The sequence below is a fragment of the Phoxinus phoxinus genome (genome assembly GCF_949152265.1).
Source record: "Phoxinus phoxinus genome assembly, chromosome: 18".
Lineage (NCBI taxonomy): Eukaryota > Metazoa > Chordata > Actinopteri > Cypriniformes > Leuciscidae > Phoxinus > Phoxinus phoxinus.
In genome coordinates, this window is record NC_136893.1 from 2,902,430 (window position 1) to 2,963,538 (window position 61,109).

Genomic DNA, 61,109 nt, shown 5'->3' on the forward strand with positions numbered 1-61,109 from the left:
TCTTTTTGTGCTTGGCCCAGATAATTGCTGCTTGCAACTATATTTATTGATAGGTCTGTATGCTAAGAGTGCACGTTTGAATGTTTAAATACAAATATTTATGTCTGTACTGTTTTAAGCTCACAACATTAAACAGTAACACTTTACAATAACGTCTCATTTGTTAACATTAGTTATATGTTCTTACAGCATTTATTAATCTTCGTTAATTCATGTTAGTTCACAGTGCATTAACTAATGTTAACAGATACCACTCTTGATCTTAAAAATGTAGAAGCAAATGTTGAGATTAACATTAAGATCAATAAGTGCCGTAGAGATATTATTCTTTGATTAGATAATGTCAACTAATTAAACCTTATTGTATATGGTTCCCACTTAAACACAGCGACTGATAAAAACCCATCCATGTCTCCGCAAAGTTGAGTAAAAGCCAATCAGTCACATTGAAGCGCACAGTGATCTAGTGAGCTATCCGTGTGTTTCACAGTTGAATAAAACAAGCTAAACATGAGAGCTGTGTATCTCTCAGATCCATCCTGCTGTACAAGAGCATCAAGAAATACAGGCTGCTCTCATTATTTCAAACAAACATTTATTTCCTGTAGATTTCCATGTACATAAACTGAACTTTGAACTCTTCTCTTTATAAAACACACTTCGGCACATTTTAAAACAACTGAAAACATTTAATTGAAGAACAGAGTCTTATGGGAAGGCACCTCGGTCACCTGATGGTGCGGTACATCATGAAGTCTACCGTGGTGCATCGTGGGAATTTGCCGATGGAGCTCTCCTCCACGGGTGTGTAGACTTTGATCTGCCGCATGTGTGTGTCTCGTCCGTTCTGGTGGTTTGCCAACACGGCGATCTGGATCATGAAGGTTCGGATGGGATTGTTCACCAGATCCAACAGAGGGATGTGAATCCAACCGCTGGGCTCCACCATCTCCAGCTGCTGCTCACACACACACACACACACACACACGCGCACGCACACGCACACGCACGCGCACGCACACGCACGCGCACGCACACGCACACGCACATGCACACACACACACACAATTGTGTTACAATCCAAGGGTTTATTTTGTGAAAATTCACATTATTCTGGTTTATTTTGTGAAAATTCACATTATTCTGGTTTATTTTGTGAAAATTCACATTATTCTGATTGTTTAGACATGATTTTTAGCAAATAAATACATAAATGGACACGAAAGATTGATTTATGAATAAATATTAATTATTATGCAAGAACAACGAGACCACAGAGTGATTCTCAATTGCCTGAGAGAAAAAAAAAGTAAATTTTACCGTTTAACATTACATACACATAATGTACTGTAGAATGCCACAAACGACCAATCACAATCAAGTATTTGAGCTTATAGATTAAGGCTATAACATCAAGTCACCTTTATTTTTATAGTGCTTTACAATACATAATGTTTCAAAAGCAGCTTCACGGTGATAAACAGACAAAAATAATGGAATTAATGATGCAAACTTAATTAAATATGAGAGTAATTTAATTTCAGCAGTAAATCAGCTGTGCAACTGTGTGAAGTTCCTCTATAGAGTGCATTAGCGCTCGCATAGCTTTTCAGCGCCGCTGGTTCGGGAACTATTTTTCCAATTAATTTCTCCCATAGGGATTTAAAAAAACCTCTTTGTTAATGCATTATAAGCCATGAACCAAGCCTCGAGGGGAATCATAACATTGTAAACTTTGATTTGAAGGCGAAAACGTTTTTGAAAATCTGACAAAAATACAAACGCACAAGTGAAACTCGAAAAATGAGAGTATGGTGCAAAAGTTCATTTATTTCAGTAATTAAATTTAAAAAGGTGAAACTAATATATTATATAGACTCATTACATGCAAAGTGAGATATTTCAAGCCTTTATTTGTCATAATTTTGATGATTATGGCTTACAGCTTATGAAAACCTTTTCACAATATTCTAATTTTGAGTTTGGGGTTTTCATAATCTGTAATCCATAATCATCAAAATTATAACAAATAGGCTTGAAATGTCTCACTCTCATCTTTTGGCATGTTCTGCTCGTTTCATCTTTTCTGTACAGCATTATGGGTAATGTAGTTTTTCCACAGTTTAACAGCTGAATTTTACAGTGAATTCTGCTTTTAAATACGATTATTTTAAAACAAACTTGAAATAACGCTACAGAAAGTATAGTATGATGAGAGCATTCGTGAGTGAGTTAAACACTGACTGAGAGACGTTTGGACTCGATGTGTGTGTGTGTGTGTGTGTGTGTGTGACAGGTTTTGTCCTGCCAGCTCTCGCATTAGCCAGTAATGGAAGTGATGTACAGTCAAATACACAGAGCCAATATATGTCCCACAATGCACCTGGGCCAAAGCACAACATTCCAGAGATTCAAGAGATTTTGGAATCGACTCCGACTCCGACTTCAATTCTGAAATATTATTTAAATTCTTATTCATCTTGTTAACAAAAAAAAATTACTGTGTCATTTAAAAGTACACAACCAAAGTCAGATAGAGTAGATCTACAGGAGGAACTTATTCGGATTCTGTAATCTCTCGTGTGTGTGTGTGTGTGTGTGTGTGTGTGTGTGTGTGTGTGTGTGTGTGTGTGTGTGTGTGTGTGTGTGTGTGTGAGACAGAGTCCACCTATCGCCACCAGGCCGTCATTGACGACGAGACGGTCAGCATGGAGATTCTGGACACCGCCGGACAGGTGCACTTTCACTTTTCATTTCATAATTATGACATAGAATATCATAATTATGAATTACCAAGCATGTTTTTGAACATTAACCCTCATCCTTCCCTCAACATTTTTTACAAAATTGAGTGTTCATCAGAGGGTCCGAGACTCCAGGACTTCTGAATACGAATACACACAAAAAAAATTGAATGGATTCAAGGAGTTTTGTGGTTGAAATGTAAAAAAGTCACTAACCCTTCTCTCGGGTCAATTTGACCCCGTTGGAAGCTTGTTTCCTCCAGAGAATAAAAAATAAAAAAGGGTAATTGCTACAATTCTGACTTTATATCTCATTATTGCGTGATGTAAAGTCGCAACTGTGAAAAATTCAATTATTTTTTTCTCAGAATTGCATGTTTATATCTTGCAATTTTGACTTTATATCTCACAATTCTGACTTTATAACACACAATTCTGACTTTAAATCTCGTGATTGTGAGATAAAAAGTCAGAATTGCAAGATATAAACTGACTTTATAACACGCAATTGCAAGTTTATATCTCGCAAAATGTTTTATTCTGTGGTGGAAACAAGCTTCTATAGCAGGAAAACACGATTGATTAACAACCTCGTAGCTCACAGAAAGGCTGTCTTTTAAAGTCTATAAATTATCGTTAAAAATCGATTTCCCTCTGGAGAAATTAATGTAGTGTTTACTTCCGGAAGCAACTATTGAAGAAAACATTAGTGTGGTTATTCAGCTGTGTCCGTGATGTGCGTCTCTTACCCGGATCTCCTGCAGGTTGTGGAAGTTGTTCCCCACTCTGACCGAGATCTTGCTGGGAGTGTAGCTTTCATCAGATTTATAATCGGCATAAATGCACAGCATCTTCACAGTGGTCTTCCTCCTAACAGGACACAATCACAGCCTTTAGTGTCTGGAACATTTAAGCAGTCACAAACCCACATATATATATTATAATAGTCATCATAAAACATGAATGTGTACTTTAAAACGTTCCAGTTTACTGTTTTCTACACAGTATGCACTGATCTTGGGTCAGAATTTTTGTTGTTATTTTAAATCAGGAAATCATTGAAATTTCAATCCAATATGAGACATAATTTGAGCAGAGAACTTAAGTTACTAAAAATGTAAAGATTGTTTGATTTGTTTCTGTGTGGCTAGATTGGCTAGACATAATGCTTTTAATTGATATACAACAAAATGTAATAATATCCAACGAGAGATTCAATGATTACAGTACTTTCCCATATCTTTATATGAGTGTATTTCCATAACCTTTACCGTTATATTATTACTGGATAAGGATTTCTAAAACTTATTTCATTCACATTGTGCTCACAGACACAAACCAAGTAATCAGCTAAATATTTATGAGCTGAACTAGAAATATATTTACAAAATAAACCTACATGATTTTTCTTTGATCTATAATAATTCATTTTCCACTTTTCCAGTCCTTTAAAATGAATGGATGGATAAATTTGTGTGTGTGTGTGTGTGTGTTCCAGAACATTATTTGAACTAGCATCTTATAATAATATGTAATGTAATATTCAACTGTATGATACATGTATCATAGATTCATAGTGCCATGACAAATATACTTAATATACATAATAAACACCTTTACAGAGTAAAAAAAGATATTTGCATATAATAATGCAGTAAATGATAAATACCGGTACCCTAAAAATCAGAATATCAGGGCAAAAATGTATAATGTATAAAAGCCCCTGTGTAAGTTTTTGTCTTCCTGAATTAATTGAATGAATGAATGAATGAATGAATGAATGAATGAATGAATGCACGACTCAATGACTTTAGATATTTACCGCCACCTACTGACAGTTTTAGTTTCTTATTTAGAGACTAACTCCATTAAAAAAAAAAGTCTCCATATGAATAAAAAACACATTAAAAATATAGTTTACACAAAAATGTAAATTCTGTCATCATTAAATCACTGTTGTAGCCTGAAAGTTTGTGTAATAAATTCTATGTTAAATCAAATTAAATATTTCTTTCTAAAGCTACTTTTTGTAATGTCTATAGATGCTTTTCTCATTTAACACAATAAGGACTTTACATGATATTTTTGGGGTAATTTCTCAGACAAATTTTATTTTAAAATTGTGATTAATAAGATTAGCATTGTGTAATTAATTAGATGTGTGTGTTTCGTAACTGACTAGCATTTATGTCAACCAGTCAATCACACAAACACATTTATTAGCTGTAAACAAGTGTCTCATAATGTCTGAATAATGGCAGATTAATCGACTGTGGATCAATCATACAGTGGCTGTTAGTGGCTCTACCTGAACTGAATGTTCACCAGATGTGGCTGAGAGCCGTCGGACTGCCAGTACGTCTCCAGATTATCATCCCTCAACTGGTCGACTCCAAAGCCTTCACACAGAAAGAGAATGACACAATGAAAAACGAAAACACAGGCTAATATTAATAATTAATATCAGGTGTGCAATGATTAAAAACAGACACACACACACACACACACACCTGGCTTGCACGAGGACAGCGACCACACGGCTTGTGACCCGATCTCTCGGACGGTCCCGGTGCGCTCCAGCTGCTTCGGGTCGGCACCTGGGGGGGTTTTAGTGGCGGTTGCCATGGTTACTGGGGACAGACAGATGGGATGGAATTAAAAAGACTGACATACAGCATAAAAAACACTTATTAAATAATAATAATACAATGTAGTAACCCCAACCTAACACTAACCCTAAAAAATGCAATGTGTAATTGCTTTACATATACTTTGTTACTAATATTGACATTAATTTGTAGTTTTCACTTTAAAAAAAGTATAAAAATGCTCCGTGTCCAAAAAACTAAAACGATAGCAATACAATGGTATTTTTTTTAGATAATTAAAAAATATTCTTTCATATATATATATATATATATATATATATATATATATATATATATATGTGTGTGTGTGTGTGTGTGTATGTGTGTGTGTGTATGTGTGTGTGTCCATAACATTATTTGAACTAGCATCTTATAACAATATGTAATATTCAACTGTATGATATATGTATCATAGATTCATAGTGCCATGACAAATATACTTAATATACGTAATAAACACATTTACAGAGTAAAGAATGTAAAGAAAGATATTTGAATTTTACAACAACCAATCAAAAATATCTACCTTTAATCTTTACAACAAAACAAAGCCACAGCTACTCACCGGCACTCAAAAACACTCCCACAACTGTGTCTCCTTACATCTGTTTCCACAACTAACGTACGTATAGGGAGATTTTCTCAAAAAAGGTAAAATATAATCGTAAACATCCATGCACTGTTCGCATTTGCCCGGCATTGGCGCACTCTGATCACGTCACTGTTCTTGGATCGCGTCGCGTCCCTTTAGCGTCGCGCGCTCTGGCGCCATCTTTTTTTTGCTACCGGTGTTGTCTCGTGCGCGCCGTAGCAGCACGCGCTGGTCGTCTCCTCATACTGGAAGAAACTCAACGCTTATTAACGCGTTATACTGCGTTGTTCCCATCAGCGGGAGGTGAGCAGCGTTTTATTGACATTTTGTAATAATTCAATGGAGATTCATAGGTAGTTTGAAAGACAAAAAAAAAAAAACGCACCAGCTGTGTGCGCATGCCGCCCTATGCGCGAGGCCTTTTCTTCTCTCATTCAAATATCCCCGTTTACAACGAATATTTAATGAAAGTCATTCTGAACAAAGTGGAAAACAGCTAAGCAGGCGTTTTAGAAAGACCATGTCACATAATGTAGTGTTTTGGGGGTAAAATAAAGGAGGGATTTCTCTGAGGGAAAGTCTTGCGTCATCTTTCGTTATTCCCACAAGTGTGTGAGATAGAGTCACGACGAGCGCGCGCACGTGCTCAATATAACCGAATCTGGCCATTTCTGATCGTTTATAACCGTTTTAAACGTAGGTCTGAATGTAATGTGTGTGTATAATGTATAAACATCGGTTATGGGGTGTACTAGGCCAACCGGTTCGGATTTAAAGGGTGCTGTGTGGTGTACTAGCCGTTAATCAATGATCTGGACTCGTAAGTTAATTTAAAGATCGCAGGTTCGAGTCCCATCAAGAGGATCATAAACTATGACAAGAGTGTCCTTGTTCAAGACGATAAACCTCAGGTTATTCCAGCTTAACAAGTGCAGAATGAGTCACTGCATCTGATAACTGACTCATTAATTATCAAATTACTAATATATGTGTTCAATAGGATGACAGTGCAGGCTGTGCATGTTTAAACGAGCTGTCACGTGATGCCAGCGCTGCACTGTACAAATGGCAAATCAGCAACTTCATTCATCCTGAATGTGAGCTGTCTATCTGTCTGTCTCTGACTCATGTAACCTCCACATCAGACCTGGTTTTGCTCTCCAGACTTATCTCTTTTTACACGGCTGCCATCGGGAAAGCATTTTGTTGGGAGTGTAACATCTGGTGTCCGTTATATCTGATCGTTTGCATGAGTTCATGCATGTTAACAAGTGATAAACTGGCTTTAATAGGGTTGCAAGGGTGTTCTAGGTCAGTGGTTTTCAAACTGGGTCGCGACCCATTTGTGGGTCGCAGATTGGGGAGAGGTGGGTCGCGCAGTCACTATTGGCTGCAGCTAAATTTACGTTTCATGAATGACACACACACACAAACATTTTGCACGATGTACCAATGTTAAATAGAAATCACTAAATTGCTTAGTAGTAGATTTTGAAGCGTGCGCGTGTAGGGCTGGGTACCGAGTGCGATACTTTTTAGGTACCGACCGAATTACCTCGATACTATCAAGTGTCGAAAAATGACAGGTTGTTCGGTTCCAGATTTCGATACCTAAGGAGTTAACTCGTCAACGTTAGTGCTCAAACAAATACATATGAAATGCACAACAACACACAAAGTCGCTCACGCACACACACGCAAACTCTACACACACGAGACGCGCGGAACTCTCCGCGCACAAACTCGTATGAGACGCGCACGCACAAACTCTCCACGCGCATACTTATAGACGCGAGCACACACACAAACTCGCGCATACTAGAGACGCGAGCACACACACACAAACTCTACGCGCACATATTCATATGAGACGCAAGCACACACATAATACCTTAAAGATTTGGAAAAGTGTGGGTACATTTCTCCAGGCTCGATGCCAACAGCGCGCGATGCAGTATTTGCGGTAAAATAATTGCTGCAAAGACCGGTACGACAAATATGATGAAGACCTTGACAGTGCACGGAGTAAACATAAAAGCAGAAAGTTGCTTCGTCTTCGAATGATAAATGAAGAGATACCTTGTTGATCACTCTGACAGTGTTTATATTGCAATAAATAATAACCTAATGAAAGTACACTGTTCAAAAATGTGTAGGTTAGTCAGAATTTTTTTTCAGTAAGGATGCATTAGTTATCAAAGGTGACATTAAAACGTGTAATGTTACAAAATATTTCGTTTTTAAATAAATGCTGTTCTTTTTGATTTTTTTTATTAATCAAAGAATCATGAAAAAATTTATCATAGTTTCCAAAATATTATGCAGCAAACTTTTTTCATATTTCTGAAGGGTCATGTGACACTGAAGTAATGATTTTGAAAATTCAGCTTTGACATCACATGAATAAATTACATTTTGAAATATATTCAAATAATATTTTAAATTGTAATACTATTTCACAATATTACTTAAGTTTTACTGTATTTTTTATTAAAACAAAAACAGCTTTGGTGAGCATGCTCTTTATAAAAAAAAAATGTTGTTCCTTTGTGCTTTTTTTGTTCCTTTGTGCACTGGCTAAGGAGCATGAGTCAAACTGAAAAAATAAAACCAACGTTTAAAAAAAAAGTATCGTTAGGAACCGGTATCGAAACTGAGGTATCGGAATTGGCACCGGATCGAAAGATTTTGAACAATACCCAGACCCAGCCCTATGCGCGTGCGACATGTTGTGATGACACTTTTCAGCGTCTCAGAGCGGCTCGGTTCGTTAAGCAGTTCGCTGCGCATTGTCATCAAGAAGAAACACGTTTACTCCAATCACTGCTCTGAATTGGGCATGAAATCTAGGTCATGGGCCTACTGTCAAATAAAATTATTAGTCTATTATTTTTTTATATTCTGATTTTTTGTCATATCAAACCTTTGGCTAAGATTAGGCTTACTTAATCTTTTTCCATTTCTTTATATTTGTTCTGCCATATCTGGGTAAATCAGTTGAGGCAGCAGACAAAAACTACTTAGTATTCTTCACATTATTTCAACAGCCATTAGGCTGTTAATTCTCAAAAAAATGTATAATGTACCAAACGTTTGTATTGCAATTAAACTTATGTCATTCATACTATGACAAGGAAAAAAACTGCTCTAAAGAGAACTAACGCCTAACATTCATGCTTTAAGATTATTTGGGTGGGTCTTGAGATAGATTATTCTTGTCTAGGTGGGTCCTGGAATGGAAAAGTTTGGGAACCCCTGTTCTAGGTGGTTTCTTAAAGCGATAGTTCACCCAAAAATGAATATTCTGTCATTAATTCCTCACCCTCATGTCAACCTTTCCAAACCCGTAAGACCTTCATTCATCTTTGCACAAATTATTCTGTACAACTAGAATGTCAATTCTAGTTGTACAGTCAATCTCGAAGCTCTTTCCCGTTTTTCGTGGCATTCACGCTGAAAACAAATGCCGCCACTCAGCGCATATCCTCTATAAACAGTGTTTCTCTGGAATGTATAATAAGAGTTTTTTAATTGGACAACAGAATGCTTGTATAGGCCAATAGGATACAGGCGAAACTCGAAAAATCTGAATATGGTGCAAAAGTGAATTTATTTCAGTAATTCCAACTTAAAGGTGAAACTAATATATTATATAGACTCATTACATGCAAAGTGAGATATTTCAAGCCTTTATTTGTTATAATTGTGATGATTATGGCTTACAGCTTATGAAAACCTTTTCACAATATTCTAATTTTTCGAGTTGTACACATTAGGGCTGCACGATTTTGAGAAAAAACCTAATTGCGGTTTTTCTGACAAATATTGCGATTGCGGTGCGATTTTCGCGTTCGATAATTTTAAGTGCATAAAACCTAAAATTATGAATAAAATGTGTTGTTACTTTTACGACACAGAGGGTTAAACAAACTACATACATAGTGATTGAGGTAATGAGATTGTTTGATGCTTCGTGATTATTAAATACCAGTGGTGGAAAGAGTACTAACAAATTGTACTTAAGTAAAAGTATTGCTACTTAAGTAATAATTTACTTGAGTACAAGTAGAAGTACTGAAAAATAATATGACTCAAGTAAGAGTAAATAAGTAGTTAACTTAAAAACTACTCAAGTAACTACGTTACAAAGTACTTTATTATTATTTTTCTATTTTTACCCAACATGGGGAGATGCTAGCGATATGGAGCGTTCTGTTTCATTCATACTGGAAGCCCAGTACTAATCAACATTGTATCATGGAATTTAAGAAAATAATATATTCTCACTCTGTGTTAAGAAGCAACATGAAACCACAGAAGTCATTTCAAACACGATTGACATGTATTTTGATTTTGGAGCAAAACATATTAAACTCATAAAATGTAGTGTTTGACGGTATGCTAAACAAACATACTAGCTTTCCCTGTTGTCCAGAGCAATTCTTTTAATTTGGAAAAGTAAGTCCAGTTAAGATAATTTGAATGTTTTAATTTAAATCATTTTATAATTGAAAGCAAAGAAGGTTAAGTGAGAGGTCAAAAAAGTGCCAGTAAAAAAAAAATTAAGTGAAGTATGGTTAACATTTATTATTTTATTTTTTTCGTTCCACCCGAAAATGTGCTGGGAGCCATGCATCTGATTGACAGAAATAATAAATGCGATCTTATTTCACTGTTGTCGAGTTTTTATCAACTTTGTACAAAGTTTGCTTTGTATATTTAGTTTAACTGTATTGGTAAAGAGGGCGAGCTTTACCATTAAATTAAACTGTGTGCATTTAAGACACTTACATTGTTTTTCCTCCGTCCACGCAATAACTGCGTCCATTTTATGAGCCGAGTTTTTTTACTTCAACTGCTCAATGCTCTGGTATTATCAATGGGATGACCCATTTCAGGAGTTGCCATAATTAAAATTTAAAATCAGAATATGAGCATAGCTCAGTTACATTCACTGAAATATTGAAACGTTAGCGATATTACTGATTTAAAACACGAGTGCCAGTGTTTGAATGTCAAAGCGCGGTTTGAACGCCCCGCCCTCCAGCCGAACTGGAAGTTTTGACTGGTTTTGCACCCGAGTCAGACCTGTCAGTTATTGGCTGAACTGCTTCAGTTCTGTCAGTTATTGGCTGAAGCGCAGGGCTCCACCGCAGTGTCTGTCAATGTCAGCTCACCCTGTTGCTCCGTTGGCAGACTCGGAACCTTTGTCAGAGTACTTTGTACTTTTGGTGAAAAATAAATGTAGCGAAGTTGAATACTTTATTTTTATTCTACTCAAGTAAGAGTAAAAGTGAAGAAGTGCCTTCGGCCATTTCTGCGCACTGTGCGCAGTTACAAGCTTTTTCTATTGGCACAATTCGAGGTACACGACACGATGTGTGTTAGCTGCTTTGCTGCTGACAGAAAGCCGGAGCACTGCATACAACCTTGTTTCCATTGCCATTTCTAATTTGCCAGCAAGCCAGGAACGCGAGATTCGACCATTTTGATTGGCTAATAGGTTTGTCACTCAAATGTCAGAGGCGGGGAAAAAAACCTCAGACTCCTGAGGTTAGGTTATCGCGGGAGTTAAAACCTCAATATCGATGCGATAAAGGTTAATCGTGCAGCCCTAGTACACATTAATTTAGTATCGGACGCAGCTCATATCTCTCTCTCTCTCTCTCTCTCTCTCTCTCTAGTGAGGTCTAGGCCTCCTGTTTTCCTGTAGATCTGCGTCGCCGGTGTGCGACATCCAACCAGCCAAATGGCCGACAAGAACACCAGAATCGCTATTGTAAACCACGACAAGTGTAAGCCCAAGAAATGCCGTCAGGAGTGCAAGAAGAGCTGTCCGGTGGTGCGCATGGGTAAGAATCGCACGCTTGATTTCAGGCTCTGTGTGTTATTGATGTGTACTCAATTAAATTCACATTTATTTGGATAGCGCTTTTCACAATACTCTAGAGATGCACCGATTACAATTTTCTAGGCGATTTGACCTGCCGATTCCGATTAATTTTTTTGTAACCACTTTACAGCACAGACAAATATTTATTTTCTATCTTTGCTTTAACCCTTTCACGCGTAAGTTTAAAATATTCTAACTGACCCCCCAGAGTGAGTTTTTATGAAGGTCACGCGATACACAAAGCCACAATAATACTGTATGACAGATGTGTTGCTTTTATTTCGCTTTTACTTTTTTATTCAAAATATTCACAAACTTGCTTACCATGTCATCAACTATCTGATATTCCGATTCTCAAATACGTGTAAGTGAGTGTGTTTGGTCATTTAAAACAGGGGTTTTCAAACTGGGTCGCGACCCATTTGTGGGTCGCAGATTGGGAAGAAGTGGGTCGCGCAGTCATGGCTGCAGCTAAATTTACGTTTCATCAATGACACACACACACAAAATTTTGCACGATGTACCAATGCACAAACTCTCCACGCACATACTTATGAGACGCGAGAACACACACAAACTCGCGCATACTAGAGACGCGAGCACACACACACAAACTCTCCGTACACATATTCATATGAGACGCGAGCACACACATAATACCTTAAAGATGTGGAAAAGTCGATCAAAAGTGTGGGTACATTTCCCCAGGCTCGATGCCAACAGCGCGTGATGCAGTATTTCCGGTAAAATAATTGCTGCAAAGACGGTACCACGACAAATATGAAGAAGATCTTGACAGTAATCATAAGAGCAGAAAGTTGCTTCGTCTTCGAATGGTAAATAAAGAGATACCTTGTTGATCACTCTGACAGTGTTTATATTGCAATAAATAATAACCTACTGAATGTACACTGCCGTTCAAAAATGTGTGGGTTAGTCAGAATTTTTTTTCAGTAAGGATGCATTAAACTTATCAAAGGTGACATTAAAACATGTGTAATGTTACAAAATATTTCGTTTTTAAATAAATGCTGTTCTTTTTTATTTTTTTATTCTTCAAAGAATCATGAAAAAATGTATCATAGTTTCCAAAATATTAAGCAGCAAACTTTTTTCATATTTCTGAAGGGTCATGTGACACTGAAGTAATGATTTTGAAAGTTCACCTTTGACATCACAGGAATAAATTACATTTTGGTGAACAAAAACAGCTTTGGTGAGCATGAGCTCTTTATAAAACATTTTTTGTTCCTTTGTGCACTGGCTAAGGAGCATGAGTCAAACTGAAAAAATAAAACCAAAGTTTTTCTGAGGTAATGTGTTATGTAATCTTGTTAAAATGGATTTCATAAAATTGGTATCAAAAAAAGTATCGTTGAATTATTATTTCAACAGCCATTAGGCTGTTAATTCTCAAAATGTTTGATAATGTACCAAACGTTTGTATTGCAATTAAACTTATGTCATTCATACTATGACAAGGGAAAAAAACTGCTCTAAAGAGAACTAATGCCTCCCACCCCACATTCAAGCTTATTTCAAGATTATTTGGGTGGGTCTTGAGATAGATTATTCTTGTCTAGGTGGGTCCTGGAATGGAAAAGTTTGGGAACCCCTGGTTTAAAAACCTTGATAAATAATCTTGATCTATAACGTGAGATGGTCTTTGAATCTGGCAGTGCAGGGCTCCAGACTGCGACCAATTGGTCGCATTTTGCGACCATTTTTCCTGCCGGTGCGAGCAGCGAATGTAAACAAAATGAAAGCGGAACAAAAATGCGCTACTCATTTATGCTTCACGGACCGTTTATTAGTTCTGACAAATCATAAACAGTGCAGCCCCCAAACTTGCCAGTCGCAGGCTGATCTCGATCACGCAACACAGTTACTAGGAGATCCAGACTCTGGAGATCCAGTGAAGAAATCCATTGAATTCGCCTCAGAATTAACATCATCGCTGCGAGATCCAGTGAGAAACATTCCGATTCGAGTTCTCTGTTATAAACCATAGATTATCAGATCAAACAGCGCTGACGTGGAAACCAGGAGAAACACTTATAGAAGGCTTTCAGTCCACAAATCAGCAACATTCACCATGGATATGGCTAATGTATTAACTCTAACCATAACTACGGTATTGTGACAGAAATAGTTAAACGCTTACTAGTACTACACATCTTTTTCCAGCACTTCAAAACTATAATATCATATATAAATGCATTTTTATCCTTTATCCTTTATCCTTCAAAGATTGCCCTAAAACAAACAAAAATGTAAGATGAAGGAAAACATTTAAACACTTATTTAAAAATAAAAAATAAATTACCATTGTAAACAGTTGGCTATTTTCACTCCCTAATATATATATTTTTTCACTCGCTTTTTAATGAATATTAAGACATTATGAATGATAATAATTCAAGTTAATTTAATCCACAACCTAAATTAAGCTTGGTGCTTTATTGTCAGCCCCAGTGCTACCAGATATTTTTTGTAGAACTCGGTGTGCTGCTGCCTAGGGGTGTGCGATATTACGATTTTTGATCGTGGACGATTAAAATGTCTTCACGATCTGCTTTTGAAGAAATATCGTAGGATCGTCCATTTTATCAGTTTGCATTTCTGGCGCCTCCTTCTCAACATACTGTACAGCGCGACGTATATCCACATGTAATGCAGAGGAACGGGACACTGTAATTCATAAAAATGTATTATTTGCATGTGCTTTAAAGCCTTGCCGGTTAAACATGTCATTCGCTGCTGATGCGCTGTTCTAACGGGCGCTTTTCTGAACGCAAACACCCGACGCGCACATGCACTAAAAGCCTGTCTAACAGCGTCTGGTTACTGGACTAAGTTATCTTTTGAGTCTTATTGCGCTAATACTGTCAAATACACACAAGGTTTACATAAACAAAGTTGGTTATGTCTAAAGTGAAAGAACAATAGAACAAATAAAGAAAAAATATGCTTGTCAAATGCGTGTAGACTCGTTGCGCGCAGATCTTAAAGAGACAGTAGCCCTAATAGTAAACATGCAGCCGCTTGTCCTTAACCTGTTAACCTTCACCAGAGCGAGGACGCTCTGAAGCGTTTTTTTTTTTTAATAGTTCAAAGTTACTATCAGATTTAATGTTATTACCTTGACAAACTATACATCATTAAAAATATATAAGTCTCACGTTTCAGTATTTGACCACTATTGTATTCTGAGAAACTTATAGTGACAGTTATGTCTTAATTTGTGTCAGGATTTATGTAATGAAAAAATGAGTCGATACCTTTAATATGAATTATGAGCGTCAGCTGCTCCATTCAGAAAAAAACTCCGGTGCTGTTGTCTTGAGAACGCGTGACAAAACAACGTTCCTCAGGGCTTTTGGCTCAAAAATGTGCAGATTTGGAGAAATATTGATATATTATCATAGGTTTACATCATATTTCTATAGACAGGAATAATATTTATTGAATTTATATCCAAATGCGTCGATGTATACATAAAGAGCGCTGGATACTCTGATGTACTGTGTTTTCAATCCATACAGCAGGCTGAGGGCGCCATTTGCACAGTTTTTTCCAAATATGAAAGCTCACGAAGAAGAAATAACCTGTGACCTTCCAGGACGTCACTGACATAAACACAGCTAACGTTAGCTTTCAGAGATCGCTATAACATGCAGATAAAGATGTTTTGAAGACAATAAACATGATTGCAATGATATTTGATTTACCTGTGTTCTTCGAGCCATGTCAGGTATTTTTATAATAATAGATTATATGTATAATGTAATGCTAATCGGTATAGACTTTACAATAGTGCAGAATAATATCAAATCATATATTTTCTGTCTGATTTTCTTTTCTGAAGCCAAATAAGCTCATAGAAGATTATTTAAAACACTCGACTTGCACTATAAAGTAAGTTTGGAGCTCAAACAGGGTTTTAATCTCATAAATTGTCGTGTATTGATGGTGTGCTAAGCTAACATGCTAGCTAGCTCTCTAGTTGCACCTGCCATCTAGCTGTTATTTTTTATGATTTTTTTTCTAAATCGGAATGCTTACTGAAATATTTATTTATTTAAGAAAGGCATTTGATACAGTTTCAAATGTGAAGTGAAGATTATGAAAGAAATTAGGGGGTGAAACACCGTGATTAGCCAGTCGTTAGCGATTATAATGGAGACAAAGGAAAATAATATTTATGGCCATAAGCCGGCTGGAAAGGTGTAAATGTGTGCAGGAGAGAGTGACACTGAATGGGGCTCGTTTGCACCACAAAACAATAGAGACAATAGACTGAATAGATGCTAATAGATGACAATAAACACAAGTTTGCATTTTAGAGTCAATTCAAAATAAAGTCATTTGAGATGATCTTGAAAAACATTTAACAAAATACAGAGTTTTAGACTTATCACCTTCAAATTTTAAATATAACATGGTCAGACATGTGTCTTTAGCTGGAGTGCATTTCTAGAGTGCTGACGGGCCAACTTCAATTTAATTTTCATGAAGATGTTTCATAAAAATAAATTTCTAATAACTTACACAACTTTGAAGCTATTCATAATTTTTTTTTCATTATGACAATAATTCATTCTACATTTCCAATAAAGTGCCAGGTGTCAGCTTTCAAATGAGACCGTACTTGAGCTTTTAGGACAAAGGGTCAATTAATTGAATCTTTTTTAGGTTGGGTATGCTATTTCTGGGGATTTTTCAAAAGTGGCGCTGAAGGCTAACAGGTTAAAGGGACATTTACCCAAAAATAAAAATTGTGTCATTATTTACTCACTCTCTAATGTTGTTCCAAACCTGTATTCATTTATTTCTTGTGCTGAACACAAAAGAAGATATTTTGAGGAGTGTGGCTAACGGTTGCTGGTCCCCATTGACTATCATAGTAGGAAAAAACTATTATGGAAGTCTCTGGGGTACATCAACTGTTTGTTTACCCACATTCCTCCAAATAACTTTTATTTTCAACAGAAGAGGGAGACTTATTCGGGTTTAAAACGGCTTGAGAGAATTTAAATTTTTGGGAGAACTATCCCTGTTAATAAAACAACAAAATACAAAGAGCATCTCACTCACTCTTGACTGAGAACTTTAATAGTAGCTTTAATAAGAATCAATGTATAATTTATACAGTGAAGTTTATGTTGTTTTATTTTCATATTTGTTCATTTAATTACTTTCTTCAATGCTGTTAAATACACATGTAGCTGAAAAAATAAAGCGCTGCTTATTTAATTTGTATATTAAGTTGTGTATGTGTATCTTTGTTCTTAATTTTTAATAATAAAGACAATGACAAATATTTTTTATCTTCGCCACTTTGGCCTAAATTTATGCCATTTTTTTTTATTTTATATTTTGTTACCTAAGGCTTTGTTTTTAAGATAGGGACATTAGTTTGGCTGTGATGCTCAGTCACTTGCAAAATAGTAAAACCAACATGAAAATAAAATCGTGATATGATATTTTTGCCATATCGCCCACCCCTACTGCTGCCCTTAAATGTTAGTCTGGAGCCTGTGAACTTAAAATAAAACTGCACATTGTAATATCTGTACGTTAAGTATATTTATTATTAAAGAATTTGTCAGTATTACTGTTATTTTAGGGGAAATTTGAATAATTGCATTGCAAGCTGATTTAAGGTGTAACCCTACATTTTCTGCTTGTGCTCACAAAAATCACAGTTAGCTTAAAATGTAATAATTTAAGGCTGAATCAATGAGCTCATTGAAGTAATAAATACTAACAAATGATTATAACATTTAGAAAATGTAGCATTGGTGCATGTTGATTCAGAGTTTGCTTCATCTGAAGTCCTGAAGTGCACGTGTGTGTTCTCAGGGAAGCTGTGTATCGAGGTCTCGCCTCAGAGTAAAATCGTCTGGATCTCAGAGTCTCTCTGCATCGGATGTGGAATCTGTATCAAGGTATTTGCAGGACCCAATCGCATCCCTCGAGCATTTCACTATAGCTTAACCCTGTAAAGCATCATATATGTGGGCGGCTTTCCGGACAGGCGTTACTGAACAAACCTCTTATGCGGAGTTCACACTGAATGATTTTTTGCTTGTTTTACAGCAAGGTTTTGATCATGTTGATCGTTTAAAGGCCTCAGGAATGTTTGTGCTTTATAGGGTTAAACATGCTAAACAAGTTGTCAAATGCTCAATAATTACCATATAGCTTAATAATTTAAGTTATCATGCATTTAATCTGATTTAAATTATTTTGTTTCATTAAGAAATGTCCGTTTGGTGCTCTTTCCATCGTGAACCTGCCAAGCAACCTGGAGAAGGAAACCACACACAGATACTGTGCTAATTCCTTCAAGCTTCACAGGTACAAACATGCATCTCATCTCACCTGAGTCATGCCATAATCATGGTTCAGTTTGTTGTGCGTTTAATTCATAGTCAGGGCTCAGGGCTGTCAAAATGGCTGGAAAGTTCAATTCGAATTTCTTTCTTAAATATTAGCAAATTTGAATTATATACGGATTCTAAAGGCAATTTACCCTTTGCAGGGTGTTTGATTGACAGGCGATCTGACCAATCATAATCCGCCATCTGCCGTTTTTGTCGGACAAAGCAGTCAGGAGAGTTAGTAGATTAACATGGGAGGATTTGAACTTGAGAAGCGGAGTGTACTGACGTCTTTCCGCGGTTAAAACAACATTCCTTCTGATGTTCATTCATGTTTATTTGATGCTATAAATGAACTAGAAGGAAGAGATGATGAGCAGTTTTAACTGAGGCGACACAGCAATCTGTCAGACACATTAAAGAGCCAAAAAAACGTATTTATTGTTTAAATTTCTTTAATAAATTACCAAATTTGAAAGTTGAGACTTTGTTTCATATCAAAAGTAACCTGGTGTGTGTCTGTCAGTGTGTTGTCAGTGTCTCTGCTCTGTGATGTGTTTTTCATTGTCAGAACATGGTGTGTGTGAGAGTGGGCGTGGCTTGTCGGACATAGCGACAGTTTTGCACATTTTTATTTGACAGCCCTAACATGAGTGTTCATGTTTTTATCAGGCTGCCCACCCCGCGTCCAGGTGAGGTGCTGGGGCTTGTGGGTACTAACGGTATCGGGAAATCCACTGCTCTCAAAATCCTGGCGGGAAAACAGAAACCAAACCTGGGAAGATTTGATGTGAGTTTCTCACAAACACAATCCAGATCTGATCCTAGTTCACATGTCTGTGTGTATATGTGCATCTTCATGTTTGAGATGTGCTTGTTTAATTTGTATAATGTATATTGTTGTAATGTATATTGTTGTAATATTATTCATATTTTGAATTAGCTTTGATATTTATACATTCAATTTTCATTTTAGTAATTTTTTCTAATTTTAATATCAAATATATATGTTATTATTTTAAAATCAATGAAAACACATTCCAGATCTGATCCTAGTTCACATGTCTGTGTGCATATGTGCATCTTCATGTTTGAGATGTGCTTGTTTAATTTGTATATTGTTGTAATATTATTATATATAATATTAATATTTGAATTAGCTTTATTTATATATTCAGTTTTCTTTTTAGTGTCCGTTTTAGTGTTTTTTTTTTTTTTTTGTACTGCTATGCCATTTTTATTAGGTTTATTTAATATTTATAAAATTAAATGAAAACACGATCCAGATCTGATCCTAGTTCACGTGTGTGTGCATCTTCATGTTTAATGTGTGTGTGTGTGTGTGTGTTAGGCTCCCCCTGACTGGCAGGAGATCCTGGCGTATTTCCGCGGCTCCGAGTTGCAGAACTACTTCACTAAGATCCTGGAAGACGACCTGAAGGCCATCGTGAAGCCGCAGTACGTTGATCAGATCCCCAAAACCGTTAAGGTCAGTATCAGTCTGATTTTAGTTTTTATTTTAGGGTTGTTATAGTTTTATTCATATTTTGAATTAGCATTTATTTTTATGTTTAGTTTAATTTTTTTGTAATTTCATTGTTCCTTTGTCATTTTATTCAGGTTTTTTTATATATTTTTTTTTATATATATTGCTTTTTCAGTTTTAGTTTTTATATACTTCCAATTAAAAATGTTAGTGCTTCAACTTAAACTCAAAAGGCAACATTTCTAGTTTTCGTTCATTTTATTGCAGCTTTTTTTTTTTTAACAGAAATGTTATTAATAGTTTTAGTTAATGATGATAACCCTGGTCAGCTGATAGGGATGCAGCGTTATGAAAATTTTGGCCAATAACCGATAATTCTTTAAATTTGAAAGCCGATAATCAATATATTGGCCAATAAACCTAAATCCAAATTTTTATGTAATTTTTAGCGATGCGCTGAAACACGAGCAAACAAAGAATTCACTACGTTCTTGTCCAGCAGCATTTTCATTATATTTTTTTGTCGCCTACATGACAGACTTGTGCTGCACGAGTTGCACTTTACTGTATTTTCCTTTTCAAATTGATTTCAATCATATTTCAAGCAATTCAAAACCATCATGGCGAACAGTCGCTTCTGAAATGTCTCAGATAAACGGAATAATACATTATTTATCGGATTTAATATATATCGGACAAAACTTCTTATTGGGTCAATAACATTAAAAATGGATGGATATATATATATATAGAAGCTGATGTAAATATGAGGTAATTTTAGTGTTTGACTTGATTGTGTTGTAATCCTCTGTTTGTCCTGTAGGGGTCAGTAGGCGCCATCCTAAGCAGGAAGGATGACACAAAGACAGAGGAGCTGGTGTGTGCACAGCTGGGTATGTACACATGCATTTCTTTTTTGTGCAGTATTACCAAAGTCCCTTTAAAGCGAGACATTTCACCCGGCGGCCATCTTTGAAACGCCTCTCGGGCGGCTTTTTTAGTCATGCAAGAGCAGATCCTGAGGAAACATCAAATTCTCCAAAACTTCATATTTGAAATCACCATTGAAACGACCAACAACTGTCTCATAAATTGTTTCTAAACACTCAAATCATGACAAAAGAAACGTATGTTCAGTCATAAGCACGGGACTCAAAACACTGACTGTTATATAGCAACCGGAGCTTAACGTCGATTGGCCCTTTAATTTAGAAGGCGGGACTTATTCCACCATGTTGCATTTTCTCCCATTCATAGTAATATGAGTGCACTGTTGTATATCTAAAATCTTTGGTATGAATTATATATTTAGAAATGTGACTGAATATTATAGTTGTTTTGTTGCATCATGTGACTGATTGTTCTGTTCCCTGATTGGTCAGATCTGTTGCACTTGCGTGAACGTAATGTCGAGGACCTTTCAGGAGGAGAGCTACAGAGATTCGCCTGCGCAGTCGTGTGCATTCAGAGAGCTGATATGTGAGTCCCTCTGCTGCAGGGTTATTATCCTGAACTAAAGCCATTAAAGGGGGTGTATAATGCCCTTTTCACAAGATTTAAAATAAGTTACTGATGTCCTCAGTGTGTGTGAAGTTTTAGCTCAAAATATTACATATTTTTTATAGCATGTTAAATTTGTCACTTTTTGAGGGTGAGCAAAAACGCGCCGTTTTTGTGTGTGTGTTCCTTTAAATGCTAATTTAAATTCGATCCGATTACCTCACTGAAAATTTTAATAACTTTTAGCCTTTTATGTTCAAACCGGAGTCTGACAATGATGGAGAGATTCGAGAAGTGACAACATGTAGAAGCAACAGGACATTTCTGAATAGTTACCTCCACATCAGCTACATAAATTCATCAGCTAACCATCTTCTAGTCATTGATTAGCATATTCTGTCTATAAATCGTGTTCAGGGGGCGGGGTTTATGTAAATTTTAGGGTTGGTGATGTCACTAACCCGGGAGGAATGTCGTGTAGTTCCTACAAGCCGTTTGTTGTAGTCCTTAAAAAACTATTATGAAGTAAAGCAAACATGATATAGAATATAAATGAAAATTGGACACTAACTGAAATAAGTTTGTTGAAACGTTAAAATTACTAACTGGAAATAAATAAACTAAAACTGAATATAAATAAAACAAACCTAAATATTGCAATTAAAAATAAATAAATGACAAAATTGCTCAAATGAAAACTGAAAATATAAAAGGAATTAAATAAAAATAATTAAACTATAATACAATATAAATATTACAATTTAAATACTTAAACTTAAAGACAATAATGCTGAAATGTATATTGTTGTAAAATTATTCATATTTTAAATTGGCTATGATTTTTATGTTACATTTTGATTTTTAGTAATTTTGTTTTGTGCTGTTATGCCAGTTTTATTAGATTTTTTTAGTTATTTATAATTTTAATACTTTAAGTTAGTTGCAAATGCAGCATTTTTAAGTTCAAGATTTTCATTTAAATATCTAATTCTTTTTTCAGCTTCATTTCAATCAATGAAAACACATTTTTATAGTTTCGGTTAACAATAACACTGGTATTAATGTTGTTTCTCTCCCTGTAGTTTCATGTTCGACGAGCCGTCCAGTTATCTCGATGTGAAACAGAGGCTGAGAGCTGCCATCACCATCCGCTCCCTCATTTCTCCAGACCGGTGAGTCTCAGTCAGTTCACAAAGGATCAGTTCACTTCAGAATAAAAATTTCCTGATAATTTACTCTCCCCCACGTCATCCAAGATGTTCATGTCTTTCTTTCTTCAGTCAAACAGAAATTAAGGTTTTTGAGGAAAGCATTCCAGGTTTTTTCTCCATATAATGGACGTCAATGGGGTCCAATGGTTTGAAGGTCCAAATGTGAGTTTCAGTGCAGCTTGAAAGTCTCGACACGATCCCAGCCGAGGAATAAGAGTCTTATCTAACAAAACTATCGGCCATTTAATACAAAAAATAAACATTTATATACTCTTTACCACAAATGCTCGTCGTGCACTAGCTGTGATGCGCCACACATTACGTAATCACGTTGTAAGGTCACGTGTCGTGAATGAAAGGGTAGTGCGAAAAACTGCGAAAATCTCATTTTCTCCTCCAACTTCAAAATCGTCTAACATTGTTTTACCTTTTATTAATTTTTTTGTAAAAGGTGTTACTCAATCTTTGCATGTTCGCTTTGTAAACACTGGGTCGGTACTTCCGCCTACATTACGTTTGACCTTTCAACGTGATTATGTAATGTGTGGCGCATCACAGCTAGTGCAAGATGAGCATTTGTGGTTATAAATGTTTATATATATATATATATATATATATATATATATTAGTGTTGTCAAAATTACCAAGTCGGTACTGATTTTTTAAAAATTTGACGCTGTTGAGCGGAATCATAAACACCTCCGATTGGCCATTGTGTTCACGAGCTCATCGGATATGTCTGTGATTGGCTACAATGATCAAGGCACGGGAGCGTTTGAGAGCACACGGAAGTGTTTTGAAAGCAGGAGCGTTTGAAAGCAAAAGCAGGCGTCTATCAGCGCCAGTGGATCGATCCGCTGGTAGACGCCTGCTTTCAAACGCTCCCGTGTGTATCTGTGTAAGCGCTCGCTGAAGAGCGTTATTGATGTATATTTACAACATGTTTTTGAAGCGCTGATCATTGTAGCCAATCACAGACATTTGATGAGCGCGTGACAATGGCCGGCCATTCCGAGGTGTTTACGATTCTGCTCAACAGCGCTCAAAGCGTCACATTTTTTACATTTCAGTACCGAAGTCGGTACTTTTGACAACACTAATATATATATATATATATATATATATATATATATATATATATAAATGGCCGATGGTTTGTCTAGATAAGACTCTTATTCCTCCTATAGAGACTTTGAACACTATATGGAAAAAAATCCTGGAATGTTTTCCTCAAAAACCCTAATTTCTCTCGATTGAAGAAAGAAAGACATGAACATCTTGGATGACGTGGGGGAGAGTAAATCATCAGGACATTTTTATTCTGAAGTGAACTAATCCTTTAATGTTGAGAAAGCGTAGTCAGTTACTCCTCTTTCCCAAACACTAAACCTCATACTGCTTTGTGTGTGTAGGTACATCATTGTGGTGGAGCACGACTTGAGTGTGTTGGATTACCTGTCAGACTTCATCTGCTGTCTGTATGGCGTTCCCAGCGCTTACGGTGTGGTGACCATGCCCTTCAGCGTCCGAGAAGGTACGAGCCTCTCGAAGTGTGTGTGTGTGTGTGTTTTGAAAGAGTCCCTGCGGGTCTTTAAAGTCTTACATTTAGTTGTATCAAATTTGAGGTTCTTAAAGTCTTAAAGCCGCCCTGTGGTGAAAATCCAGCTTTTAATGTTGTTTGTGTCTATGTGGTGTTTTTAATATGCTTTTGAAGACAAACCATGTGTAAATTCATAAGTCGACAGCATTGTTGAGTATTTTCTGCTTAAAACTGCAGTGAACCAAAGACAGTCTCAAAAACACGGTTTGAAATCGCTGGTGTTTCTGACGTCACAAACTACCTTGTAACCAATCAGGTCGTCATGTGTGCGGGCTTTAGCATATCATTAACACCGAACTAGCAGGGAGTCTCGAGAGAAGCAGGTTATCCTGGTATATTTTTCTGTTGATATGAAAAATCGTATACATTTGGCAATATAGCAGGTGATTTATGTATATGAGAGTTGTCTCATAAATTATGGAAAATTTGATGTTTTAACTATAACAGGGACATATTATTCCCTCCGGTCCATAAAAAATCCATATTATTCCTCCGGTCCATAAAAAATCCATATTATTCCTCCGGTCCATAAAAAATCCATATTATTCCTTCCGGTCCATAAAAAATCCATATTATTCCTTCCGGTCCATAAAAAATCCATATTATTCCTTCCGGTCCATAAAAAATCCATATTATTCCTCCGGTCCATAAAAAATCCATATTATTCCTCCGGTCCATAAAAAATCCATATTATTCCTTCCGGTCCATAAAAAATCCATATTATTCCTTCCGGTCCATAAAAAATCCATATTATTCCCTCCGGTCCATAAAAAATCCATATTATTCCTTCCGGTCCATAAAAAAATCCATATTATTCCTTCGTGGCCTATGCACTCTAGCTTGCTTGATTTATGCTAGTATGATTTATGCTACATCAAGTGTTTCCCGCGTGAGGTACATTGTACATTGCCATGACGTTCACAGCTTTGCCTTTGGCTGGAGAATAACATTTTTCAAGAACCGCTATAAAGCCAAAACAATCTGTTACCTTAAATTATACGTTTGTCTCTGTAAAGCAGCTTTAAAACAGTCTACATTGTTAAAGGCGCTATATAAATGAAGATAACTTGACTTGACGTTCACACAAAACTGTAATGATGTATCTTACAAAGTAACACGATGTAACCTTGCTCTCACTTGAAATGTGTCCCCACATTAAGTCCTTTAATTTGAGGGTATTGGACCTGGAAAGTCCTTGAAGTTAACCAAGTTGTGGGAACCCTGCTATAATATTCTCCTTTTTTTATTTTTTTTTATCCCCAGGAATCAATATTTTCCTGGACGGCTTCGTGCCGACAGAGAACCTGCGCTTCAGAGAGACGTCTCTGGTGTTTAAAGTGGCCGAGACGGCGGCTGAGGAGGAGGTGAAGAAGATGTGTCGTTACCAGTATCCCAACATGAAGAAGTGCATGGGCGAGTTCTCGCTCACCATCACCGAGGGAGAGTTCACCGACTCCGAGATCATGGTCATGCTCGGAGAGAACGGTGAGAGGACGCGTTTGTGCGACTTATTCATTCAAGACATTCATTCAAAAACCGCTGATTGATTAAATAACAAATACATTTAAGTCACTTATTGCCACCTAGTGGTGCAACAATGTAATCGATACCATTGTTATTTGACGCTCCATGTTACTTTCAAAAGGTGCTTTTCTCTATTTGGATTGCTTCTGTAGACGTCAGTGTTTATATCCAAACTATAATCTTTAATTCTAGTTCAGTTTTTCTGGATGGACATTTGCTGAGAGGGCTCGCTTACTTCACTCACCTCTAGCTACCGTTCACGTGATGCCAGTGTTGCCAAGTCCGCGGTCTCTCCCACCCCGAAACGCGATTAGCTATTTTTAAGAAGCAATTGGGCGGGATTTGTATGTGAAAATCTGGCAACCCTGCATGACGCATGTTGCTCATCTCTCTTTACGGCATGTCTCTCTGGTGTTGTTAAGCATTTGTATGACAATTTAGGACTAATACCCCTTTTCCACCAAGGCAGAGCTGGTGCTGGTTCGGAGCCAGAGCCTAGTTTCAAATCGGTTCTTTGTTTTTCGACCACCAAACCACCAGCTCCGAACCAGTAAAAGTGGTTCTTAAAGGATAATTCCGGTATTTAACACCTTGAGTCTATATTGTAGTTTGTTTTGGATATGAACAAGAGTGGTGGACAACATTTTTTTGACAATGGTTCCTCTCTCGAGTTTTTGACTATAAAAGAATTGGCCATGGACCCATTTAACATTGGAGTCAATGTGCATGTCCGAAAATGTCATTAAAACAGCCAATAATGTTCGTTTACAAAACTGTGCAACTCACCGAGTGATTAGTGATGTTAGTTGATGTTCCAGAAACAAAAAGTGTTGCGAAATAGTTTCTGTCGTGTTTTATTCGTCATTTTGTAAAATCCTATTGAATTCTGTTGAAGGACTGAGTGCTCGTTAATATAAATGCGCTACCGGAAACGGAAAGGGGGCTGTTTACATTTGGTCGATGTAGTCTTTTTGCTCGCTTCCATTTCTCATAAGGCTAGCGAGCAGAGCTCTTTACCGCAGTTTTTGACCGCACAAATTCTAACCATAATGAAAGACGTGACCACTGACCAGTGCAATATGAAGTTGAACTCGACTGTGACCGTGAGTGTCCCGCGAGACTGAAACATCGGTTATCGCCATCAAGTGGTCGGGAGTGTGCTAACGCTTCAGATTCAAATATTGAGCGGAAGTTACACGGTTGTGAAGTGTCTGAAAAAATAGTTCCACTATAGCAAAATAAACGGATTGGAATCATATATTGCGACGATATATTGTTTATAATCATCAACGAACACCACTAATCACTCGGTGAGTTTAACAGTTTTGTAAACGAACATTATTGGCTGTTTTAATGACATTTTCGGACATGCCCATTGACTCCAATGTTAAATGGGTCCATGGCCAATTCTATTATAGTCAAAAACTCGAGAGAGGAACCATTGTCAAAAAAATGTTGTCCACCACTCTTGTTCATCCAAAACAAACTACAATATAGACTCAAGGTGTTAAATACCGGAATTGTCCTTTAAGTAGCACCAAAACATTGCTGGGCTAGAAGTAAGAACCGCTTGCGTCAGGAGCTAGGGGCGGGGTTACCGTGACCAACAAGACGAAAAGAAACTTGTGACCGCCATTTTTGAAACAGCTGCTAATCGAGCTAATAGCTGCTCGATTGTAATCTCAGTCTATGCAAGTTACGGCGAGCTGCACAAACGCGTTGGATTCGCCGTGTTTGGATGCCGATGTAGGTTCACAAAGCCATGAGCATCAATAGTAACGCAATATCGCCATTGTTGATGTAAGGCTTGTTCGAGATGCATCGGAGCGGCGCGGACCGATCAGAGCTCCGGGAGTGTGTGGAGAGATACGACTCCTTGTGCTTTTGGATCGCTTTCGCAGTGCTTTAATGTCATGTGGCGATCGGTCTGCGAGAAGCCGAACCATCTCGAACAAGCCTGGTGGTGTGTATTTGTTTGGCGCTAGCGTTGCTGGGCAACATGAGATGTGTGACGTAAGATCTGGCTCTGTTGTGGCTCTCTAGCCTGTGGAAAAGCAAACTGGTTCTTAGAAGACCCGTCAGTAGAACCAACTCCGAACTGGCTCTAGCTCTGAACCAGCACCTGGTTCTTGCTGGTGGAAAAGGGGTATATGGGACGTGATCGTATCGGATCGGGTTATACTCCCGCGATTCATGCAATATCCGATCCAGTGATTTTGGCCAGTATCGGACTAATACCGATACCGAATATCGGATCGGTGCACCCCTAATTTATTTTGACCATGAATCGAGTATTCGGATATTTATTTTGGTTTGTGGTAATAAAAAAGAGACCCAAGCAAAGACTTGAACCTTTTAAAATGACTTAACATACATGTATTGTACATGTACTTTTTTGTGTATGAAAGAATTTACATGACTTGCTGTAATTTGCGAGCAAGTTTAGGCGTCTTTAGCAGGACACACCCGCTAGCCGAAGGTTGCATCCCAGAACCGTCCCAAAAATACTTGTACTGGAGAGACCAACACAAACAAATCAATACTTTATTATTATTATTTAAGGAAGTGATTATTGTGATTGCATTATTTTCCACTAAACAAGTTTTCCTGTTTCAGGAACTGGGAAAACCACGTTCATCAGAATGCTTGCAGGGGGCCTCAAACCAGACGCAGGAGGTGAACATTAATATTCTGCATATTTCAGCTCATTGAAAAAGACATTATTCATTTAAAAAATATATATTTATATATTTTTTATTTGATTTCTACTAGATTGTATTAGATTTTGGGTTTTTGATTCAAATTAATCCAATTTAGTTTCAAAATATTTTTGGAAAAATGGATCTTGAATATCAGTCCAGTATCTCTTAAACATATTTTATTAAACTGTGCTGGTTTAAGTTCTATTTTGAAATTATTATTTTGCTAACTTTTTTATAATTTTTTAACAGGATTACATTTTAGAGTTTTTATTCAAAGCAAATTTGAAACGCCTTATGGTTTTTAAAGTACACTTTTATAGTATTTCTTGCTACTTGACATTAAAATAGCCAAACCATCTGTCATGGCGTTAAAACAATTTTTTTCTTTATTCTATTATTAATGCAAATAATAATTACTAGAGTCTAATGGAGCTAAAATACATTTATATATGATTTATTTTTATTTTTTGGGACATTTGGGAATTTTCATCCCACAGGAATAGAAAATCGACACACAAACAGGCAGATTTATACATGCAAACACACATTTGTAAATGGCTTTTAGTGGAATGTGAGTGTCTGTTGTGTTTCTCAGGTGATGTGCCCATCCTGAACGTCAGCTACAAACCACAGAAGATCAGCCCCAAATTTAAAGTGAGTTTGAACATTGTGAGTGTTGAGCTGTAAACTATAGGTCAAACTGCAGGAATACTCACTGTGTGTGTGTGTGTGTGTGTGTGTGTTTCAGGGCAGCGTGCGAGCCCTGCTGCACGATAAGATCAGAGACGCGTACACACACCCTCAGTTCGTCACTGACGTCATGAAGCCCATGCAGATCGAAAGCATCATCGACCAGGACGTGAGTAAATACCAGGCCTATTTATATACTATTCAGGATCCATCTTGTTCAGCTCTGAAATATTTTATCGCCACTTTGTATTCTTTTATATATTTAAAGTAGCCTGTATGTATTTAATGTTTACTTTCTTGGTGCAACAATCTGAAGTAGCTTGTTTTTTCCTTTCCTCAGACACATTAGAAGCATTTACATGATGTAAAATAAATAAATAAAAACTAACAAATGATAAAAAAAACTATTTTATTCAGAGCAAACTTTAAAAGCCTTAAAGTAAAAAAAAAATTTTTTTTTAAAATTAAAATAACTAAAAATGTAAAAAAATATATTATAATATAATTATATATAATTATATTTTTTTTATTATAATTATATATACATTTATTTTTTATTGTTGATGTACTTACACTTTTTAGTGTCTTTTTTGAAAGTTTGTTTTTAAAGTTGTTTTTATTGTTGAAGTTTTTAGTGTACTATTTGTATTTTATCTAATTTCTGCAATGACTGAAAACATATTTTTAGTTAGTTAGTTTACAATTCCAGCGCTGGAGTCCACTGCACAGATGAATAGATTGGCAGGTCTCACTGATGTGTGTGTGTGTGTGTGTGTGTGTGTGCAGGTCCAGAATCTGTCTGGTGGTGAGCTGCAGCGGGTCGCTCTCGCGCTGTGTTTAGGAAAGCCGGCGGATGTGTATCTGATCGACGAGCCCTCGGCGTATCTGGACTCTGAGCAGCGTCTGATGGCCGCCAGAGTCATCAAACGGTAACACACACAACACGCTCACGTAGTGCTGGGCGGTATACCGGTTCATACTGAATATTGGTGTTTATTTTTGTTATGATATGAACTTTTAATATACCGCAATACTGCTTTGTGTACAGCCGTTACCGGGAGAAACCGCTGTTTTTGTCATACCGTCCAGCACTACTCTCATGGCTGATTTTGTCTTTTAATGTGGTTTATGCTTATTTAATTTATTCGTGTCTTTCATTGCCTGGCAGATTCATCCTTCACGCCAAAAAGACGGCGTTCGTGGTGGAGCACGACTTCATCATGGCCACGTATCTGGCGGACCGAGTCATCGTCTTTGACGGAATTCCCTCCAGATGCACCAACGCCAACGCGTACGTACTTGCAGCGCTAATGTGTTTGTAATGGGAGATTCCTTTGCACATGACTTGCCATAAATTGAAACCTTTATCATGGTTCGTACAAGGTGCTTAAAGTACTCGAATTTGACTCGAATTAGAAAATAAGTTCTGGAAAACCCTTGGAAAAAAGCCATATTTGGCTTTTTTTTCAAGGGTTTTCCAGTTTTCTTGACTTATTTAAATACCAAATATATGAAAAAAAAAAATTGTATTAAAGAAAATACAAATACAATATTTTCATGCAAAATTAACCCATCAGACATTTTCTCGATACAAAGTACGCCAACATTACAATATAAAATATTATTAATTGAACAATAATACCCATTATAAACGTTCTATTTAATATATTATTAAATACGTTGTATTTTGGATACCTTATATCTGTCATTTGAGTATAAAAAATATTAAAGATATTGTTTGATAAGTGCAATCTCTGATTTTTAGTCCTGGAATTTATTTTCACAGTATCTGTACGAACCCTGCTTTATGTATAATGCATATATATATCATAATGTACATTGTAATGCATTATATGTTTTAATATATTATTATGACCAAAATTAAAATGCATTATAATATTTGCAGATTCCTTGTTGCATCTGAAATTGGTTTGGTCATGTGATGTAATGCATTATACTTTCTAAAGGTGCAACAGTAGATGAGTATTATAAGCTATCATAACTGTGGTTACAATTATTCATTAGATCTTGCATTACAAGGCATAATTACTGCACAGTAAATACTTTTAATTGTGGATTTGAGTAAACATTTCCTGTGGATAGAAAATTAATTTTCCAAATGAATCAAATATTGCTCTTGCAATATTTTAGTGATATATTCTATATTCATAATCACGATCATGTTATTGATTATGCAACTAATGTTGAAATGTGTTTGTTATCAGTCCACAGAACCTGTTGGCCGGCATGAACAAGTTCTTATCTCAGCTGGAGATCACGTTCAGGAGAGACCCAAACAACTTCAGACCAAGAATTAACAAACTCAATTCCATTAAGGTGAACATGCCTTTCCAAACGACACTTTATCGATTAAACTGGACGATCGTTTTCCTTTGGATCACATTTATCCTGAAATTAATTCACTTTTAAACTGTTACTTCATGATCAAGTGTTAATGCAATTCAATCAAGTAGTCAAGTCCGCTTTATTTCTATAGCACTCTATACAATACAGAATGCTGTAAAGCAGAAGACATTATTCAGCTCAAGTCCGTTCAGTGACTGTAAAGTTCAATCATGAAACAAGTTCAATTCAGTTTGTTTTGATTTAATCTGATAGTGTCAGTGCCATCAATAATATTACTAAATATGTGACGCTGGACCACAAAACCAGTCAAATGGGTCTTTTTTTAGGGCCCAAGCCTTGAAAAGGCGAAGGCCCTATTGTTTTTCTTAGGATTATTATTTATTCTTCTTCTTCTTCTTCTTCTTCTTCTTTATTATTATTATTATTTTACTACCTTTTGGGCACTTTTGGGGGCCTTATCGTGCTCAAAAACTCTTGAAACTTTGCACAAATGTCAGAACCCGCGGCCATTAGAGCCGGACTGAAGCTGGGACCCGGGCGTGGCAGGGGGGCTCGGCAGCGCCCCCTGGAATGGGATTCAAAAACATGTCCATATCTCAAACACGCTTGCATGTAATAATATGAAACTCGGTACACATGTAGATCTCATCGGGCCGAACAACTTTCGTGCTCTAAGTTTTACGCCAGTCCAACAGGAAGTCGGCTATTATGGGCTGTATGGAAACGCATGTTCTGGCATTTGAAACACTTCTCCCAGAGAATTCATCCGATGACCACGAAACTCGGTGTGCATGAAGTCAAGACATGGAGGATGCTAAATTGCGGACGGATTTTTGATATCTCGAACGGTTTGGCCGTGGCGAGGAAACGAATTTATGATTAAAAAAGGATGCATAAAGTGTGTTATAACTTAGTTATAGTTTTACCTACAGTTACAAAACTCAGCGTGTGTATTGATCTTATCAAGCCAAACAACTTTCTAATTTACAGTCATTAGCTCCGACCAACAGAAAGTCAGATATTGTGGTTTCAATGTGAATTGTGTCTCTCTCTGTCTCTCTGGCATTCTGTGTGTGTGTGTCTGTCTGTGTGGGGTGGGGAGGGGAGGGGGGGATCTGTGTATGTGTGTGTGTGTGAGGAGGGGGGCTAGTTTAGTTTAACCCTGTCTCTGCTGTGTGCAAAATCTCGGGCACTTTAGGGATGCAACGATACCATTTTTTCAGAATCGATCCGATCCGATACCAAACATTCTGAGTATCGACCGATACCGATACCAATCCGATACCAGCACAGTTTTTTATTTTTAATCAAGTAGAATTTCTATAACTCTGTGTGTTGAACTGATAGTCACTATTTTGTGTTAAACACAATCTACTTAATACAGACAACTTCATTATAAAGAAAAACAACAAATAAAAAAAAATATGATCATAATCTGTGACAAAAATGCTATTATAAACTAGATTAGTGGATAATTCAGCAGTAAAATTTAGCCAAAAAAAAAATCACAAGTGCACAATAATTGTATTAAATCTGAACATGAAAAAAACATTTAGTGGGGAACAAATATGAGACAATAAGTGTAACACTAAATTTGGTAAAACGTTACACATTGCTCTTTGTATTGTTGTAAAATACATTCATGAAAAACAAGATAACAAAAATCAAAAAGATTAATTATTTTATATATAGCCTAGGCCTACTATAAAATTGAGACATGTTTTAAATTTATAGCACAGCGGTTTAATGAGGCAGCAACATATGATAGATAGGACAGAACTAGAAATAATCGTTCATTGCGTCGCTGTATTATGATATGAAAGGCTCCAGTACAGTGCGGCACACAGCGCTTATGCGCATCGCGAGCGCAGAATGATGCGCATGAAGCAACACGAGTCACAGCGCGCAGCGCGTCGATTCCGCATTGAAAAGTTCAAATCACAAAGGAAAGGCATATTGATGCGTAGTGTATTATACAGTATCTATCCATCTATGCAATAGTTTCTTTAAACAGAGCATTTTCTTTAAACAGTTTTAAATGTCAGTTACTCTGCGCGTGAAGAACAATTATAATGCTCTGACTCTACTCCAGTGTTGTGAGAGACACCCGGTAGAAAGTAACGTTAACATGATTAAGGTACAGCAATAAAGTCCAGCAAGATAAAGTTGTTTAATGCAAAACCATAGCCCTTTATCTACAGATCAAGTATAATTATAGTAACTTTGAATCATCTTGGAGAGAGTTTTTCATCGTGTTGACTCGTAACCGAACGTGACGCACTGCTTGATGCTGAATGGAGAATGACTGACAGCCGCAGCGGAGGGAAAAGTAAACGTGATCTTGAATTTAATGACTTAAATATTAATTTCTATCTCACATTATACTATATAATGGCTTCCGAACACTTATAATATAGTGCACGACAACTTTATGGTGCTTTATAATGTTTTTGTGCCTTTTGTGGGGCTTAACAATAGCACAGAATAGTATACGCACAATATCGGATTTGGATCGGCCTCGTCTGACCGATACCCGATCTGGCAAAAATGGCAATATCGGAGCCGATACCGATACTGAATATCGGATCGATGCATCCCTAACTTTTGGGGCCCTTAACGTGCTCGAAAACTCTTGAAATTTTGCACACAGGTCAGAACCCGCGGCTGAAGCTGGTACCCGGGCGTGGCAGGGGGGCTCGACAGCGCCCCCTGGAATGGGATTCAAACACTTGTCCGTATATATCAAACACGCTTGCATGTAATAATATGAAACTCGGTACACATTTAGATCTCATCGGGCCGAACAACTTTCGTGCTCTAAGTTTTACGCCAGCCCAACAGGAAGTCGGCTATTGTGGGTGGTATGAAAACGCATGCCCCTGGAATTTGAAACACTCTTTCTAGAAAATTCATCCAATCGCAACCAAACTCGGTCAGCATGACGTCAAGACATTGAGGATACTAAATTGCTGACGGATTTTTGATATCTCGAACAGTTTGGCCGTGGTGAGGAAACGAAATTATGGCGAGAAAAGAGAAACACGATGTGTTATAACGTCTTCATACATTAATTGATCTTGATGAAACTTCAGTAGCGTGTTTGTTGTAAGAGAGCGATCACATGGATGTAACTAATGTGAGTCAAAGTTATAGCGCCACCAACTGGCAGCAGGAAGTGTTACTTTTGACAAAAGTGGGGGGGTTAGTTTTACCTACAGTCACAAAACTTGGTATGTATATTGTGCACATCGAGCCGGACAACTTTCTGATTTACAGTCATTAGCTCCGACCAACAGGAAGTCAGATATTTTGGTTTGAATGTGGTTTTGTCTCTCTCTGCCTCTCTCTGACAGAGTTCCCCCAGCCATTCTGTGTGTGTGTGTGTGTGTGTGTGTGTGTGTGTGTGTGTGTGTGTGTGTGTGTGTGTGTGTGTGTGTGTGTGTGTGTGTGTGTGTGTGTGTGTGTGTGTGTGTGTGTGTGTGTGTGTGTGTGTGTGTGTGTGTGTGTGTGTGTGTGTGTGTGTGTGTGTGTGTGTGTGTGTGTGTGTGTGTGTGTGTGTGTGTGTGTGTGTGTGTGTGTGTGTGTGTGTGTGTGTGTGTGTGTGTGTGTGTGTGTGTGTGTGTGTGTGTGTGTGTGTGTGTGTGTGTGTGTGTGTCTGTGTGGGGAGGGGAGGGAGGGCACACACACACACATAGACAGCCCCCCTGTGTGTGTCTGTGTGGGGAGGGGAGGGAGGGCACACACACAGACAGCCCCCCCTGTCTCTGTGTGTGTGGGGAGGGGGGCAGAAAGACTATTAAAACTAGGTATATTGTGCCATCTAGTGTTTTATACTATGTATACATGTGTTTTTTCTTTTAAACAAGTGTTTTAAAGTACAGTAATTTCAATGAATATATATACCACACTTCATAGGAATTGTCGGTGTTGTGTACTTACAATGGCTGCTGATTTCATGTGGCCGTTAAGTCCATGAGACTGTAGGGTGTCTTATTTTTCATTTTAGGTTTCAGAAGGGTGCTCACGCATACTTTGTGGTTGATATGTGCCCTCGATGCGCACTTTTGCAGAACCCACACTGATGCAAGCTCTAAAGCAGACTTCTTCTCGACAGTCAAAGCGGAGTTACGTTATTGCCCGTCGTGCACAGGAACCCTAAAGGCACCGGGGTGGCGGTTTTTTTTATATATATATATATATATATATATATATATATATATATATATATATAAATATAGCTGCAAGCAGCGATGGAGGGCCCAAGCCGGTGGCACCGGCACCGGGGTGGCGGTGCCACCGGCTTGGGCCCGTAATCGCTGCTTGCAGCTATATTTTTTAAAATTGAGATTTATACATCATCTGAAAGCTGAATAAATAATATTTCCATTGATGTGTGGTTTGTTAGGATAGGACAATATTTGGTCGAGACACAACTATAGTAAATCTGGAATCTGAGGAGCAAAAAAATCTAAACATTGAGAAAATCTGCTTTAAAGTTGTGCAGTTATGTTCACGATTGTGCTGCATTCACTCACAAAAATACATGTTTTATATATTTACGGTAGGAAATGTACTAAATATCTTCATAGAAAATGATCTTAATATCCTCATGATTTTTGGCATAAAAGAAAAATGGATAATTTTGACTCATACAATGTATAGTTGCTATTGCCACAGATATACCCGTGTGTCACGTGACTGGGTTTTGTGATCCAGGGTCACATATAGTCTTTTAAACCCCAGTACAGATTGTTTTAATAATGTTTCGCTGTAATATTACGGTACGTTCACACGGGGCGTGAGCGTCAACGCTTCCCATTGACTTTGAATGGGTGACGTCAAGCGTTGCCGAAAAGGATTGTGGATCCGTCGGCGGCGCTTCACTGGCGTTGCTCGCGGCAGAAGTTGAGAATTTTTCAACTTCTGCCGCGAGCAACGCCAGTGAAGCGCCGCAGACGGAAGCGTCAGCCAATCAGGATCGCTCTATGCAAATACAGTAGCCAGGCGGCAGCCAATCACGTTCTTCACTTTCATCCTGTCATTCCTGTCTAATTTCATTGGCTGACGCTGTTATGACCATGGCGTCTGCCAAACTTCAGCCACGCCTTCCGTCAAGCGTTGACGCTCACGCCCCGTGTGAACGTACCGTTAGTATCAATGCTTCAAAGGTTTCGAAGCTTTTGAAAGCGCCTTATTCTTGTACCTCTTCATTAAAAACTCTTTTTCTGTTATCGTTTTTAAGGATGTGGAACAAAAGAAGAGTGGAAACTACTTCTTCTTGGACGACTGAAGATCCCATTTCATCAAATCCAGCCGCTCCGTATGACATCAAACCGGCAAACGCTGGCACTGCGGACTTACATGTTTGACTGAATTACCACCACCGTCACACACACACTGCCCAGCGCGTCCATTTCACACACACCGTTCTGCTCTCTCCTCTCGGTCATTGGTGCGATTCAACAAACAAGACAGACGTGTCTTTAATGAGATGAAAGCCAAGCTTGTGATGTCTTGCCAAAGAGAGGAGAGGACATGATTCGAGAATGAAACCTGGAAAATATGTATGTTTCTGGGTGCATTACTGTCATCATTAACATAAACGAAGTTCTTTCTGGTCATAAAGTGGTGTGAACAACTCTACACACGGCAAACATGCAACTGTATATTTTGAATAAAATATTTTAATCATGTTACACAATGTGTTGCATCATATTAACCAGATTTCAACCAGATTTGGCTTTTGAGTTCAGCCGTCGTGTGAAGATGCAACCGAAGCTGAAGTTAAAACCAGCTCAACTAAATCTGATGTCTCAGTAATATTGGGTGACACGTCTGTGCAGTGAGATTGTTTACGAATAAACTGACTTAAAATGGAAAGACCACAACTGAGAAAGATGTTCTTTGGCTTGTATTTGTTGTTTATTTGGTGTCAAAACTACATTTATTTCACCTTTTTTAAAGGAATTGCAACTAAAAACTGACTTCAAATGAAAAAATCACAACTCGGAAAAAAGTTATTTGAATTTGAAAATGTGATTGATTGTTTATTTGGCATCAAAACTACAACAATCACCTTTTAAAGGAATTGCAACTAAAAACTGACGTCTGATGTGAAATCACAACTAAAAAAAAAGTTATTTGAATTTGAAAATGTGATTGATTGTTTAATTGGCTTTATGCCCAACTTTAGCCAGCTCCTTTGTTTCCTGTCTGCCATTTTTGGACAAACTGATTAATCCAGGTGTGTCTGATTATTGTTACTGAGGTCAGGCACACCTGGATTAATCAGTTTGTCCAAAAATGGCAGACAGGAAACAAAGGAGCTGGCTGAAGTTCAGGAAGTAGTGCAGCTGTGCATAAAGCCAATTGGTGTCAAAACTACAACAATCACCTTTTAAAGGAATTGCAACTAAAAACTGACTTATGTGAAATCACAACTAAAAAAAAAAAGTTATTTGAAAATTTGTTTATTTGGTGTCAAAACTACATTTACTTCACCTTTTATAAAGAATTGCAACTAATTTAAACTAACTTCAAATAAAAAAATCACAACTTGGAAAAGTTATTTGAATTTGAAAATGTGATTGTTGTAGATTTGACACCAATTAAATAATCACATTTTAAAGGAATTGCAACTAAAAACTGACTTCTGATGTGAAATCACAACTAACAAAAAGTTCTTTGAATTTGAAAATCTTTATTTTGTGTCAAAACTACATTTATTTCACCTTTTAAAGGAATTGCAACTAAAAACTGACTTCTGATGTGAAATCACACACAAAAAAAAGTTATTTGTTTATTTGGTGTCAAAACTACGTTTACTTCACCTTTTATAAAGAATTGCAACTAAAAACTAACTTCAAATTAAAAATCACAACTCAAAAAAAAAAAAAAAGTTCTTTGAATTTGAAAATGTGATTATTTGGTGTCAAAACTACAACAATCATCTTTTAAAGGAATTGCAACTAAAAACTTACTTCTGATGTGAAATCAGTTCTTTGAATTTGAAAAAAAAAATGTTTTGGTGTCAAAACCACATTGGGTGAATTCAGGTTTATTGGGACATTTTTTTCCAGTCATCTCAAAAAGTGTCAAGTTTCAACTAAAAACTAGATTACAAAAGAGAAGGATATTCTTTGGCCTTTATCAAAACTTTTTTTGTACCTCGTGTGCTCTGATAATGCAACTGGAATTTCCTTCAGAGAACACACTAAAACTGACATGAAAATAAGAATGGAATATAATTAAATAAGGTCAAATATATATTCCTTGGAGGGAATTGCAACTGATGAATGGAAAGACGACAACCGAGAAATATATTATTAGGCGTTTATTTGGTGTTAAAACAACATCTTTGGATCAGAAAAGTAATTTCTTTAGAGGCATCAACGTTCATCTGGAAGAGGTTGAGAGTCCACGATAAAGGCGTGGTCACAGCAAACCAATTATGTTGAAATCCCCCAAAAATACACAAGTAAAACATGACAAAAAGGCACTTTGCTATGTCAGGTGAGATGCTAAACCATTATACGCACAAGTTGAATCTTACAAGCTTTTCAGGAAAAATCTGCCCTTTAAGACAGTCTAAAAAAAAAAAAAAAACGCTAAAAGATGTAGAACATTCTTGACGTATAACTTTAAATTAAAAAAAGATTGGAAAGGAAAACTATAAGAATCAAATTCACATAGATCAGAAACATTTATACATTCAAACCAAAATATAATGGTATGATCTATATTTTTTCCCTTTTTAATGTGCATGTAGGGGAAGTGCATTCTGCTCAACAAGAAAAAAAAATTACTAGATTATTTATTAGATTTTATTACAACATCTATGCAAACAAACACATTTTCCACTAGGCTTTTTGTGAAATCAAAACATGAAACAAGAGTTGCTTTAATTTTAAACCAGAATGTGTGTGTGTGTGTGGGGTGGGGGGGGGGGGGGGGGGGGGGGGGGGACAGAAAACTGTTAAAACCATTGGATATATTACTAATCAGTAATGTACCAAAAGCCACCCAAAAAATTCAAACAGATTTTGTCTATCTGACATTGTAAACCAAAAAGAAGTGTATATCCGCATCACTGATATGGCAACTGCATCCCGACACTTGGCCCTGCACCTCGTCTCGCATAATGTCTATAGGACGACTGGTCATCCGGTCGACCTCGACTAGAGTAATCTTTCCGCGCGCGGTGACTCCGACCTCGATATCCACCTCTATCATCTTGGCCACGTCTTCCTCCAGCTCTATAGGACTGGCTGTAGAAGGAATGGCCAATTCTGAGATCCACATTGGGAATCTCCATCTCCTCAACTGACCAATTATCATCGGGAGAATATGCGTGGACGAGGCGGGAAGGGTCTTCAGCGAATTGTCCAGCGTGGAGGTTCTTCGCGTAGACGCCCCCAAGTCTTCCTAAGTTCCCATTGCCTAGAGAGGTCATGTCTCCTTGCATTTGGCCGAGCTGGAAAGGTTGTACACCACCGGGACAAGGTCCAGGATAGTGGTGCGGTTGCATTGTGGCCATTGAAACGGGAATATCTACCGGCTTGTAATCACCAGTACTCAACTGAGGTTGGGTTCCTGGAAAGCCAGTGATCTTATGCATGGAGCCATACTGGGGGTTCATATTCATAGGCCTCTGGCCGTTTTCTTGCCCTCTATCCAATGCGGGAGGAACAAATTGCAAGACATCCATCCGACCATGAGGAACATGGTTTAAGACTTCATGAGGCATATGTGGAGGCGGGATATGATGGTACCCAACAGATGATGGGGAATACATCTGATTGCCATGAGGTGGACAGGGTTGCGGTGAATACTGCATTTGAGGGGAAGCTGGGTAATTCCCAGCATAGGCACTTTGGCCAGAAGGAGTTGACCAATGCATTGGTATTCTTGGTGGGACTTGGATCGGAACGGATTGAGGATGATCATTGTACCCTCCCATCTCTATGGGACCAACATGACCAGTACCAACTGGTACCGGTGCACCGGGAGCATGGCTCTCCAAGGAGGGCTCAGGGATTGAGCTCAAATTCTGAGGAGGAGAAGGGTTTTCTGGTTGCAATGAAGTCATTGTGGGATTTGCGGGAGAGTCGGAGGGAGGAGGAGGAGGAGGAGGAGGCCCTCTGAGGTGCATCTGATAGGCTTGGTTAAGTGGACCCAGATAAATGATGGGAGGAAACATCGGCTGAGAGTATGCCTGAGGAAATTGGGAGTATGTGAATACACTAATGGCTATCATGATTTATGGAATTGCATAGAAAAGGGTTAGTTCACTTTAAAAAAAACTTTTGCTGATAATTTACTCACCCCGATGTCATCCAAGATGTCCATGTCTTTCTTTCTTCAGTCGAAAAGAAATTAAGGTTTTTGATGAACACATTTCTCCATATAATGGACGTCAATGGGCCCCAAACGGTTCAAGGTCCAGATGACAGTGTCAGTGCCGCTTCAACGGGCTTTAAACGACACCAGACGATGAATACGGGTCTTATCTAGCGAAACCATCGTCATTTCAAACATAAATAAAAAAGTTTAAGTTTTATAAGCACAAGCGCTCGCCTTGCTCTGTTCTGTGATGCGTGTTCGTGACGTCACGTAATACGCAATTACGTTGTAAAGGTCACGCTTCTATGAAAAGTAAAACATTTCTGTCCTGACGAAAATTTTCTTTTAGGCTTTTTAATATTACAACACCAGGATACACACACGAGATGGCCATTTAAACGATAAACTGACACAAAGACATTTGAATATGTGTGTATGGTCCTCCTTCCGCACATTTGTAAACACTGACTCGTCAAGCGCGACCTTTTCAACATAATTGCGTATTACGTGACGTCACGAACGCGCATCACAGAACAGAGCAAGGCGAGCGTTTGTGCTTATAAAACTTTAACTTTTTTATTTATGTTTGAAATGAGCGACTGTTCGCTAGATAAGACCCGTATTCATCGTCTGGTGTCGTTTAAAGCCCGTTGAAGCGGCGCTGACACTGTCATCTGGACCTTGACCCGTTTGGGGCCCATTGACGTCCATTATATGGAGAAATGTGTTCATCAAAAACCTTTATTTCGTTTCGACTGAAGAAAGAAAGACATGGACATCTTGGATGACATCGGGGTGAGTAAATTATCAGCTAAAGTTTTTTAAAAAGTGAACTAATCCTTTAATGAACCAACAAATGCAAAGAAGAAGTGTACCTTCACACCGAGGTTGAAGAAGAACTTGAGGACATTGATATCTGAAATTACAGAAGGCATTTCTAAGATTAAAAATCAAATTTCTAAGATAAAAAAATTGTCATTTAGCCCTGAATAATGGGCGTCTGAGAGGATATTGTAGTCAATTCAATGGCTTTTACAGGTATATATCGGATCTCTGGGGGTTTTCATTACCTTGTGGAAGGTCTTCTCCTTTTTGGGAGAGGGAAAAGGGAGGCAGTGGTTCCACCTCTCCCTTCTCGTTCAGGGGGAATCCTGGATAAACTGGGTCCTGAAGGAGCTGAGACCATTGGAGATGAGGATAGGGGATTTGTTGGGGTTGGGATGGGCGGTCAGGAGCAGGGGCTACACCTGGAGGCCAAGAGATGCTCTGTGAGAACTTGGTTGATTTTACTAGTCAACATTTGGAACCAGATTTACTACGCATTTCAAGTAATACCACGTATAAAGGTCCTTGCACACCGAGTTTGACATTTTCACACATTAAAAATGAAATACAACCTCACGTTGTGTCAATCACTTTTACACACTGCCTCCGAAACTTTCGTCCGTCATATTTTTTTTTGGATCGGGTTCAATTTTGTGCGTTTTTCACATCCGTAGCAAGTATTTTAAAAGGTATTTTGACAATTCAGAGCCACTGTACAAGCGAACAGCAATATCCAGAATTGTTCAAGATCAATTGGTTCACGGAAATTAGTTGTCTTCTTTTTTAACGTGGCTCCAGTATCGCTAGCAAAGCATTAAACTGAGCCACTGGCATCCTAAAGTAAACTTTGAATCGCTCGAGATAATCCCACAGCGAACTCTCCTTCCTCTCTACGCAATCTCAGGATTGGATGGACCCAATATTTCCTCTTTCTTTTTCTTTTTTTAAGAAAAGAGAGAGGACAACAGTCATCCTCACTGCTTGAAGACTCCCTTTTGTATTGTTTTGCGATTTTTTTCACAACGTATTAATACGCATCGGACTCTAGGTTTCTGTGCTTTTTGAATTTTTAGGATGACGAATAAAGAAAAACTAAGCAGCAACCTTTCAGGTCTCTTGAATCCAACACGCAAGTGACTTAAACTGCAATTCATCGACTGGCCACTAGAGACAGGTTCCTAAAGAGAGTCAATCCCATAGACCCCCATGTTAAAATGCCTAACTTTACAGCAGAAAATAAAAGGTTTACAGCCTGGTGCAAAAAGTGGTTTTGGTCTAAATAGCTAATTATGCCCTTCATGATGACTGTGAGAGAGGTGAATTTTTTATAACTCATCTGTTTAAATTATATTATGCCTTACATTTTCGCATAATTAAGTATGAGTGACAGGTGGATTGCCGCTGCTGTCACTACTAGCCGTTTGTCTGCTGTCTGTTAGCATCACGTCACCTCAGCTAATCCCGCTTATTTGCCCATTTCCGGTTTATCACAACACCAAGATGGCGACGGCTGGCTCCGCCCACTTTGGCCTTCATAAATGCTCTTCAGAAACCTACAGGTGACGTCACGGACACTACATCCATACTTTTCTACAGTCTATGGACATTTCGGACTCAGTGTGCAAGGACCTTAAGTCTTAATCAGACAAAACTTACCAGAGGAAGGTATGGCCGATGTTTCACAGGGTTGTGGATCTGGTGCATTGCATGAGGACTGAGGTAAGTCTGGATGTGGAGCATGGGCAGGACCAGAGGAAGGGGAGATAGAGGGTGGGGAAGCTTTGGGAAGAGGGATTGGAGTCATAGTGGTATGAGGATCTACAGTCCTTTGGGCAATTGGTGGACCAACGCTTCCATCAATGGGATGGGTATTAGAAGGCGGTTCTGGGGCATCTAGTATACGAGCAGCTGCCGGAGCTTGGTCAGAAACAGGTATTGCAGAGGCAGGTATGAGGGGTGGATTAGAAATAAAAGTGGTTTGAATGGACGGGGTGGATTCAACAGGGGCATCTGGGATTGAGCCACAAGATGCCAGAGTAACTCGAGTTGGATTAGCAGCAGGAATTTGGACCGGGGTGATCGGAGATGCAACCAAGTTAATCTGAGATGGGGCTTGATTGGAGTGGGAAATATGCTCAGATGTGGGGAGCACTGGGGCAGTTTGCAATGAGGGTTGGGTCGGTTTCAATGCAGGGGCAGATTGAATAGATGCAAGGTTGGGAACTGAGACTGCTGCCACTGATATGGGCTGTGAAGGGGCTAAAGTGGACACCAACGGACTGGTGTAAGGGCTTCGAGCGTGGCTATTCTTTGGCTGAATAGGGGTCTTTGCCTCAAGAGAGGATTTATCAAGACCAGGGGCAGTAGCAGATGAAGTCTGAGATGAAGATGGGACTGTTTTGGGGCCAGAGAAGATAACAGCAGGATGTGGAGATGGAGAGACAGGCATGGGTTTCTCTTTTATTGTTGGAGAAGATCTCTGCACTGGTTCTTCAGAAACCCTTATCTGGAACACAATATAAACCAGCAACTTGTAAGGACTTTAGATTAACATGGAAGGGACAGGATATATTGCTTGTTTTGTTGCCATACACCTGGATATGGTGATTACAACACTTTCTAGTATACTTGGTTATCTAAAAGACAAAAGTCGAGTACCAAATGACGCACTACACACTTATAAAATTCATACAGTATGAGTATATAATATAAGGTTATTTTGTAATTTAGCATCAGAGCCTGATGCCCCCCACAATTTATTCTACAAAACAGAACAGAGTAATGCAAATCGGTATGCAATTAAAGGATAATTCCGGTATTTAACACCTTGAGTGTATATTGTAGTTTGTTTTGGATGAACAAGAGTGGTGGACAAATTTTTTTTGACAATGGTTCCTCTCTCGAGTTTTTGACTATAAAAGAATTGGCCATGGACCCATTTAACATTGGAGTCAATGGGCATGTCCGAAAATGTCATTAAAACAGCCAATAATGTTCGTTTACAAAACTGTTAAACTCACCGAGTGGTTAGTGGTGTTCGTTGATGATTATAAACAATATATCGTCGCAATATATGATTCCAATCAGTTTATTTTGCTATAGTGGAACTATTTTTTTCAGACACTTCACAACCGTGTAACTTCCGCTCAATGACGAATAAAACACGACAGAAACTGTATTTCGCAACACTTTTTGTTTCTGGAACATCAACTAACATCACTAATCACTCGGTGAGTTGCACAGTTTTGAAAACTAATGTTAAAGGTTGTTTTAATGACATTTTCGGACATGCCCATTGACTCCAATGTTAAATGGGTCCATGGCCAATTCTATTATAGTCAAAAACTCGAGAGAGGAACCATTGTCAAAAAAATGTTGTCCACCACTCTTGTTCATCCAAAACAAACTACAATATAGACCCAAGGTGTTAAATACCGGAATTATCCTTTAAGTGTGCAAATTGGGAGCACCTGTCAACAGTTTAAACAAAGCCATAATAAATAGTCCTGAATCAGCTGTTATCTGCGTAAATTACTCAATGCAACTCACCCCAGGTTTTTCTTCAGTGGCGCTCTTCTGTCTCTGCACAGGCCTCTGGGATGTTTCTGAAAGCCGAAAACCAAAATAAACTTCAGGATAATAATTCCATTTATAAATAAAAATATGATCAGCCATGTTAGCAATATCAAGGCAATGCAATATTTTTTAAAAGTGACTGTCCATTGTGCTGTATGTTTAAGATTATGTATAAATATACATTATAAAGTAGCACTTGCTTCTTTATAATGTATATTTAGAATATGTATGATTTAGAAGCCTAGAATTGCTTCCATAGACTGTAAAAAAAGATGGACGACGCCCCTTCCATTGGTGAGAAGTGAAGCCTCCACTGTCCCGATATGGCGCTGACATCTTAGGACCTGAGTCTGTGCAGTAGCGATCAGGAAGTAAAGCCGCGAAATCAAGGCCCCGCCCACACTCTCGCAGAATCAATCGCAAGCACACGCTCCTGCACTTTTTTTAAATTAATGATAGAAATTTCGATATTTCGATACTCAAATCTCCTCAGTCCTCCGAAGATCCCGAAAAAAGTCTGTTGGTGCTTCAGTGACTACTTTGCTCAGAGAACCTGTCAATCACAGCTGTCAATCATGACGTCAAGTCACACCACCGTATCAAATAACTAACTAAAAACAAACTTATTTTAAAAACAAACACTTGAACTTACATCAGCGTGATAAAAAACTACAGTAAATGACAGAAACAATCTTCGGAATAAAGATATTTGAAGTGTAATTTAATTGTTTAGTTGGTCTCACATGCCGTTAAATAACACGGGGAGGCGGGGTTTATGACCTATACTAGGACCAGTCGCCGGGGGGCCATCGAGACGCTTTGGCTTCACTTTTCAGGACTTGTGCGGCACGCTTGATTGCTTCAGCCTGGCAATAAAGGGGGCGGAGCTTCACCTGTCTCTGAAACACACTCCTTCTGGTCCTTCTTCCGAGAGCCTCTCCTGTCCCCTCCTTTCTTTACGACCTCACCAGCAGTGGCCTAAGTTCAGAGGAAACTATTATAGCACAAATATATGCATCTGTATCTTTGTCATTAAGTGAAGCACTTTACACAAGTACTGTACTGGAGTACTAAAGCTGAATAAAGCCACTATAAGAGCTTCTTTAATCTTAATTTACATTGTCTCATATTTGATGAAGTTTTCATAATTGATTCTGTAATTTTCTTATTACTGTAAAGCTACATTGAAATAATATCTATTGAATAAAGTGTATATTTAATATGAAAAACTTTGAGAGCTAAAATCAGGGTGAATGAAAAATGAACCTAATAATTTCTTAATAAATGTCTCTATTTGCGAATGTATATTATTAAGAAAAGTTGTGTTGAGGATAGCGCTGTCAAATCGATTAATCGCATCTAACATAAAAGCTTGTTTTTATGTAATATATATGTGTGTGTGTATATATATTTAACTACACACAGTATACATAAATGAGTGTTATACATATATACCGTATACACACACACATATTATATAAACACAAATGTTTATGTTAGATACGATTAATCGGTTTGACAGCACTAGTAGAAATGTTTGTTTTTATTGTTGTTGAGAAATGTTAAAAATGTATTAAGAAGAAATTTATTAAGAAATGTTTGTTATTGTTCTTTTAAATCAAAATGTTTATTTTTCCCCAACGACAATGTTTTTTTCTTCTGTCATAACCACGGCCATGTGGCGTGGAGAAACCGCTAATATCATCATGCATCGGAAAAAACAAGTCCCGCCAAACATTATTTCTACCTGCATATCATCACCACACACACTAACACTATAGAAGGCAAACGCACCGTCTGAGGGCTTGTGCCGAGCGAGGGGAAGTTGTGCTCGTCTTTGTGCAGAAGCTCCAGCACGACGCTCTCCTCTTCCTCCTCTGGGAGAACACACACAGGACTGCTGCGCTGATCAGACCGTCTGCAAACACAGACCAGCAAGAGTTTCAGTTTACACACATCAAGTGTGTTTAGAAGAAGCCTCTTTCTGCACAACATGACTTTGTTGGGGTATCATTACAAGTAACTTCAGTTACCTAATCAGATTACTTTTCCAACTAACTAAAGTAACGCATTACTAAACCAGAACTGCACACATATATAAATGTAATAAATGTCTGTTTTAATTAGTTATTCATGCCAGGGTTGTGAGCATCCCTAAAATAGGTACAGGTCATTTAGGTTTGTATTTGTATGTGTATAAATTACATGCTGTATTCGCTTTATTCTATGATTAGTATATATATTATATTTTTTTAAGAAAAGACGCAAATTAGCTTATGCTACACTCTCGATGTGCAATACATATTTTCCCGTTTTGGACTGTCTCTATATACATAAACGTATAAATAAATAAAATAAATAAATATTTTGTTGTAACTTGAAAAAGTATTTAAGTTAATTCACATTTCACATTTATTGACTGACAGCTCTCCTGTCCCTATGTTGAGAGAAATAAAGTGAGGAGGGTGTGTGTCTGTGTGAGTGTGTGTATGTGTGAGAGAGAGAGAGAGACAGTGTGTGTTTGTGTGAGTGTGTGACAGAGAGAGAGAGAGTGTGTGTGTGTGTGTGTGTGTGTGTGTCGTTTAGAACTAAAATAACCATCAGGTATAGACTAATTACAGCAGACTAGACTAATTTGAATAATAATAATAATGTTACATTATGTAACAAATTATTATTATTATTATTAAAAATATAACTTTTTGGGTTGTTATTAAAAAACAAACTAGCAAGCCCAGCCCAGATATGTAAAAGTAACGCAAAAGTAATGTAACGCATTACTTTTTTTATAAAAAGTAACGCAATTAATTACTTTTTGGGGGAGTAACGCAATATTGTAATGCATTACTTTTAAAAGTAACTTTCCCCAACACTGAAAATGAGGAACAAATTTCATGTGTTAAAAATAAAAAGTGTGATATTTGTAACTACAGGCCAGTAAAGCACACCTGAACTTGTTGCGTCCACCAGCCGGCTCTTCTGGGAAGGCTTGCGGAGGCCAGGAGTGCTGCTTATGCACTCGAGCACTGGACGCTGACTGAAGCGGGGCTTTGTTTGACCTCCGACCTCCTCTGCTCTCCCATTCTGCACAGAGAAACCCAGACAGTGAGTGTGTGTGAGTTGATGTCATTCACGTGTGTTTGTGATCTAGAGAGAGATCGTACCGGAGGGCGTCTGCGCGCCGTTGTTCGGGACGCTGTGTCTCTTGCTCTTGTCCGACACCGTCTGCCATGACTGAGGCTCTTCAGACGGAAGACGCAAACTCAACAACGGCACAGATTGTCTAAACACACACACACAAGGGAATGCACAAGGTGATTCATAGTTTAATATTGTATATTGTTATTTAAAGGCTAAGAAAATACATTATCTGTAAAACAATTTGTTTTTGTCTAAAATATGTTTTCTTTCCTTTAAAAATATAACAAAAAATAAAAGCAACAAAATATTTTCATCCAGGAATTTCCATGCTATTGCCTGTTGGTTAATGGAAATAAAAATAATAATAATTAATTTGATAATAACTAATAATTTGACTAATTTAAAAATAATTGTATACCGATACAAAGAGCAATTTATATACAGTATATACATATATACACTGCCGTTCAAAAGTTTTGGATTGGATTAATGTTTTTAAAAGAGGTTTCTTCTGCTCACCATGCATTTATTTGATTAAAAATCCAATAAAAACAGTAATATTGTGAAATATTATTCCAGTGTAAATCAACTGTTTTCTATTGTGAATATATAGTAAAGTGGGATTTATTCCTGTGATCAAAGCTGAGTTTTCAGCATCATTACTCCAGTCTTCAGTGTCACATGATCCTTCAGAAATCAGTGTAATATGATGATTTGATGCTCAAAAAACATTTGTGATTATTATCAATGTTAAAAAAATTTATTTATATTTTTATTTCAGGATCATTTGATGGATAGAAAGTTCAAAAGAACAGCATTAATCTGAAATGGAAGCTTTTGTAACGTTAAACACTGGCGTTCAAAAGTTTGGGGTCAGTAAGAGGATGATCAGTAAGAATGTATTTTATTTTTTTGGGTGGGGAAAATAAAAGAAATCAATACTTTTATTCATCAAGGATTAATTAAATTGATCAAAATTTACAGTAAATACATTTATAATGTTTCAAAATATTCTATTTCAAATAAATGCTGTTCTTTTTTACTTTCTTTTCATCAAAAAATCTTGAAAAAAAACAGTTTTCAACATTGATAATAATAAATAAATAAATTTAAAAAAATTATCAAACCTGCATATTAGAATAATTTCTGAAGGATCATGTGATCCTGAAGACTAATGATGCTGAAAATTCAGCTTTGATCACAGGAATAAATTACATTTTAAAATATATTTAAATGGAAAACTATTATTTTAAGTTGTCATAATATTTAACAATATTATTATTATTATTATTTTTAACAAATAAATGATTAGTGAGCTTATAAGACTTCTTTTAAAAACATAAAAACCTCGGGTTACCATCTTACCGATCCAAAACTTTTGAATGGATGTGTACATATATTATATATAAATATATATATATATATATATATATATATATATATATATATATATATATATATATATATATATATATATATATATATATATATATATATTTATTTATTTTAATCTCCCTGCACTAGATAAGGCAGTTAAAATTCACAGCACATTCACGTCAGACTCAAGACTTCTGTGATGTATGGAATTGAATACTACTGTACTTTGTAAAGTACACACTGCTATAATATATACTGCATATTGCTTTTCTTTTAAATAGTGAGCTCTGGTTGTACACTGCACATGCCCAGTACATACACTGCATACTCCTCTTTCTAAAACAGCAGGTAGTGCCAGAACATACCCAGAAAACACCTTCACACACACGTATAGAGATAAACAGAAACACGTACGGTCTGTTGAGTTCCTCAATAAACACAGTGACTGGCCCGTTGTCAGGACTGACTTCCTGAACGTAAGCGTTATAGAAGCGATTGCTGCCACTCAGCTGCACCTGAGGAAGACGAGAACACTACATCGAGACAGCTCTGAAGAGAAGAACACTTTTGATTTATTTTAGATATGTATTTCATACTTAAAATGCTTCACATGGTGTTTTAAACAAAAAACATGCAGTGACGGAGTTAAAAAATACAAATAACAATTAAAATATATATTAAAACAACATAAAAGTATTATATTAATAAAAACAAAAGCAGGGAAATATATAATAAATAATAAAAAATAAATAATAACAGCATATACATAGACTACTGTTCAAAACTTTGGGGTCAGTAAGATGTTTTGTTTTAGTTTTTTAAAGAAATTAATACTTTTATTTAGCAAGGATGCATTAAACTGTTCAAAAGTGACAGTAACGACATATATAATGTAAAAAAAAAAATATTTCAAATAAATGCAGTTCTTTTGAACTTTCTATTCATCAAAGAATCATGAAAAAGAAAATCTATCACGGTTTCCACAAAAATATTAATCAGCACAAATCAAAAAATTTTTTTTACATTGATAATAATCATCAATGTTTTTGAGCATCAACATCATATCAGAATGATTTCTGAAGAATCATGTGACACTGAAGACTGGAGTAACGATACAATATATTAATATAGAAAACATTTATTTTAAATTGTAATAATATTTCACAATTTTCACAGTACTTTTGGTCAGTAGTTTGATCCCCACTCCAAACTTTTAAATGGTGTGAACCTGTATTAATCAAATGCTACTTAAAAAAAAAATATATATATATATATATATATAAATAAGTTTATAAACATCAACACACACACTGCTAACCTTGCACTTGTCCCCGATAGCGTATTGCATTCCTGCGGCAATGCAGAAATCTCGCTGCTGTTGAACTAAACACACACATAGTTATTAAAAAAATATGAATATAAATCATTAAATCAAGACACAAACTAAATTTAATGTACTTCGTTTAGAGCGGAGCCACACATCGTACTCCACGTTCCTGTAGAGGGCGGGGTTTAGGGACTTTTGCGTCTTAGCGGACAGAAGGCCACGCCCCCTTCCTCGAGACTGGCCCCTCCCACGACCCTGAAGCACAGACAGACTCGTTACACAATATTTCATCCTACGAAGTCAGAGTGTCTTCAAAAATACTGATATTTCAATCTTCAAGAGAGAGGAAATCACCCTCTGCGGTCTGACGTTCATCACATTGGTCGTCTTTTCTACGCTTTCACTGGACCTAAAAAGAGCAACACACACACACCAACATTTTTAATAAAACTAGTTATTAAATTGTATTTCCAATGTATTTAACCTCTGTAATGATACATATTTCCAAGTGAAGCAGATCATAAGCACAGGACTTGATTTCATGCATTGGAAATGACTGGATCATAAAACAATAGCAAAAATTTATTAACACCAATAATAATTAAATATGCATAACATTAATCTAATTCATATACAACAGTCTGGAGACATATCCTTAAAATGTGCAAAATTGGAATATTGCATTCATAAAGCACTTTTTCCATCACATGTGTTCAAAATGGTCACTTTCTGGGAAATTGGCTCAAAATATCTGCAATAAATATGGAAGTTGCTGCGATCGGGGAAGAAACTGTGGCTTTTATCCTCCGTCATAAATGAGGAAACTCAATAAACGTTCGGATGCTGGTGTTTGAGAACGCAACCGTGCGAGACGCTTCAATAATTAAACCACATTATTCTGATGACAGACTTTGACTCCGGAGTTTCAGAACGACTAAAAGAACATCTGAGATGCTGTGATGTGATTGGTCCGCTGGTTACTCCAGTTATCCAATCACAGCCTCTGCTGAGGGAAAGTCACGGCAGTTTTTGTTGCGCATCAAGAGAATTATTCGGTAAATGTGTTTCCATCGTAGTTTAATGCGCATCTGATAAAAAATTATCCACGTCAATTTTTTGAGGTAAAACATTTTTGAGGTCATTTTTTACCTCAAATAATATTTTTTTTGAATTTATAGACATCATGGAGTTTCCATTCAGTGTTTTTTAATGCAGTTTCACCAAATTCACATAAAAAAAAGGTGACTGGACAAAAGCTTTCTATTTCAGATTAATGCTGTTCTTTTGAACTTTCTATCCATCAAAAAATCCTGAAATAAAAATGTAAATAACTGTTTAAACATTGATAATAATGAGAAATGTTTCTTGAGCATCAGATCATCATATTACACTGATTTGTGAAGGATCATGTGACACTGAAGACTGGAGTAATGATGCTGAACATTCAGCTTTGATCACAGGAATAAATTACACTTTACTATATATTCACATAGAAAACTGATTATTTAAATTGCAATAATATTTCAGAATATTACTATATTATTTTGTATTTTTAATCAAATAAATGCATAGTTTAGAACAAATAGACAATGGCTTATGGACTAATCTTAATGTATTGTTATTGTTGTTACTATTACTAATACTATCATAAAACACTAAAACTAACACTACTATTGTTGTCATGATTATTATTATCATCGATAATAACACTACTAATATTGATATTGTATTATTGATTATAAATATCGACAACAATACTAAGCCCTTTTTTTTCTCGTTGTTATTATTTAGTTTTTGTTCTTCTCTCTCTTCTGTATGTATATGTGTCACTGATTTCTTACCTTGTATATGTTACTCTTTTGTTAATAAAAATAAATAAATAAATGCGGCCTTGGTGAGCAGAAGAGACTTATTTTTTAAAAACATTAAAAATCGTACTGATCCAAAACTTGAACGGAAGTGTATCTAATGATATATTATAAGCCTATAGATTAAAGGTAGGGTAGGTCAGAATTGTCTAAAAAAAACTTTTATTTAAATTTGTAACATACATACATAATTAAAATGCAAGTACTCTGAAATAGAGAGTATAAAAACTGAGTGACTCTAGTGTATTTAATCTTCAATAAACACAGCTCATTAATTCCATTCACTCCCACCTAAAAACGGCTTGCGCGACTGCGCGCACGTGGGCAGAGCCAGTAATAGCGGCGGTAGTCATGGCGACGGAGGGTGACAGTCGCGCAAGCCAATCACTTGTTTCGTCCCGGTAGGAATTAATGAGCTGTGTTTTTTGAAGATTAAATACACTAGAGTCACTCAATCTTTATACTCTCTTTTTCAAAGTACTTACATTTTAATTATGTATTGGTATATAAAGACAGTTTAAGCCAATTTGAAAAAAAGTTCTTTAGACAATTCTTACCTACACAACCTTTAAGATATGCCAAAACCAGTCCAACATGTCATCATCCGCTCATTAAAAACTATAATCACATTGCCCAAATGAAACTGCGACAAATGAAGTCTCATGCAAACTCATACGTACCAGAACTCGTCTTCCTCCAGGTCAGACTCTTCACTGCTCTTGCATTCTTCTGAGTCGAGTTTTTCTCGTCCTCTTCCTCCTTTCATACACGGCCCTAACACGCCGCGCTCGACGCCACACACTCGATCATACAGCAGCTCGTACAGGATCGCTAGAGATGGAGAAACGGTTTCGGTTCTGACACTGAAAGCATATCTGTGACCCTGGACCACAAACCCAGTCTGGAGCCGCACGGGTATATCTGTGTCAATAGCCAACCATACATCGTACGGGTCAAAATTATACATTTTTCTTTTATGCCAAAAATCATTAGGATATTAAGTAAAGATCATGATCCATGAAGATATTTAGTAAATCTCCTACCGTAAATATATAAAACATGTATTTTTGTGAGTGAATGCAGCACAATCGTGAACATAAATGCACAACTTTAAAGGAGATTTTCTCAATGTTTACATTTTTTTGCTCCTCAGATTCCAGATTTTCAATAGTTGTAACTCGAACAAATATTGTCCTATCCTAACACACCACACATCAATGGAAAGATAATTTATTATTATTTATTCAGCTTTCAGATGATGTATAAATCTCTATTTAAAAAAAAATTACCCATAAGACTGGTTTTGTGGTCCAGGGTCACATATCGCAGCATTGATTCACTGAATAAAGAAGAAGCACTCACACTGACATACAGCAGCACTTTTCTCAAAGGTTTGTGGGTAAACACTGTCATAATGGTTTCCGTTGAGGAAGCACAGTCGCACCTGACGAGAAAGAGAGAGAGATTTATTTCAGTGTTATGGCGATTCATTTTTTTTTTTAATAATCTAGCATGAATGCAAGTCTGCACCTTATCAGGGAAGCCATTCTCTGTGATGTTCACGGGTGGTTGATCAGGCACCTGGAAAATAATGAAGTCATGCCTGGAAGAAATAAACATTACACCATCAGAGATAATATAAAAAATGATCTGTTAATATAAAAAAAAAAACACTTTAATCTTTTGATATTAAATGTAAAGCCGCTATTGTTGTGACACTCAAGCGGTGTTCACTGACAGCAATATTTTGTGAACAGAAGAAGTTCAATGATTTCAATGCAATGTAAGGTTGTCGAGCAATGCAACAAAGTTGAGAATTGAGTAACTTTATGCAAATGAGCAGCAATGCGGTGGAAACCAATGGAAGTTAAGACACTGAAGTTAAAGGAACACTCCGACTTTTTGGGACTTTAGGCTATTCACCTTATCCCCCAGAGTTAGATAAGTCCATACATACCTTTTTCATCTCTGAGCGTGCTATAAGTCTGTTTGACGCACCCACCGCTAGCCTAGCTTAGCACAAAGACTGGATGTAAATGGTTGCAGCTGGCATACTAATCCAAATAAGTGGCAAAATAACGCAAACATTTTCCTATTTACATGTTGTGATTTGTATAGTCACAGAGTGTACAAAAAACAAAGTCACATGAGACACAGACATATTTTAACCGTATAAATACTGGGAACTATATCCCCTGAATATAGGGCGGAGTGATAACCGCAGCACCTGAGACGCGCTCTGAACGAACTCTCTGCTCCTCACCACGGCGCGTCAGGTGCTGCGGTTATCACTCCGCCCAAGTAGCAGTGCTTCGCCTTCAGAGAATATAGTTCCCAGTATTTATACGGTTACAATGTCTGTGTCTCATGTGACTTTGTTTTTTGTACACTCTGTGACTATACAAATCACAACATGTAAATAGGAAAATGTTTGCGTTATTTTGTCACTTATTTGGATTAGTATGCTAGCTGCAACCATTCACATCCAGTCTTTGTGCTAAGCTAGGCTAGCGGTGGGTGCGTCAAACAGACTTATAGCACGCACGGAGATGAAAAAGGTATGTATGGACTTATCTAACTCTGGGGGATAAGGTGAATAGGCTAAAGTCCCAAAAAGTCGGAGTGTTCCTTTAAAGAGCACTTATATTGCTTTTTCTGATCTTTCCTTGTCATGCAGTGTGTAATAAAGCTGTGAATGTAAAAGTTCTGCAAAGCTTCAAAGCTCAAAGTGCAGATAAACAGAGAAGGAATCGACTCTGAAATGCTGAAGAGAGTCGTCAGTAAGTCCAGTCTCACTTCCTGCTCGAACCCACGTACGGTTGTAACAAATTTGCATAATTCCAGTCTATGGTTTTCATTGGCTGCCGGTGACCAGCGTCTGCTTTGACCCTCAAACGCTGTGGTTGTATCTGAGACTGGAAGAGTTTGGTTCGTGTTGTTCATGTTGAGAAGACGCCGTTTTCTGCCCTGCGAATGCAGTTTGATGCACTTCAAAAAGACGAGGACTTGCGCTGAAATTCATACGGAAAAACTGACGGCATCGTTACTGTTCGTATCACTGTGTATCAACTGCTGAAATTCTGATATGGTTTCTGACACGCTGTAAGCGGTCGACCAATCACAACAGACTGAGCCGTGTGATTAATCAGAGCAGAGTAGACCAATCACAACAGACTGGGTCATCTGACCAATCAGAGCAGAGTAGACCAATCACAACAGACTGGGTCATCTGACCAATCAGAGCAGAGTAGACCAATCACAACAGACTGAGTCATCTGACCAATCAGAGCAGAGTAGACCAATCACAATAGACTGAGTCATCTGACCAATCAGAGCACAGTAGACCAATCACAACAGACTGAGCCGTGTGATTAATCAGAGCAGAGTAGACCAATCACAATAGACTGAGTCATCTGACCAATCAGAGAAGAGTAGACCAATCACAACAGACTGAGTCATCTGACCAATCAGAGCAGAGTAGACCAATCACAATAGACTGAGTCATCTGACCAATCAGAGAAGAGTAGACCAATCACAACAGACTGAGTCATCTGACCAATCAGAGCAGAGTAGACCAATCACAACAGACTGAGTCATCTGACCCATCAGAGCACAGTAGACCAATCACAACAGACTGGGCGTCTGACCAATCAGAGTAGACCAATCACAACAGACTGGGTCATCTGACCAATCAGAGCAGAGTAGACCATTCACAACAGACTGGGTAATCTGACCAATCAGAGCAGAGTAGTCCTTGATAAGACGGGTTTAGGGAGACCGAAACTTTTATCAAAACCATTTTCAGACTCTTTAAGAAAAGCGCTGATGCTGCAATGTATATATTACGAGAAAATTAAAGTGTTTTTTAACCTTGGATGCATGTAAACCTGTTGCAGGAGACTCCAAAACTAAATTATGAACATTTAAAATAGCATAATAGGGGCACTTTAAGAGAAATTCATGTTACTGTGTCTGTGACCCATTTCATTGTTTTATATGATTTGTTTCGGCCCATATGCTGGAATGTCATTTTTAAAAAATGATGCACGGAAAACTGCATCAGAAATCGCTTGCATTCCTTTAATTCATGCATTGATAATCTTGTTCATCATATGTGATATATGATGCATTTTGCACTGCTGCGATTTACATACAAACACTTTTCCCTTCAAAATCATAATTTATAGACATTTTCAAATTAGACATTTTATAAATCCCATTTTGAACAAATGAGCATAATGCACAACTGACATCACAGTTCATGCCTCAGAATATGCAGTCTAAAGACGTAAGGAAATGTAATATTCTCACTTATAGAGCTCAGCCAAAACGGTGATCTCCACCTGTCCAACCCAGCTCTAGACGGACGGAGGAATAAAGAGAAAGAGTGTTAAAAATTACTACATTTCAACATTAAGAGAGTCTGTGAAATCACAACCAAGTCCAATGTTTCTATAAAGCACTTTTGATAAGAGCGTCTGCCTGAAAGTACAAAGTTTTGTTGTTACCTGAGGATCCCGTAAATTCTCCAGGTATGTCTCAAAATCGCCTTCGATAAACTACCACACACACCGAGAAAGAACAAAGACACCAAGTTTAATACAACAGGTCAGAGGTCAACTGACACTTCTGATGTGTTCATAACGGAATGTAAAATGTAAATATATAAATACAATTTGTTTTTAGTCTCACCAGCTCATAGTTAGATCTGTTCTGTTTCAGATAATTCACACAGGCCGCCCGCACTTTAGTGTGTAAACCCTGGCAGTGCAACACCTGTCAATCAAACAAACACACACACACACACACACACACAAACAAACAAACAGTTTATTACATTCATCATTCAGCTTTCATAATCTGGAATAACAGGTTTATCAAAACTCACAGCACTGAATCCATTCAGAATGCAAGTGATGATTCAGCAATACTTTATCTCTTAACCGTATCATTGAGTCCATTATATAATATTTAATGTATTAACACCATTAATTAAATATGAATAACATTAATATTAATACAAATTCATATACAACAGTCTCGAGACATATCCTTAAGTTCATCTAACAAATAATCAATATCCTATAAGGTTAAATAATACATCTGAAACTACATAACTTCGTATAATATGTTGAATATTTGTATTAAAATTTAATAAGAATAAAAATAATAATTAATTATAGTGAGGCACCTGATCAGGTAACGTTAGTACTAATTATTAAATAAGTTGTGTCCTGCATGGATTTACGAACCTGTACAATATATTAATAACATGTACAATATATTAATAAAAAGACCATTTAATTAACCATTCATATCAAACTTCATGGTAAATTAAGTAAAATCAAGACGACAACCGATAATATCTAACGAAACTTTAATGATTAAGTTAGCCTATAGTTTAGATACTCAATTCACACCTTTTAGAGATTAAATAAGTAATCGTTTATTTAAATAAGAAGCATCTATTAGTATTAAAGCAGCAATAAACCACACCCATGTTGTTATTATTATTAGTGCATATGTTAGCATAAACTGCTAGTGTGCTAAAGCTAATTAGCTTCAGATAAACTAAAAAGTGATTTTGACAACCCGTAGAAACTACAAACCGTGACATTTAGTTCAGAAGTGCTATGAAAACAGGGAAATAAGTTTTACTTCAGTGACTTTGAGTGACATGATATGTTTAGCAGTCGGTGAGACACATTTAAGGCGTATTACTAGGGACGTTTAAAGTGTATTTAAAACAGTGTGTTTATAAACATTAAAATCGTGACACATTAAAAATTGTGGTTGTAAATATCAGTATCAGTCTTCTGACCTGTTCTGCCACGGCCCTGAACAGACACGACCCGTCCTTGGCGATCTTTTTGCGGTAAAAGCCTTGCGAGCGCAGGTACTCGTCCATGCGGGACTCGTGCGTCCTGTCACCGGCCAGCTGCTGCTGAGCGCCCGCTGATGCCGCCCGGAGCTCCATGCTGATCCACTCCAACACAATCCCAATATATATATCACACTATATCTGCAGCCCGAGTTTCCTTACCATCCCTGCACTCCAGCTGAATGCTCCTGATGGACTGGATTTACTGGATTCGCTTTTGATTTCAATGCAAAGCGAAGTTGGAGCTGTTTCTGGTTCAGTTGCATACACGAACACACGCGCCCGGGGCTGAATATACTTTATAATAATCCCAGGTGATCACGAGCGCGTGAAGCAGGTAAATGTGCAGTTTCTCAAGGCATTACGACACAATTGAGAAAATAAAAGGAACCGAGTGGATTTCGGGAGACGTCGCTGGGAGATGTAGGCGAAAAAGAAAGTGAAACTACACAACCCATGTTGCACACAGCAGCAGAACTGAAAGAGAAAGTAGCAAGTACATATTATATAAATAAATAAAATCTACATTTATTTGCATAAATACATGCATATTTATTTATTCACAATAACACAGTGACAACACAAAAGGGGAGGAGCACGTAAAAAAATAAAAATAATACAATAATAGAAAATAATAGAGGATAAATAATAATGTATTATAAATAAATAAAGTAAAATGTGAACATCTTGAATCAGATATATTCTATTTTATAGTTATTGTAATATTAATATATTGATTAATATGATGTATTGATTTATTAATTTATAATAAATGCATATTAAAATAATTTAGGTCCTTGTGTGAACATCTTGAATTAAATCTCTTTTTAAAAAAAGAAAATATAGGCTAAATAAAAATAATTGTTAATACATTTTTGTGATCACGTGACTTAGTAAAGCTGGTTGTCAAAACAACTCAAAGGTTGCTTCGTCAATTTATTTCGAACTGACTGATTCGCACATTTTTATTGACATTTGGCTTATTATTCTCATCCATCTGAATCTGACAGTATGAATAAGAGTAAATCTGATAAATGTCTGATCAGATCAGGGTGTTTTCTCGGAGGTCGTGTAAAAAGCACGTGCTTTGCAGCGCGAGAAGAACTTAAAACAATGGACGAGCCCACATCATCCCAGACTGTGGTTATTAAATGACCATATTAAAAAATAATAATAATAATTTTAATTACCCTATTAATTAAATGTCTTTTGTTGCAGATAATGAGATTAATACAGTGATTTGTCTTATTTCAGGTCCCAGTATGTGATCTGAACCTCCACATAAAACACCACAGGCAAAGACTATCTGCGAAAGTATTATTTTATAGTCAGTGTTTGGGTGAATGTTAATCACTGGCATGTTAACGTGTGTGTAAGCAGGTGTGTATGCTATCAGGTAAACGGCTATACACACCAGGTGAGCAATAATAATCTGTGCATTATTTGCATTATTTTGATTGGTGATGATATCAATGTTGCTGATGATAATAAGGCTTCTAGGCCTTGTGTTCACATGCACTGCCGGAGTGTGTACCAGCTGTCAATCAGTGGCTGAGAAGAGCAACACAACCGGGTACTTACTGTACACACTCCTGATGGCACATGCTTGATATAATCCATAATGTGTATTGTAATGATATTGTGTTTTAGCTTATCACTTGTGTTTCTCCAGGTGTGCAGCTCTGGGAGAGGATGTTGAAGAATCTCTCATACGAGATTAAATGTTTTCAATTTATATAAAATCAGTCTCAGTTTCACTCGCTGAACTCAGTCTGTCTTTACTGGAGCTCATGATATGGTGTGTGTGTGTGTGTGTGTGAGAGAGAGAGAGAGAGAGAGAGAGAGAGAGAGAGAGAGAGAGAGAGAGTGTGTGTGTGTGTGTGTGAGAGAGAGGGGGAGAGAGAGAGAGAGAGAGAGAGAGTGTGTGTGTGTGTGTGAGAGAGAGGGGGAGGGGGAGAGAGAGAGATTGTGTGTGTGTGTGTGTGTGTGTGTGAGAGAGAGAGGGAGAGAGTGTGTGATAGAGAGGGGGAGAGTGTGTGTGAGCGAGTGAGTGAGTGTGTGATAGAGACGGGGAGTGTGTGTGTGTGTGTGTGTGTGATAGAGAGGGGGAGAGTGTGTGTGAGTGAGTGAGTGAGTGTGTGATAGAGACGGGGAGAGTGTGTGTGTGTGTGTGTGTGTGAGAGAGAGAGAGTGAGAGAGTGTGTGATAGAGACGGGGAGAGTGTGTGTGTGTGTGTGTGTGTGTGTGTGTGTGAGAGAGAGAGTGAGAGAGTGTGTGATAGAGACGGGGAGAGTGTGTGTGTGTGTGTGTGTGTGTGTGTGAGAGAGAGAGTGAGAGAGTGTGTGATAGAGACGGGGAGAGTGTGTGTGTGTGTGTGTGTGTGTGTGTGTGTGTGTGTGTGTGTGTGTGTGTGTGTGTGTGAGAGAGAG

General features: G+C 37.3%; 3 protein-coding genes across 3 annotated transcripts; 1 reads left to right on the forward strand and 2 right to left on the reverse strand.

Moving 5' to 3' along the window:
• Positions 1-575: 575 nt before the first annotated feature.
• anapc10 (anaphase promoting complex subunit 10) lies at positions 576-6,600 on the reverse strand. The gene is made up of 5 exons (XM_079589592.1): positions 5,958-6,600; positions 5,255-5,374; positions 5,053-5,143; positions 3,494-3,614; positions 576-958 (listed from the first exon to the last, which is right to left on the reverse strand). Exons 2-5 carry the CDS (start codon positions 5,367-5,369, stop codon positions 728-730), a joined length of 558 nt encoding a protein of 185 aa, XP_079445718.1. The 5' UTR covers positions 5,370-5,374; positions 5,958-6,600; the 3' UTR covers positions 576-727.
• Positions 6,077-37,223, forward strand: abce1 (ATP-binding cassette, sub-family E (OABP), member 1). The gene is made up of 18 exons (XM_079589588.1): positions 6,077-6,287; positions 11,669-11,836; positions 17,743-17,828; positions 18,143-18,240; positions 18,936-19,053; positions 19,615-19,752; positions 20,573-20,642; positions 21,132-21,228; positions 22,332-22,421; positions 23,873-23,994; positions 25,324-25,545; positions 28,201-28,260; positions 28,882-28,940; positions 29,035-29,145; positions 29,763-29,905; positions 30,145-30,267; positions 31,202-31,313; positions 36,586-37,223. The coding sequence occupies exons 2-18, from the start codon at positions 11,734-11,736 to the stop codon at positions 36,631-36,633; spliced, it is 1,800 nt and encodes a 599-aa protein (XP_079445714.1). The 5' UTR covers positions 6,077-6,287; positions 11,669-11,733; the 3' UTR covers positions 36,634-37,223.
• A 1,438-nt stretch (positions 37,224-38,661) lies between these two features.
• Positions 38,662-59,076, reverse strand: otud4 (OTU deubiquitinase 4). The gene is made up of 20 exons (XM_079587301.1): positions 58,621-59,076; positions 57,492-57,575; positions 57,308-57,358; positions 57,111-57,157; positions 54,330-54,402; positions 54,162-54,243; positions 53,480-53,630; positions 51,286-51,340; positions 51,063-51,186; positions 50,923-50,987; positions 50,019-50,119; positions 48,251-48,369; positions 48,035-48,170; positions 46,881-47,004; positions 45,980-46,064; positions 45,060-45,115; positions 43,167-44,016; positions 41,756-41,932; positions 41,561-41,601; positions 38,662-40,557 (listed from the first exon to the last, which is right to left on the reverse strand). The coding sequence occupies exons 1-20, from the start codon at positions 58,774-58,776 to the stop codon at positions 39,430-39,432; spliced, it is 3,705 nt and encodes a 1,234-aa protein (XP_079443427.1). The 5' UTR covers positions 58,777-59,076; the 3' UTR covers positions 38,662-39,429.
• Positions 59,077-61,109: the final 2,033 nt, after the last annotated feature.

Bases quoted from the DNA above. Each gene is read 5' to 3' on its own strand.
- otud4 (XM_079587301.1), bottom strand. From the start codon at position 58,776: ATGGAGCTCCGGGCGGCATCAGCGGGCGCTCAGCAGCAGCTGGCCGGT. The intron at 46,065-46,880 runs GTGCGTTTGCCT...CTCTGAACTTAG, and splicing joins TCGGCACAAGCCCTCAGACG to GCCACTGCTGGTGAGGTCGT. The intron at 44,017-45,059 runs GTGAGTTGCATT...ATTGTGTTCCAG, and splicing joins CCACTGAAGAAAAACCTGGG to ATAAGGGTTTCTGAAGAACC.
- abce1 (XM_079589588.1), top strand. From the start codon at position 11,734: ATGGCCGACAAGAACACCAGAATCGCTATTGTAAACCACGACAAGTGT. The intron at 18,241-18,935 runs GTACAAACATGC...TGTTTTTATCAG, and splicing joins AATTCCTTCAAGCTTCACAG to GCTGCCCACCCCGCGTCCAG. The intron at 28,261-28,881 runs GTGAACATTAAT...TGTGTTTCTCAG, and splicing joins CCTCAAACCAGACGCAGGAG to GTGATGTGCCCATCCTGAAC.
- anapc10 (XM_079589592.1), bottom strand. From the start codon at position 5,369: ATGGCAACCGCCACTAAAACCCCCCCAGGTGCCGACCCGAAGCAGCTG. The intron at 5,144-5,254 runs GTGTGTGTGTGT...TTCTGTGTGAAG, and splicing joins GCTGTCCTCGTGCAAGCCAG to GCTTTGGAGTCGACCAGTTG. The intron at 3,615-5,052 runs GTAGAGCCACTA...GTGTCCTGTTAG, and splicing joins CTGGTGAACATTCAGTTCAG to GAGGAAGACCACTGTGAAGA.